The sequence below is a fragment of the Rosa chinensis genome, chromosome 7 (assembly GCF_002994745.2).
Source record: "Rosa chinensis cultivar Old Blush chromosome 7, RchiOBHm-V2, whole genome shotgun sequence".
Lineage (NCBI taxonomy): Eukaryota > Viridiplantae > Streptophyta > Magnoliopsida > Rosales > Rosaceae > Rosa > Rosa chinensis.
Genome location: NC_037094.1, coordinates 58106178 through 58175915, shown reverse-complemented (window position 1 = coordinate 58175915; position 69738 = coordinate 58106178). Strand labels below are relative to the sequence as shown.

Sequence of the window (69738 nt, the reverse complement as noted above, 5' to 3'; positions counted from 1 at the left end):
GATAAATTTTATCTAAGGCATGGCGTTCGCCGGCTTGGAAGGAGAGCTTCTGGTTGTTCATGCCTTGTGTGTATAACTGAGAGAGGGAATTAGCAGCGCTGCAGAAGGAGGCGTGCATGCTTCGATCCACCTCGTCAAGGCTCGTGGCTATGGATTTTCTCTTCTTCCCCATCGCACTGAGATCTCTGACAAATCCCTAGCTTGCTACAATATAAGAGAAAATCTGAGATTAGTTATATCCTCGGGTGGAGGTATTTGTAGAAAATACCTGTGCAATTAGGATATATAAAATTAATTCGACCAGAATTTAAAAACCTAATCAAACTAGGAAAATAGGGAACTCTATCAATATCTTACAACAACTCCGCAGTTGACTTGAACCAAATTGCGTCAATAATGAATGTAGGCGAATTAATATTAGATTAATATCCGATGTTGAAGTCCGTTGACGTCGCTAATGAAACTTGCATATTCGTGGTGTTCCTTTGAAAATTTAAACTTCTTTCAAGGAAAGATGATTTTGCCTAAAAGTATGCATGAATAGCTTAGCGGTTGGTACATCGTATAAATATCTTGAATCACTGTTTAGAGACCTCATTATGTCACGCAAATAGAATCAAAATAGGTTTTGGCATTGGATTGTATTTTAACCGGTTTTTGTGTCCAACTTCTTGTTATAGATTACTCTTTCACAATTTTTTTTTAAATTTCTTTTGTGCAAAGTCAAATGTCAAAACCTTAATGGATCGAGCTAATCCCAGGTTAAAAAATCAGAGCTAATAATCTGATCTGTTTGAGAATCTTCTAAAATGTTATGAATGAAATGTATTAGACTCGCTGTAGCACCAAAGTAAACCAGAATAGGTAGGAATGATCTCCTAATAGTATGAATGAGATTTATCTCTTAGGAATTGTACTTTCGAGTTTGGACCATATTCTGGCACTTCAGGCCTAAGATTTCAATTTGACCAGATTGCTAAAGTCGTTTTGGTTTTTTTGAGGAGGGGCTAAATACGGCTGCCCTTAAGTACTGTCTATCATCAATGAAATTGCTGAATAAATATGGGGGAAGATGGAAGAGAGGGAGGACATTGAGTCTAAACCCTAAATTGCAATAAGCACGCATCAAGAGAATATCTTGAGATAATAATAGGAGTCTCAACTAAACACGTGCATTCTTATTTGCACCAACTAGCGAAGAATGCTCTAATGGCTACTCCATTCACTTTACAATTGTGGTGAAGAATGCTCTAATACTGGAAAGATACTGTTTACGCGAAACCATAAATAATTAATATTTTCAGTTCTCCCACTATGTTGCCCCAAGAAAAACAATCGGTAGCACTGAGTTTCATAATGTCACTGGAAGGTTGCGACTATTTAATGAAGTAAAGGACTGGTTGCCTGACTAGAGCAGACAAGGCACCTATATCGCACAACCTGGGACAAATTCTGCATCTCCCTACCACTTACTGGCATAAAGCCAAACCATAAAGCCAAAATCTAACAAAAGTAAAAACCAAACAATATAAACAACAAAGTAACCCAAATAACACTACTAGCAAAATAACAACACACACGGATTTGCTGTAGTTAAAAGCCACAGATATCCGTGCAAAATATAAATACTAACAGAAATCCGTGTAAAATGAGCATAATTGGGCCCACAATAATTTATACAATAACAATATCAACGGAAATCCGTGTGCATAAACAACAGTAACAGATATCTGTGTAAAAACTAAAACATTTTCACACGGATATCTGTGTGAAAATCAATTCACACTGATTTCTGTATGTATTATAAATTAGTTTATTTCGAAATCATTAATTTTTTATGTTATGTGAATTATGGAGGGACGGATTTCCGTTACAATAAGTATTTGATACAGATTTCTGTGTGAAATAAGTAACACACAAATATCTGTGTGAAATGTTGACATAGATATCCTTGTGAAAAGAGCATAATTGGGCCCACAGTAATTTATACAATAACAATATCGACAACAGCAGTAACAGATGTTTGTGTAAACGCTAAAATATTTTTACACGGATATCTGTGTGAAAAACAATTCACACTGATTTCTGTACGTATAATAAATTTGTTTATTTAGAAATCATTAATTTTTTTTGTTATGTAAATTACGGAGGGACCGATTTCCGTTACAATAAATATTTTATACAGATTTATGTGTGAAATGAGTAATACATGAATATCTGTGTGAAAATGTTGACACAGATATCCGTGTGAAAAGAACAATTGGCTACAGAATTCCGTGTGAAAAAGGAGACTACACAAAGAATTCCATGTAAATAATTGACTGACAATTGACAGACAGTTAGTGGTTACCGAGGTAAATACACACGGAAATCAGTTGCAAATGTGTAAGTATTTCACACGGATTTCCATGACAATTCTGCTTATAATTAGCAGATTGATCAAATTTGGCCATTCTTCTTATGTTATATTCTTCTCATCAATAAAAATAATAGCTAATTACTAAAAGAATTAGAGAATCAGCGAAATATTTAGAAACAAAAAATAAGGGCGGACCAACAATTTATTCCCGCTCAATATTGAGAAACTCACACGGATTACTATGGCTACCTTTATGAAGGGAAAAAAAAAAAAAAGCTGAATAACACGCGGCCGCTCTTAGCACTCAATATTGATTTGTTTAGGGTAGAGACCAAAAAAACAAGGGTATACTTTCTTGTCCACCGCCACAACCCAAGGTGAGAGCAAATGTGGAGTTCATCCCCAAAGCCGTCCGGTACCGGTATCTTTGATCATTTTTCTGTTTCATCCGTTACTTTTCTTGGTGAAATCACAGCTCATGGTCCATTTTACCCAATCTTCTCTTGAATTTCCAAGTTTCAAGACTCAACCTACTGCAATCGGGAAACCCCCAAATCTCTTCCTTCTCCGTCTCTATTTCAATGTAGAGGTACCTTTCTGATTTCTATCACTTGGGTTTCTTAATTTGGCTTGTTTCAATTTCTAACTAATGAATAACAGACTTGATCATTCTTGTCCATACACAATCACTTTCAGAAAAAGAAGTTCCACATTTGCAAATTTTTTTTTCCCCGATGAGGTTCGAAGATTATATTGACAATCCACTTGTATGCATTACTGCAGTTCATGCCACAGTGTCAAATACCAAAGTTGGTTTCGGGTAGTGAATAATGTGATTGTCTTCAGAAGAAAGGTATAAATGCTTATCAGTAGCTTTGTTGATGCTTGATTGATGTGTTGTTGAGGCCTTTATATATGTTGGTGTATTGATATGAAATAGCCTTGTTGAGGTCTTTATATATGTTTCTGGATTGATTGGAATAGCCTTAATGAACATACGGCCATCTGCTGCTGAGCCATATATACTATAAATAATAAGCAGTATCATAAGCTCCAGGTCTTTTGTAAAGTGACTCCGTGAGTACATCCTGTAGTTTTCACCAAACCTTTCATGCTGAACAACAAAACCACGACCAGTTGCTCTGTACTTAGCCCTACCATGCAGGATTGTTCTCCCATAGTAATGAACCTTTGTACCCAGTGAGAAAGTAAAGAAAACTGATGCTAGCTGTAGCTGCATTATTGTCGTGTCCCCTAATGCAGTTCTGAACCCTCTTTCAAGTCCAATTTCCATGATCATTGGCAAGGACGTCAACAAACCTAATTGGACAACAGATTGTGAAGCCATATCTGTTTGTAGAGCATTATTTCCCCTTCTGGCAGCATAGGTCATAATTGTCTTCTCCATTCCACTCAATAACAAGTAGAGTATACCATACAGGAAAGAGTAGACCGTCATCACAACCAACTGCATAAGAAAAATGATCATGTTATCAAAAAATACTCATGCTAGTGACAAAATTTAAAACTAAACTGTCAAGATGTTCATTTGGTTTATTTTAAAACATATGCCAGAATGATTTCACTAAGAATAGAAAAATATAATTTACACAGCAATATTTTGTGACTAACAACAAAAATAGAAGGTAGCAATTAGATAGAGGATTACCATTGAGCTGATATAAAATCCTATTGTTGAAAAGTAATACGACAACATGCGGAAGAAATCATAACGGTGCCCTAATCGATAGATGTCTTTGCTAAGTGTCTGTTCTCCATTACCGCAAGCAACTTTAGCCTCAAAGAGAGAGATTTGATTGAGGCCGACATCCCTACCCTTCCTAAATATAGCATATGTTGTTTTCAACAGCTTTAGTTTAATTTGGTTTTTAATAGCTTTTCAATGACTTTAGTTTCCTTGGAAAATATAGCATCTGAAAGATGCATATGTTCGTTTTTCCTTGATTGAGTTTTTTGTTTCTAAATTTTGTGTATTTTGTATTTGTTGGGACTGACTTTGACAAAGTTCTTTTCCAGATACAGAGATTTATTTGTTGGTAATTTTTTTGTTTTTCCTTCTTTTGCCACGGTAACTAATTCAGATGTAAACACTAGGACAGATTTAATGGGTTGTTCTTTGTACCATTTTCTTTTCCTTCTATTGTTTTTTTGGTTGCCGAAAAGGTTGAAGTCAGATATTATGTCAAAAGAAAATTTATCAATTTTCAAGAAACTACTAATATCCTAACTTGGTTCTTTGGACCGCTCTGAGAGGACTGGATTTGCAGACTGGCTTTTTTCACCTTGAGGCAAATTAAAGCTCCCACTAATAACTTTGATCCTGTAAACAACATTGGGGAAGGCAGTTTTGGTTGTGTCAACAAGGTACTGTAGTTTTCATTTACTATCTTTGATTATAGGCCTTGATTTCATAATGATTGAAAATTGAATAACCTGTTTAATGCAGGGCATATTATTGGATGGCCTTACAATTGCAGTTATAATGAGAAAATCATTTAATCAAACAGTAATTTTCGTTCTTTACTCAGAAATAGAGCAAATTAGAGAGAATGAGAAAGAGAGTGGTTTTGGTTTTTGATTGATTAGTCAAACACAAGCTTGGCACTCGGCCTTTGAAAACATAAATTTTGATATTGTCAGCTTTGCTGTTTCTAATTCAGCTAAGCAGCTAGAAATGATTTGAATTAAGGTGTTTATATATGTATGGGGGATTTTGTGTTTGAGAATCCAGAGGATACTTTGCAGTCATGGCGCATTGATGGTTATAGTTTATTTGTTGATGGGTAAATCAACTTTTCTATTTCAAAAGTTCAGATTAACTATTTTTGCTCTTTGTTAAGTTTATTAAACAATATGGTTTTGATATGGACTCTATGGATAGTGGAGATTGGATATGAGTAAGTAGATTAAGATACAATTTGCAGGACACTATTTCACATTGCATTGTTTAAATAAACTCAACTATTCTTAACATGACAAATTTTTTTTGGCAAACTTCAGTAGTAGTTGTCTTAATAACCATGTGACTTATGTGTTCATGGTTCATTTTCATGTGACTTTTCTAACCTCAATTTGACATTTCACAAGTCTATCCAAATTCATGGACTACAATTTACGTACCTTTGGACAATGTGGGAATGTGGAATGTGAGATATGAGAATTGGGCCCGACAGTACTCTGGCCAGTAGTTCTATCTTCGTGTATACTTCTGTATAATCACATTTCACTGACAATCTCTTTCTACAAAAAGGCTTAGTCTGCAAGTGTAAGAGAAATGTAGGTGTGCATTCAGAATTTACTCAATTTTATGTTTTGCCTACTTTGAGTTAGTTCTCAAAGTATTTTGATGAAAATTATTCTTGGACAAGGATTATGTTGTTGAAGGGGGAAAATCTTAGTGATATTCCACCTTAAACAACAATGTATTCTAGAAAACTCCCTTGTTTTTGTAATCCAAGAATTTACCTTCATATGAAATGTATTTTGCTAGAAATGTAAAGAACATCTTGCTATGAATGTAAAGTTTTAATATTTTCAATTCAGTTGTGGATTTGTTCATTTTATTGTAAATATTTGAAGTATATTATTGTAGAAAACTAAAAGTATTATTATGTTCAGGTTGCAGATTAATTAGTAATTATTTTTTTTAAATGTTGTCACTTTTACACACTGAAATCAGTGCGAGTTAGATTATATAGATTTCACACGAAAATATGTGTCAATAATGTTATAGGTATTGACAAAGAAATCAGTGTGAAATAGAGTTTTTAGATTTGGCACAGAAATCCGTGTGAAATAGAGTTGTTCACACGGATTGCGTTCCATTCCGGTAATTTATATTTATGGAATTATAGTGGGGCCCACGTCTAATATTCACACGGACAAAATAATCCGTGTGAGATGAGCATTACCCCCCTCCAAACCACATGGTAACTCAATCTGTGCGTGTACCGTGGGTAAAAGCTATCATACACTGAAATCTGTGTGAGAAAGTCTTATTACCCACAGATTTTTAATCTGTGGGTAATTGTTGTTTTGCTAGTAATGTAACCTAGACCCAAAGCAAAAGCCCAACCTTAAGCACCCCAAAGTAAAGCCCAGGCCCAAGCCTAAACCAAAGAAGCAAGGAGAATGCTTGAACCCACAAGGCAAGCCAAGCCCATAGCATGCATAGCCACTCCCAACCTGCCACCACTACCTTTACCACCCCACCACCTCCATCCAATAGCCATCATTGCACTGACATCTCCCGCGGAGACCTCCTTTGCCAATGAACCCAAATCAAAATCCAAAATAACACCAAATCTATATCCAAGCAGGTTAGCCGGCCTACTACCAATCAATGGCGAGTAGAAGATCTCATGCAATGCTAGATTTTCGCATTGAAAATCCCTTACCCGTCCTCAAACCAGCAACTGTTAGCATTAAAGTCACCCTCAAGTATAAGGGCTAAGTTATGGAATAGGAGGATTAAGTAAGGATGTCGAACCAATTAAGGAAATCATTTCCTAGCTAGGAAAAACTTAATTAAGGAAAACTAGAAAGAATGCCCACAATTTACAAGTTCACAAAACCAAAGCTCATTAAAAGTTGTGGCAAGTGAATGATGTTATGCACAAATGGATAGTGAATGTTTGTTTGTTTGTTTGAATGATTGGTTGATTAACTAAACTAAATGCAAGAAAAGTAAACTAAGACTAGTAACTTAAGGTTGTAGAAAAATGGATGGGAGTTAGGGTTTGGATTGTCTACCACTAACCTCTCTTGATGCAACAATGTAATTGAATATGAATGATGTTAAACGATGGTGGCACGGTGTCTCTCTCATCCTCGTCTCCTCCACCACCGAACATCTCTTCTTCTACCAACGACGCTGTTTTTGCCCCAACACAGTATCTGAGGCAGTGTGGCCTCTGGTTTCTCTGTGAACTCGTACTTCGGCGGCGAGATTTCGTGCGAGTTAAGCATAGCCTCGGTTGGATCGGAGAGTGAGGTGAGGTCGAGTTTGAAGAAGAGAGGCTTCGGCAAAACCAAAGCGCTGTCTCAGAAGTTACTCGATTGGGTTATGGAGGAAGCGCGGTGAGGAAATCGGCCGCCGAAGATGCTGAAGTTGAGGCTTCTTAGTCGTCGTGCGTAGAGTCTAATTCTGGAGCTGATTTTGGATGCTTCGTTGAGATAAAGGTGAAGCTGAAGACTAAGAGCGGAATTGCGAAGGTAATTGGAGGTTCTGAAGTAGTTACTGAATCAGCAATTTCCGAGTTCGATAAGGTCTCATTGAAATTCAAGGAGCAAGAGATAACAGAGCACTGAAATTTGAATTCCACGATGCTCCGACTATTCTTCCAATCATGAGTCTGCTACTGGAGAAGAAATTTTCCGATCTGCAGAGTACGAAGCAATATTGAAGTGTTTGAGCCATGATGGTCCTCTTCTGAGCAAAAGGCTTCATGGTTTGCTCCGATTTGGTGCCCAAACCATTTTGTTTTGTTTTTGTTTTTTTTTTGGTAAACTGTGGGCTCTAAGAATGAAAGGAAAAAAAAAAAGTTTTATACAATTTGATCTTGTTTTATACATGCACAGCTTTGAAAAGAATTCCATCATCTAATTTGGTCTTGTTTTCATTATACAATCTGTTCTTTTTTTGTTTTTGTATGGTAAAATAGGGGCAGAAGGCTCAGAATGAAAGAAAAAAAACAGTTTTATCCTGGAGCAATAAAGGGCTATTAGGGGGCAATAAATGTTTTGAATTGATGTAATTTCCTCATTTTTTCCCTTAATCAAAGTTTTATTTGTTTAATTTTAGGGAGATTAGTTCTAATTCCGATGATTGAAATGTCTATTGGGGTCAATTCATGTCTATTGGGGGGGGGGGGGACAATAAACCTCTCCGGCCCCATATGAGATCTCCGACAACCTCTTTGGGGACTTCCGGTGAGGTTTCATAAAGGGCAATAGACGTCTGTTTGGGGAAATAAACTTTTCTAGCGACCTATGAGATCTCTGATGACCTCTTTGGGGACCTTCGGCGAGGTTTTCAGAGAAGTCCGGTGGGTGGCGGAGGGTGACAGGATTCAGGCGATCGGTGGAGAGAATCCGCCTGCCGGTGACCTGAATCAGGCGATCGTTGGCTAGATTCTGACGATTGGAATCTGGCAACCGATGACCTGACTCATGCGAAGTCTCCTATGGCTTCTCTCTCTTTCATTCTCTCTCTCTCTCTCTCTCTCTCTCTCTCTCTATGTAACAAAGGGGTGAGGGTAAAATAGTCTCCAAAAAAAAAAAACATAATTAGGTATTAGGGAAGACCTTATTAGAGTCTTCATGGGTAAAATCCATTATAAGAAGAGTTAATGACCACTAGCTACAAAATCCTACATTTCTTTCCCATGCGCAAGGGACACAAACGCGGTCTCCATGCGGTCAAATAGGTTTTAGCTACAGTAACGATTCTATACATTAAGGACAGAAAGGACAGAACAATTTTTATGAAATTACAAAAATTGCCATCATGATAATTTAAATTCACTGAGATCTATCAAATATGGAGGACAAAGACAAAACTACTGAATCTCAGTAACAAACTGAACCTCTATAACAGATATGCATCATTTTTCCTAAACCCTAAATAAAACCCTAAACCCTAAACCATGAACAAAATTATGGAGAACAAAGAAAGCAGGAACAGAAGACAAAACTACTGAACCTCAGTAACAAATTGAACCTCCATATATGCATCATTTTTCCTAAACCCTAAACCCTAAACCCTAAACCATAGACAAAATTATGGAGGACAAAGAAAACGGGAACAGAAGACAAAACTACTGAACTTCAGTAACAAACTGAACCTCCATAACAAAACAGATATGCATCATTTTCCCTAAACCCTAAACCCTAAACACTAATAAACCCTAAACCCTAAACCATGAACAAAATTATGGAGGACAAAGAAAGCAGGAACATAAGACAAAACTACTGAACCTCAGTAACAAACTGAACCTCCATATATCATCATTTTTCCTAAACCCTAAACCCTAAAACCTAAACCCTAATAAACCCTAAACCCTAAACCATAGACAAAATTATGGAGGACAAAGAAAGCAAGAACAGAAGACAAAACTACTGAACCTCAGTAACAAACTGAACCTCCATAACAAAACAGATATGCATCATTTTTCCTAAACCCTAAACCCTAATAAACCCTAAACCCTAAACCATGAACAAAATTTGGAGGATAAAGAAAGCAGGAACAGAAGACAAAACTACTGAACCTCAGTAACACACTGAACCTCCATAACAAAACTTAGATATGCATCATTTTTCACTATTATTAGAACCTGAGCTACACATACATATAATCAGCCAAACCTACTGAACGTCAATAACATTAAGCACTTAACCATCCCTATACCTAATCTGCTGAATGAAACTAATCGAAATAATATTTGCAAGTAATTGAACAAAACCTAACCAGATTAGTTGAAGAACAAAGCTATTAATAACTAAATCAAAACGTACAAAAACCAAAAAAAAAAAAAAAAAAGACGCTGTAAACAAATTGAAACTGGTCAAATAGAAGGAAATTGATCAAATTGAAACATATGCAATTAATTGAAGCAAATTCAAAAAACGAATCGAAGAAGACGGAAGCTAATCACTAAAGCAAGAAGATAGAAATTCACAATTAAGCTAGAACCTGAGCTTGTGTTTGGATTCAAATTCTGCATGATGAACGGTGGCTTCGATTACATTCAGACTCACTGTGCACTCAGACCTCCACCAGAATCAAAGCTTTGATGCGTTCTGGGCTTCAATGACGCAATGGTTGAAGGAGCTTTGGAAATCACGATCGCTTTGTGGGTGCAAGCCTTCGTATCTGATTAGAGATCAGTTGAGGTTATTTTTGTAATTTCTCATTAACAGAACAATTCAAAAAATTGGTAGGAAAATGGCCGCACAGGATATGGGCCTTGCGCATGGGTCATGAACAGTACCGCCAGGGAAGTATAGAAAAAAGGCCTGTTACTGATAAATATTGGATAAAAAGTGTAGTTAGTGGTAATTTGATCTGAATGTATTCAAAAAATTGGTAGGAAAATGGCCGCACAGGATATGGGCCTTGCGCATGGGTCATGAACAGTACCACCAGGGAAGTATAGAAAAAAGGCCTGTTACTGATAAATATTGGATAAAAAGTGTAGTTAGTGGTAATTTGCTATTATAAGAAAGGGTCCCAATTTGGAACAAATTTGGAAAAAGAAAAAAATTTCAAATTTGGAAAAAGGAAAAAATGCCATGAAATAATGACCAATTCCAATTGCATGCGCAATATCTTGCCAATTTGCACTCATGCACCAACTCCACTGAGCTGTACTTAACATCAGCGGTCTAATCGGCATTTATATACATCCCAACACGCTTTCTCCATTCCAAATCCTCAAAGTAACTCTCAAACCCACTCGAAATCCAGACGATCAGTCATAGAGATGGAGTACTCCCACCTCTTACCTGTTGTTTTGGCCTTTTCAATAATATTTCTCTACTCTCTGATACTAAAATACTCCTCAAGGGTAGCGAGAAAACTCAACCTTCCACCGCAAGCCTGCGGCGCTAGGCCGATAATCGGCCACCTCCACTTATTGAGAGGCTCATCAGAACCAGCCCACATAGTGTTGGGTAAGATGGCCGATCAGTACGGACCCATCTTCACTATGAAGATGGGGATGAAGAGAACCATAGTCGTCAGCAACTCAGAAATGGCCAAGGAGTGTTTAAAGACAAATGACGTCATCTTCGCCGGCCGTCCGAAGGGTCTAGCCAGAGAAACCCTCGGCTACGACGGTGCCTTCTTTGTCTTCAGCCGTTACGACCACTACTTCCGTAAGATAAGGAGGATAGTCATGACGGAAGCCTTGTCCAGCCACCGCCTCGAAACCCTAAAACACATTCGGGAATCCGAAGTGAAGGCGGCGATAAAGGGAATCTTTGACAGAATCAGGAGGAGGGATGGTGGTGGTTCGAATTCGAAGAAGGATTCCGGGGTGGTGGTGGAGATGGAAGAATGGTTTGAGGGCATAAACGAGAACGTGATATTTCGGATGATAGTAGGGAAACGATTTTCAGAAGCTGGGAAGATCTTAAATTCTGAGAAAGGTGATTTGATTTTGAGGGAGAAGATTAGGGGATATGTGAAATTGCTTGCAGCTTTTGCAGTGTCCGATACGATACCATTCTTGAGGTGGTTGGACTTGTTTAGGGTTAAGAGAGAGATGAAGAAGATGGCTAAAGAGGTGGACGTTCTGCTTGAAGGATGGTTGGAAGAGCATAAGCAGAAGAGGAAGACGAATAACTCAAAGAGTGATAGTGATGATAATGAGGAGAGAGATTTCATGGATGTGATGATTTCAATTCTAGATGGTGATGACAATGTTACTTCTACTTATGATGCTGATACTATCAATAAAGCTGTCTCCTTGGTATGCCCATTTTGAACACCCAAATTCTGACTTGCTCTATATACTAGCTTCCTTTTTGTTTGTTTGTTTTTTTTCCCTTCATTATAGATTGGATTACTATATATTGAAAAAAAAAAAAAACAGTTATTTGCACTTCTAATTTTTTTTTTTTTTTTATCTTTTTGAGTGTTTACATGATTTGAAGAAATTAATGATCACCTAACATCGAATTTATATGTAACCAAAATTCTCATAGTCACTGGTGACCAAAAATTTCATGATCACTGGTGACCAAATGAATATCTCAATAAAACAAATAATTTGGTCACCTCTCAAGCATCGATCTTCTTCTTTTCCTGTCTTCCTCATTCTTTTTCATCTTCTTTTTTGGGTCTGTAGGTACATGTAGTTCTATTTTGAAAGATAATTAGGGAGGCAGTTATAATTTTTTTTCCAATCCCTCGAGCAATATACTCTTTGCATGTTGGTAAGTCCCAAGTAATATTGTTACTCAAATATTGATTTGTACGTGTTTTGCAGACTATTATCTTAGGAGGTATAGATACTATAACCGGGACATTGACATGGATTCTGACTTTACTTCTCAACAACCGTGAAGTGCTAAAGAAGGCTCAACAAGAGTTAGACCAACATGTTGGTAGAGAGAGGCAAGTCAAGGAATCAGACACTGAAAACTTGGTTTATCTCCAAGCCGTTATCAAAGAAACCCTGCGCTTATACCCTCCTGGACCAATCCCACGGCCTGATCACGAGTCCACGGAAGACTGCGTCGTCGGTGGCTACCATATCCCAGCAAAAACTCGCCTCGTGATAAATATTTCCAAGATTCAACGTGATCCGAAGGTGTGGCCTGACCCGAATGAGTTTCGACCTGAGAGGTTTCTCACAACTCACAAGAGCGTTGATGTTAGAGGTCAGGATTTTGAGTTGATACCCTTCAGCAGTGGTAGAAGAATTTGTCCTGGAATGTATCTTGCCCTAAAGAGTATGCCTCTTCTACTCGCTTCTTTGCTTCACGGTTTTGAACTTTCGACCCTAGGGGAAGAGCCGGTTGACATGAGTGAGGCAGGGGGACTGACCAACCATAAATCTGGCAAGGTTGAAGTCTTGCTCACTCCACGCCTTCCCGCTCGACTCTATGGGCATTAGTGTTTCTTGCCGTACTTTGGGGTTAATTGTCATTTTTATGTACTCTTGTTGCAACAAAAAGGTTTCTAATAACAAAGTTGTAAAGATGAACGCTACCATCTCAGTCCAAGTACTTCAGGATTCTGTCCAAGCTAGGTCCATCAATTAGACTCGATCAACCAGTGATCTCTAACTTTGGACAGAATTTTAAGTTTGTACTGAGATTGAAAACGAACATCCCATGGGTGTTGGTAAAAACTTTTCTACTACAGGAGCAACATTGAAATGTATGCTATTTGTGACATTAGAAATAAGGCAAACTCCTATATGTTGTTACATTGCAACTTTGTTTATTGAGTGTAGGTTTCATATAGTTTCTTTTTGCTTATATATATATATTACAATTGATTTCGAGCATTTGTATCAGGGATCAATCTAATGCAATGTGTACCATCAAGTTCCTTATTTGGAACTTACAGATGGGGGACCTTCTAAGCGAATATAATCATACATGATCCCTTGAAAAGGGCCAGTGCTTCTTGGTTGAGTTAGAAAGATAGTATTGTCCCCCTCAACAAGCCGAGAGCTCGGTATTTTGACATTGTAAAGCCAATAGAGGCCATGGATTCCATGTCTTGCGATGGAATTGTCCCTCCCTATCAAACCACTTGTGAATAGAGGAGGATTTTCCTTTGGATTGTTTACTCTAACCTACAAAGATGTTAAAATTTACAAGTTAATAATGAAAAAGAAGATATATATAGCTAACAAGATTCACATAAAGAGAGAGGGAAAAAAAAAGTGCTAATGTGGAATTCGACAAATTGCCTCAAAAGACTTTAAGTGTGGTCAATGAATTCAAGCTGGACAAGTAAAAATGTGATTTGGCCTGCCGGTTTCTCCATCTCAAGCTAAGAAGAATTTATAAATCTGCACTCATCTACATATCATTACAAGTTAAATAGTGGATAGTGGTTTAGTGCATAGTTTCATACCTGTAATTCAGAAAGAGTTGCAGATGCAAGTGCTACTCTCAGCTTATAGGTACCGTTCTTGTCTACATCATCAAGCTTGAATTTGATTTGCCAAGTTGTTGCTTGATACTTATTGTCATCTTTCTTCCTGCAATAAAAGAAACAAGGAAACTATGTTACAGGTAAATCCTGAATCACTGCAAATCACAATACGAGAGGAAAAGGGTGCTGACCTGGTAACCTGAGCAAAGAACCAGTCTTTGCTATAGTCACTAACACCAACCGTGTAAACCAAGTCTGCATCAGGATATAACTCTGTGTATCTATCCCACAGTCCATACTGCCTAAACCTGCCAAGTTAGTTGCAACATTATACAACAATATCTTAGTTGATATTTTTTATGTCCAACTCTGATAATTACAATGATCATTAATATTCGAAATAGTTTGTGAGCAGTTATCTGACACTGACAATAGAACCAATCTTTGGCCATCTAATATGAATCTGCTATGAACGATTTTAGCTGCCTAAAAGCTTAAATGCCAAAGACTGAGTTAGCAATATAAATATAAATGCCAACACTCTTCCTTAAATGCAGCCTTTCAACAAGATATGGATACAAACAGATTTAATTGGAGCTAGCATGCAACCAATGCTCTAATAACATGTTACACAATCCAGGACCCAAAACATTTACTCGTAGAGGAATGATCAAGTGACAACTTAAATGATCAAAAATTATAGGAGCTAGCATGCAAGGCTAACCTGTCCGGATGGTTGACAAAGAGATTGTTAATGTAGTTGGGATTAGGATCAGGAACATAAAACTCTGCAGCAGATCGATCTGGGATGCCTATTTCCCATAAGGTTGGGCCATCTCTAGGAGGCTCATACACAAGCTCACCCATATCAACCTCACAACCTACATTGCATTACATTGTTTCCATTTTTGAATGCATGAGATATACATTCAGTTCACCATAATCTTGTACAAGAAAAACTAAGGAAGCTCACCCTACCTGAGGTTATAGTGATAACATCATCATATTGATAATCTCCAATAAAACCAGGGACCCATGCATTAAGGTTATAATCATCAGTCCGTATGTCATTGATAGAAAAGTAGCCATCCGCGTCTGTTGTTGTCCAAAATTGATAGTCCTGGAAATAAGTAACTAACTATGAGATTAGGAGGAAATTAAAGTAAATTTGCGAATATGCATGTTGATCTAACAAATGGAAGAACATATAGATATGCCATTTCTCTCACGTTCAATTTATTGATCAAGATAATTCACTTTTCAATTACTAATGCATTTTGAAGTGAGAATTACATAATCTAGACTTCAACTTAATACAAGAATCCATAGGTTAATGATTTTGACTGATAGTTTGTCAAATTAACATCATTCGGCAGAAAGTTAAGAATATGTTAAAATTATGCAGTCTAAAATTCAGTCACCTTGCACTCTCTTTGCCATGACCCAACGTCTCCTGGCGGCGCTAACCCGACATATGCACCATTGGCTGATATATAATCATCGCTAATATATCTAGATATGTCAAAAATTATCAGAATAACATAGATATCAAAGCTAATTACTTGTCCTTCAAAATAATAGTAGTAAGAAAATTAAAGATCGACCTGAACAACAAGTGAGCAGGAAATAACCAAATTCATGTAGACATTGTCAGATTGAATTCACATATACTCATACTGCAAAATACAACGCAGAGAGAAACTGTATAGACGTCCTATATAACATTTTGGTTTACCCATTCTACCACACATATGCTAATTAACCACAGACGAAGTTTGTTAAATACTACTGTACTAGTGCTAAAGAAGTCCATGTTTAGACCGAATTAAAGTTTGTCATATTGATTGATGAACAGATTAGTCCACCAACTGTCACATCATGTGGTGAACGATCTGCAAATATGGTCTAACTGGTCATTTCTAGGATTTTTATGTACGCATACCCGTCTCGGATAAGTAGTCTACCACTAACGTCACCACGTTGGTCCGACTTGGGAAAATTTTCAGATGCTGGGAAGCTGTATGGCCAGCTTTGGACTTCAATCATCATCTGAGTGAAGCAATCCATTAATTTATTTAGCTCAGAGAAATGTGCCAGTTATCAAAATAAACTCAGAGAAATATATTTGTACAAGAAAATAAATTTACTTGTATTTTAGCATCCTCCCATAGTGAAATCAACGGGTCATTTCCTAAATATTCCGAATTGACATACATAAAAACAGGGCCGAAAACTTTCTTCCAATATTCACCAGCTGCAAATTTTGGCACCAGATCGTCTCCGGAATAATGAGCGCTTAGAAACACCTGATTGATGACCATCATTGTATAATGTTAAATTATCAATGACAAACTTTTAGTACTAGTTAATTATCATGATAGGGCACGTATATGACATTGAGCTTTAGGTCTAATTACCGCAAGGGTGGTAGGGCCAACATGAGAGGTAAGGTTTTGCTTAACAGGTCCACCAGATCGGAACTCGTTGCTGGGTGTAATTTGCCAAAATCCCACCGGCGGATCAGTGCATATCCACCCATGTACCCGGCTATCCTTGTTGTCACATGAGTATTGGTACTTGTCATCCACCTTATAAATCAATGAAGCACATCAAGCATCCAATTAAACAAAATTAGGCCAGGTTTCAATAAAAAGAATACTAGGCTCCTTGAAATTATTGAAGATAGCCACCATGTCTAAGTGATGTGAGATGTAGAATATTTAGTTTAATGAGATAAAAGTAATAGTAACTGACTTCTCCTTTAAGATCAGGCTCGATAGGATTGACGAGTAGAACTGCCTCGGGATACGCCAGGGGTTGGCCTCTGGGTGGTAAACGGTCATCAGGCAACGGCATGTATCTTTGCCTGTTATCTGCCATGGCCATGTAGTGAAACCTGCCCATTCACAATGCTTATACACCTCGGCACGCAATGTTTTCTTGGTATTGCAAATGTTCAAAGATATGGATTCTACACTTGTGATTTGTGAACCTCTTTAGTATTAATATAACGTGTCTCAAATCCAAGACTTTCAATATGATAGTCAAAGATGTGTGATAGCTCTTGGATTTGTAATGAATGTAAAACTCAAACTAATTAATGAATAGGTAATGGCATATTCATGTGTAATGATCACCCATGCATATTGTGCAAATCGGATCTATTGACTCCCTGGTCAATGGTCAATGTGCGTCAATAGGTCCAATTGATATACAATTTAAAACAAGGATTATGAAGCTAGGAATATTTGTGTACTTGTCTTTTCTGAGTTTGAACGCAATTCTAGTTTCTCCGAGCTCAAAAGCAGGCCATTCCTGTAAGTGCTCGTAGATAGCGTATGAGTAGAAGCCTGAAGAACCTCGAACCATTATGAACCTATATATAAACAGAGTATCATTTATGATCATCAAATCAATATTGCTGTTATCAATACCTTAATTTTGTTTTATTACATTGATCAACAATGAGGACCTTTTATCAATATTTAAGGGAACGAGCTTGCCCTCCTGGGAGGGATCCCAGGTTCGTGTGAAGGAGAGCTCCACCTGATCATCATTTTCCACTATAACCTCAAACTTTGTTCCTTTGATCCTGCATTTATATTGGCAATTGGCAATTAATTATTACAGAAATTCCCAACTGATTCATATAATTATGTCATTCAGTTTACTGAAAAATTGTCCCAAAACAAAATCAGTTTATTGAGAAAGAAAATGTATTAAATAATATCGTTTAGAGGGAAGCATACATTATGTGATAGGTTGTTGGTTAGTTATTTATATTTGAACATTAATTTGTTATGTGTGGGTTTCTCTCAGCTCCATGCAACATATATCACATTCTAACAATTGAAATTCAATATAAACTGACCGAAGACTATAATTTCAGGACGCCATTTCTGAGATGATGGTATTTCTTCTACTCAAATGGCTTCAAACCTCGCTTCAAGTATTTACCAAAACTAACTCAGTGAGCTAAACCCTAAACCCTAACCACAAGAGAGAGATGGAGGGTTTGAGACTTACACATCAAATATTCCTGTTGTTCCGGTGGTCGCTTCACTCCAAACTAGGTCCCAGTAGCTACATAAATGTTCATTATCCCGAAACTAAATTAAACTTGGTATTGCATGACGAAAAATCAGTAGAAAGACATGTATCTCTAATTAAGCCTCATGTCACTACAACAAAGGTGGTAATTTCCGACCAACTTTTACCGATGAGGATATTATTTCGTCGGAAATAACACAATTTCCGACCAAAAATAATTCTCCGTCCGTCCATTGGAAATAACTTTTGAGGCTAGCTAACTGTACTTACCCTCTATTAGTTTCTTCATTACGAATCTCGAGCAAGTTATCGATGCCATTGTATCGTATTCCAGTGACTATTCCCTCTGGATTTGACAATGTCACTTGGACAAACCCATTATCCATCATTACCTGCAGTACACGTGACATGAATCTATTTAGCTTAAATTTTTATGCAGAAATTAACATTTCTATGCAAACCATATATAATAGTAGCCAGTAATTGAAAATTTGAAATGGATTACATGACGATCTTGAATAAGCAGTTGCACCCCAATAGGTGGCATGATGACGAGACCAGCCGACTGCTATTTTCCGCAGCTTCTACAGCAGTTTCTACAGCAGCAGGGGATTCCTGAAAAATAAAGAACAATGGCACTATAGGTTGATTAAAAGCTAGCAAGATGATGACTATTTATAAAATGAAAAACATAAGAGTATTTGTTCTTACCTCTCTAAAAGCTGAAAGCTAGCTGCATTGTGTAAAACAAAATAGGATTTATATAGGTTTATAAGAACATTATTAATATTACGTTTAGGTATAGTATTCTTGAACTAAAGATAAAGCAATCTTTGCCTAGATACCCTCATCTTCTTTAATGTCGTTACTTAGTCGGCACCACTATAAGCGTGCAAGAGTCGTTTGTGTAGATTGTGGAGCAGTTCTACTGTAGCTATTATGATGGTTATTTCATGGAGTGCTACGAAAGTGTCCTTCGACAATTACATAAGCACCTAGTTAATTATGGGCTTAACATGCAGATTTGCTGACATGGATAATCAAGTTAGATTCAATTTGGAATTAGTGCCAGATGTGAGAGAGAGAGAGAGAGAGAGAGAGAGAGAGAGAGAGATTGGGTCATATATACACATGGAATAAGTCATCGGATACCATTTTATTTCCTTTCTCTACCATATATCAAACATATATAGTAGGATTCAACTACAAATATGAAAATGCAAATCAAATATTACATACAATTATATGAATTTCGTACTTAAGACGAACTCGAACCACAAGTTGGGGGGCCTTCAAGTCGTAAGTAATCATACATAAGCCCTTGGAAAGGACTGGTGCATCTTGGTTGTGTCAGGAAGATAGTATTATCACCCTCAACAAGCTGGGCACCCGGTACATTGATGTTGAACAGCCAGTAGATCCCATGAACTCCATGTCTCGCAACTGAGTTATCTCTCCCTATCAGTCCAGTCGTAAATAGAGGTCGTCTTGCGTTTGGATCGTTGATACGAACCTACAAATGAAACGAAGCAAAAAAAAAAAAAAAATCAGTGCCACTTGTAACACAGTAACGAACAAATCAAATTTTACCTGCATTTCAGCTAGAGTTGCAGATGCAATTGCCACTCGCAGTTTATAGGTACTGTTTCGATCCACATTGTTAAGTTTGAACTTAATTTGCCATGTTGTTCCTACATGTGTGTTGTCCTTTTGCCTGCAGTACACCAGCATTAACCAGCAGATATCATTATCTCATTATGATTTCAGAATCACCACCATTTGTTTTAAAGAACCATCCAAACCTGGGAATCTGAGCAAAGAACCAATCTTTACTATAATCACTAACACCAACAGTATAAACCAAATCTTCATGAGGATATAATTCAGTATATCTGTTCCACAGACCATACTGCCTGAACCTGCCATAAGCATGAACTCAATGTTAAATTCGTAACATGAATAAGTTGTAAACTCCCTTGATGGCATTTGAAATGACCATCAGCGAAGCCAGGTGCTATTAGATTATATAAGTACTGTTTCAACCATTTGCACATTGGGAGTAAAAAATGATAGTTTTGACCACCCTGATATGAAGATCCATAAACCGTTAACTCTTTCAAATTGCAATAAAAGATGGCTAACCTGTCAGGATGATTAACAAAAAGCTTATTAATATGCTTCGGATCGGGATCAGGAACATAAAACTCTGCAGCGGAACGATCAGGAATGCCTATTTCCCACAATGTAGGCCCATCTCTTGGAGGTTCATACACAAGATCACCCATTTCAGTAAAAGAACCTGGATAACAAGTTAACAAAACCGATTATCATTAAATCAAATGAAAGAAAGGAAACAATTGACTTGGAATTAGAAAGTTGAGAACAACACCTGAGGTTATGTTAATGACTGCTTCATACCGGTAATCTCCAATAAAACCAGGGACCCATGCATAAAGATTGTACGTGCCAGTACATATGTTGTTAATGCAAAAGTAACCTCTGTTATCTGCCCTCGACCAGAATTGATAGTCCTAAGAAGCATAAGTATAACAACCATCCATAAGGGTTTGTTCAGGAATGATGTATGAAATATAAATTTGTTTTGCGCATAATTAAGTATAGCATATAACAGATCATTTGAACATTTTTCTGCCTTAATCACAAGAGCAGATGCTTAAACAGGTGACACAAAGCTCCATGCTAACAGCAGTACCACAACAATATCTATATCTCATTTGAGGCCTAGAAAATCATGAAATTCAATAATTCCAGTTAATCGTCATTCAGCTGGCAAGAATTATAAAAAAAAAAAAAAATCCTGGAAAAGTTACGAAAATTGGAACCATGAGGATTCTGTTATATGATTTATATCTGAATTGATATGCATAGACAAATTTCTTAGTGATCGCTAACCTTGAATACTGTCAACCAGTAATTTTCTATACCAAAGTGGCAAGGTTACAGGAGCTGTTAAAAAATTAAAACCTAGTCACTAACTATAGAATCAAACTTTACGAGTTTGTTATGCAGACCAAATAGAGGTTTCACAAAGGTCACCTTGCATTCTCGTTGCCATGATCCTACATCTCCTGGTGGAGCCAAACCAACATATGCATCATTTGCTGGTATATATTCTTCACTAACATACCTGAACATTATAATTACAAAGACTTTAATTACATTTATGGGAAAAAAAGTACTTGAGAAACATCAATGTTTTTCTTTTTGGCAATGAGAACCATCAATTCAATACTTGGAAACAAACTTGAATCAATTTATAACCTACGCCTGTCATTACTTTCTTAGTATCAACCTACTATTTGGTATACTTAAAATGAACAAATAAAATAAAAAATGAGAGAGGGAGAGAGAGGATAAATGTCAATTTAAACAAACAACCAAACCATATGCATGAATACATAGAAAAAATCATTGCACCAGAGATAGAGAATCCTCTTCCCTGTATTTGCAGGTGTCCTAATTACCAACCTGTCCAAGACAAGTAGTCTACCACTCACATTACCCCGTTGATCCGACTTTTGGAAATCCTCAGAAGCTGGAAAACTATATGGCCAGCTTTGGACTTCTGCCATCATCTGAACATCATTTTGCATCATCATTTACCCATAACGTTGCTTTCTTAGTGTAAATGAATGATAAAATACAAGTATTCTGGCAAACCTTAATTTTAGCATCCTCCCACAAAAAGAACGGATCATCTCTAATTCCCGCAGAATTGAGATAGATAAAAACAGGCCCAAAAACCTTCTTCCATGGTTCACCACCTCTAAATTTTGGCACCAGATCTTGTCCCGCATAATGAGAACTATGAAACATCTGATGATAACGCAAAGTTTATAAGCATAGCTGATGTCACCAAATTATAATAACATCTATATTGAGCAAGTCACCCACATTGCAGAATTCTACTAATGACTAGTATTCTAATATCAGCCACATACTGCAAGAGTGGTGGGGCCAACGTGTGAGGTTAGATTCTGTTTCAGAGGTCCACCAGACCGGAATTCATCACTTGGTGTGATCTGCCAAAAGCCAACTGGTGGGTTGGTGCATATCCAACCATGAACTTGATTGTCTTTGTTCACACATGAGTACTGGTACTTGTCATCTACCTGCATCTCAAGAAATTGTGTAACAAATGAATCAGAAAACAAACCATCCTATATACATAACAAAAATATACAGAGAAAAGCACTGTATTCTCCACAGATGTAAGATCAAAAATCACTAATTTAATGTAAAAGGGCATAACCCACTAACTGGTGAGCTTTCCGCTAAGAAGACAAATGATGAAAACAAACTAACTAGAAAGTGTTCAAAAAATTTGGCTTGATAATCCCCACAGATACAAAAAGAAACATTAACATAGTACACAATAGTACGAAATCGTGATAAGAGTACCTCTCCGGCAAGCTCTTGCATCTTGGGATTCAGAAGTAGGACAGCTTCTGGGTAAGCCAGGGGCTGGCATCTTCCTGGCATCCGGTCATCAGGTAGGGGCATGTATCTTTGCCTGTTGTCTGAGATAGCCATGTATTGGAACCTATTCCCCAGGTTGAACCATTGTTAATTCAGCGACATTTGCTAAACTACCAAAGAGAATATGATATTAAGATTTCTATGTTTGATCACATGAAGATGGAATAGATCACTAGATGATGTAAGACACACAACTAGCAGAGAAGCAAATGAAGAGATAGAATAGAACCTTAGGGAAATGAAGTAGAACAGGATGGAGAGAACTAAACTAGGCTAAAATCGATATGTTCTCTATCAATATACAAGTTTCAAGCACTAAACTACAATGAGGCCCAGTTACACATCCATAGAGGCTATCTAAATATAAAAATACAAATAATGCAGTCATAAATATTAAATACTACTTATAAGCTCTATAAACAAACTAAATAATCTCTAAATTGTAGGAAAACATAAAATCTATTTTCATGTACCCTGAAATAAAGACAAAATCTGTTCTTCCATATAGCATACACAGTGCTCTAAATTTGTGTCACTTGTTAGTTATTCTTATAAATGGTTTCTACCAAATCAGCATGCATAACTGGAAAAATATATCTGATGATATGAAAGACGAAGTTTACTTGTCTTTTCTCAGTTTGAAAGTTATTCTGGTTTCACCAATCTCAAAATCAGGCCAATCCTTCAGGTGCTCATAAATTGCATAGGAGTAGAAGCCCGAGGAACCACGAAGCATTACAAACCTGGATAAATTAGAGAAAACAACATTCATGAGAGCAAAACTATAACAAATAAACTCTGTAAACATAAGCCTAATCCTAACATACAGTAGCACTTGGCTTTACTAATGACACTGAAAACTTCAAATAAAGTTAGCAGTGACCTTTTGTCTATGTTTAAGGGAACATATTTCCCCTCAAGAGAGGGATCCCACGTTCTTGTAAATGAGAGCTCGACCTGTTCCTCATTCTCCACAATAACCCTAAAAGTAGTACCTTTTATCCTGTATATTCACCATTAATTTTTCATGAACAATGATCAGATAGTTTCAAAAGTTGCACCACTAATTCAAGAAAGAAAAGAGGAGAACTACATACACATCAAATGTTCCCTTAACTCCTGGTCCACTCCAGACAAGGTCCCAATACCTATATAATCAGATTGAATCTATAGTCAATTCCTAATCTCATAAGCTAACAAATGTAAGATAAGAAGCAAAGCAAGACATATACTTGTAATCCATGCTTCTCTACCAACATCTATCCGAACTGTTTACCTTAATCTGGTAGTTACTTTAACTTAAAACTTTTGGAAAATTCTGCTTGTCTCAAATACAAACTTAAAAGGAACTAAACAATTCACCGCGTACCCTCTATTATGTTCAGGATTGAGAGGTTCAAGCAAATTGTCAATCCCATTATATCGTATTCCGGTGACAATACCATCTGGGTTTGATAAGGTGACTTGGACTATGCCATTATCCATAACCACCTGCACAAGCAAAAACAACACACATAACCGAAAACCATTCACTTTCCTTCCAACAACAAAAATCCAAACTAACCCTTTAACATATCCAACCATATCAACTTCAGCAACTTCTTGTCTGGTTCAAGAAACCAAAAGGCTCAAAATTTGACTTACATGGGGACCCAGATTATGTAACCGCACTCCTGCTCCTGACATGGTCTGAGACTCTTGTTGTCTATTGAAACCTATCGAAACAACTCTGGATTTGAATCTCTGCCACCAAGACATAAGGAAGCTCGGTTTTTTAATACTGGGTTATGTTGTGGGTGGTTATCAAGTTACGAAAAATGTGGGAGATCATATGCTTTCAGATCTTATGACAAAGATCAGAACTTTCAGACTGAAAATGAAAGAGTTAATGCCAATGTTGTTAAAGTTGGATGCTTACTTGAGAGAGAGAGGTGGGGTTCTGAAATTACGGGGATGCCCATGAAAACGTCATCGTCGCCTGTTTCGAAATTCGAATCAATCGTCGTCGGCGAGAAGAATGAGAGAGTGAAGGTGATGGGTGGCAGTGACGGTGATTAATGTGATCAAGAGGGGTGAAGATTGGAGGAGCATGTGTTTATCATTTTGTGGCTAATTTGACGGTTGATGATACCGGCCGTTGCCGCGCATAGGAGGAAAGGGTCGCTTTGATTTTATTACAGGTCTGTCACGGCACATCACTCACATACCGCAACAAATAACTTTTTACTTTCATTTTTAACCGTGTATTTTTTTTTTTTTAATGAAAGGGAGGACAATTTTAATAGGAAGGAATCAGTCATCATGATAATGTCATAATGACCAGTTGGAAACTGTCTTTGTTGTTTTTCAGATCTAAATTCAACGATATTGAAGCACTATGAATACGAAATCATCTGACATTCTGACTATCTAACTGTAATAATAAGATATTATCTATGAGGACACAACAATAATAAGTTATTATGTGTAATTTAAACATTTAAACTGAAAGCACAAATTTTGTAAAGATCAGTTCGTCGTATGAATAATAATGACCAATAAGCGGACGCGTGTGTTTGGTGAGGTGGTAAGATAAAGCAATTGGGAGGTCATGTGTTCGAGCCCCTTCAAGAGTGGGAAGGGATGAGGTTAATAAAATTAGCAACTAAGGATCAATAAAACATGAAAATACTGAGTTTTTTTTTTCCCTTAATAGTGAAAACACTGATAATTGTATAGGGAGACGAGCAAAGAATCGAATTTGAAGCCATAGATGTTCTTATTTTTGGGACAAGAAAAAAATAATAAGAATTAATTAAATCTTGTGCTTTGGTTAAACATAAATATCTTTCATACAAAAAAAGACAAAAACTAAAAGGTGAAACGCAAACTAACCATGTCAGATATCAAAGCATTGGGACTTTGGGAGCATTGAGTGAAACTTGGACTACAAGTTTGAATTTCGAAGTCTCATCTTGACTAAACAATCTGCAGTAAATTTTGCTTATCTGAAAATATGCTTGAACCAAATTCCTTCTAAAGGATGAGAAAGCTACTATATCAGCAATGATCTTAACCTAATTCAGTGGGATATTTATATATGGATAATGGATTTAGTGCTCAATATGTGGATAATTACTTACAAAACTTATCTGCATCTTAGTGGTCAATCATGGATGATTATTTACACACTAATTCAAGCGTCCACTAAGTGTGGTAAAGACTTCATCGTGTCTATACATAAATGTCATCCTCTCTGTGTTTAGGAAAAAAAGAGCTTTGTTGAAGGATGATGATTCAACTGTTCTCTTATTTTTGAAGAGATAAAGTGACTTGAACAATATGGAATATGAAAACAGAAAACCTATATATAATTCAACCGCAGAGCAGATGTTGGTATTTGAGAAAAAAATAATAATGAAGACTAAAACTTAAGTAGGTTCCTGCAAGCGGATGAGCATTCGGTAGTTATGAATTAAAAGTGATTTACCAAAAAAAAAAAAGGCCGAATCAAAGTGGCTGGCGGACATTTACTTGTGAGCATGTTTATAATTACTAAGCAGCTTTTTATATTTGAAACCGCTTCCTATAACTGCTATGAGCCTGCTGAGACACCCCTAAATCTTAGAGTTGTTCTCTTTATTTGCAAGGAAAGGATGAAAATCGATCACAAACTCACGAAGCATGTTTAGCTTAATCAGGCGGTGCACTAGCACAAAGCATGTCAGTTTAGCATAATCAGTCGGTGCATTAAGACGACTCATGGAAGTTTAACACGGTTACAAAAGTAGAGTACTATTTTCGGAAAGTCAAGGTACAGAAACAATTACAAGCTTCGCAAAGATTTACATGAACTAGTTCCTCAGCTGCTAATTTACTTGACTGCCCTCTGTCTTCTTCTGGAAAAAAAGGGATCCCAATAGAACGGCAATGCCTGTTAATGCAATGGTGAACACAAGCCCTCTCCGTGAGAACTCATTAGGCTGTCTTCTTCTTTGGGGATCTTGCCCTCTTTCAGCTTCCCTGGCATCCCTTCAGATAAAAATACAAAGGGTTATATCCATGACAAAAGAAAAAGAAAAACATATAGATAAGATAAGGACACAAATAGACTACCACCAATCACCATAATTCTAAAACAAGGCTTCTGTAACACCAAACAATGAATACTAAAATAGTTGGGTAATTTACTAGTTTTAACAACTTAAAAAGAAAAGATATTCTCTGTCCCAGCTTATCAATAATGGGCCAAATAGCGGGTGAGGAAACAAACAGTAAGGTCAATTCATGCCATTCCAACCAGGGATGTTCAATGATTCACCCACCAACTTGATAAAATTGGATTGGTTCCATTCCTATTACTTTGGTAACTTGATGGAATGAAACGAAACCTCTAATAAAATTCTAGATAAAATATAATTTACATTGTTGGAGAGCAGAAGCTAGAACTCTCAACCATGCTTGCTCTTTTTTAAGAAGAATCAACCATACTTGCTCTTTTGTTGAAATCTATAACACTACATAGCAACATTTACACAAAATAAATCCAAATTGGAAAGGAATATGAATATCCAGGATCAGTTTGCATACCAATAGAATCCTACCTCTTACCAACACAAACCTGAGGGTTATACTTAAGAGACTTCTGGATTGCTAAAAAAAAAAAAAAACAAACTTGTTTGACCCTTTGGCCCACCAATATTCCAGTCTAAATCTTTTAGCTCAGAAGTTAGATAACGGCAAGCCATAGTGATAATAATTGGATTGGGTTTCTTTTGTTCTGAAGGCATAGTTCAGATTTTATACAAAGACTATTCAACTTATGCAGTCAGCTTGAATTTAAAGTACTAGTCTGGTCTAGCAGAAGTTGTAAACGCATGCCTAGCCTTCTTTGGGGTAAAAAAACACAACCCGCAGAAGATATGGCCGTTGAAATAAATTCCATAGGAAAGAATTCTTTCAGAGTCTAGCTACAGACAGAGACAGCCATAACCAAACGATAGAAAAGTCAGTTGCCCTATCCCTCTTTCCTTTTACTGACTAAATAATCAACCAATTAAATAAAAATATGTGATATTATCATTATCAGCTATACCAACACTAGCGCTGAAACCCAAAGTGGGATACTAGGGTTGGGAAAACAAGATGACCACCGACCCCTCTAAAAGTAATGTCTCATCAAGGACCAACCCAACATAAGAACTGTGACACCATAAAAAAAATATTTAAAAAAAAGGATTTAATTCACTCGATTCAAACCGCTTTGTTGTTTAGTAATAGAGGTGCAGAATGTTTGGATTAAACAAGAAAGTATCCATTGCACTTCAATCCGGTAAGAGAAACAAAAAATCCATTGATTTAGTCTGGTTTATTTTCTAACAGAAACAATACCATCTAGCAATGTAAGAATAGGGGAGTTCAGATACTAAACTGATGAGTCATGGATGGTTGACCATAATTTAAGCAAAAAGATAGCAAGAAAATTCAATCATGGGCACTCATCACAAAATATTCTATTATATTACACAATATAAGGAATCACCATAATATCTAAATTAATATATGAAAGTAAAATGATAGTGAACTAACCTGGAAGGTCCCACGGTACTTTCTGAGACACTATTGCAATTAATCTCATGGTTATATCTTTCTCGAAGTCTAACGTATCTTCTACAACGAAGACAAAGTTCTGTTCGATTGCCACATACTTCCTGCATTATTAAGAGATGCAGATATAAAACTCTATCAATGCCGATGTATATCATCTACCATGTCATCTATTCATTTCAAATAATGAAATTATTACCTGATGCTCAGCTAGATCAACAGCAGGCAATGGGAACTCACAGAACTCGCATGTGACAATTCTTCGAGGACAATTTTCACCTTTGTGGATTGCCAATATATCACGTTCCATTGTCTCACTACAAAGTGAACAAGATACCTGTTCAAATACACATCTCATTAATGTAACAATCAACTGCAGCTAAGTGATATATCACATGTCTACACCCAAGTCAAGACAGTCCTGATCAAACAATATGAGTTGGCCTGACCAATCTTTGAGTTGATCATTGATGACTGCAAACTGGTTTTTTTTTTTTTGTCCTTCTCTTCTTTCATTGAGATTTGATGCATCTACAGATGTTTTGCTCTTGGCAAGAAAAGAAATAAATGAAAATCAGACACAAACAAACTGTGCAGATGCATATATGTGCCTGTTCAGGCCTACATGGACATTTGTCAACTAGTAATATAAACTTATAACATATATTGAACATGCCTTGGAAGAGGAATAAACAATAGGCTGTGTATTTCCAGCATATTGAGAACTTTAGTTTCAGATTGATTCCTTGGAAAAATAAATTCTTTCACAAGCTGATAATAGCTTGATACAGCATGTGAATGTTTCTTTATAATCAGAGACTTGTTTAAATCATAATGCATCAATAAGGGTTTAGCAATCTTGTCAGGTCCACAGATTGCTCCCATGTTGTAAGCAATTCTAAGATGACTGAGGAAAATACACAATCCTTGACACCAGAAAATTGCAACACCCACTAAATTCATACACTCATGCATAACCATGGAATTTAACTTCCTAGTGACTGCTAGTATCTTCTGGAAAAATTTACACCGAACAAAAAGAATTTAACCATGTGTGCAATCCCACCTAATATATTAGCAGGAGAGAAAATCTTTCAATATAGAAAGAAAATATTGCATAGGGTGCAAAAAAAAAAAAAAAAACTCACTCACCGGAGCATGGTTGCCTAAGTAATGTTCCTCAGCATGTTTTTTTGGAACCATGTCACCACAAACTTTACATCTTTCCAGATTGCGGACACAGTGAGCATAATGCAAATCAATATTTAAAGACGGGATAGCTCTTTCACTGAAAAATACATAAACAAATCATCCATTAGCACATTACTTGCGTTAGATCAATGACACATAAAAGGTCACCGCCACGGTCTCCACAAGCATATCACACAACCCTAAGTCATTGGCCAACACATCTACACTCCATAACCTAGCTTTTGAAATTGAACAAACAGTTCACCACTACCAAGGAAGCAGGGAATCTTTAAGCTGATCATTTGCCTACACACCTAAACGAAATTTCGGCAATCCGTTTTCAATTTCACAACTTTAGCATTAATTGGATAAAATCATACACACAGCACCGCAGATTAAAAATCAATCACAACTAAAACCTAGAATTCTTGAACAAAAATCAAGACTGATGCAAACCCAACTCATATATATTTCGAAATTATGAGACTGATTTAGAAGATTGATTACCAGTGAGTGCATATCCTGTTAGCTTCATCAGATGCAAGAGCCATGGCGATTCAGATACTAAGCCCCGCAATTCGGAAAACCTTGAAGACGAAGCAAACTAGAGAATAAATCGAAGAGAATTACGCAAAAGAAATAAGATTTAGGGGAAAAAGGAAATGAATTTAGGGTTGAAAGATTACCCGAAAGCTAAAGGGAGCTGTCCTCGTTTCTGGGTTTTGGTGGGACTATTACGATTTGTTTAGGAATTATTATGAAGAGGAGAAGAATGGAAGGGAAGGAAGACAATGCTTTGGTCTAACAACCTCTTTCCTTATTCATTTAATAATTAGGCGATGTATAGTATTAAATATGGGCTTTTGGGCTGTCCAGAGTCCAGGACTCATTGGGCTGAGATAAGTTCCTTTAAATCCAACCCATGATGTTACTTTATTTTTTTGGGCCAGAATATGCGACTTCTCCCGTTACTAGGGCCGTCCCGATCGAAGCTGAGGCCGAAGGCAAAACTATAACAGAGGGCCTTACTTGGTTTTGATGGTATTCTTATATGCATTTGTTTATTGTAAAATTTGAGTATTTTGTTCAAAAACAACTTTAAAGTAAACTAGCATTCTCCACACATGTTTTGTATGTGCAAGTTTTTTTTTTTTTTTTTTTTTTTTTTTTTTTCAGAAAATAAAAAAGAAAATAGTTGGTTATTACAGAGAAAAGAAAATGGGAGACAGAAAAGTGGGTTGTGGGTACTTTTTTTTTTAAATTTTTATAATAAAAATATATTTTCTAAATGTCTTAATTATCCTTGTGATTTAATTAATTCTAAAACTTTATTAATCTTTTAGGGTTAATTCTGTCAAAATTTTAGATTTTGGCTAACAAAACCTCTTCTCTTAATAATAGTATAGATAATGAAAATTTTTGGTTTGATAAAGGTATGGAACTATAGGATATGAATGTATCCAAAAAAAAAATTGGTATTATGTATAAACTTTTGGTCTGATTAAGATATGGAACTATACATAGGATTTAAAGTCAACTATAGATTATGAACTATAGACATTATATGATAAGACTCTTTCATTTGAATGGGCTCTTTCTCAAGTAGGTACTGGGCCGAAAAAAGAGGACAAAGAGGAGGAGGTGGAGAAGGAGGAGAAAGTTATGATACCCAACCTAGAGAGTGAAAGAGGACAGAGGAGGAAGAAGGAGAAGGAAGAGGCGGTTTTCTTTTATCGAATACTGTTGTCAATTTTAATTTAGTACTCGCAAGTGCACGATTCAATTGTAGGATAGATGTGCAAGCACGAGGTCATTCCCTCAAGGACTGATTGAAACAATTTTGCTATGACAAGTGTGCTTTACTCAAGTGAAACAAACTGATTTTTATGTTGTGATTGAGTTGTAAACAGAAAATTAAAGAAAGAAAAAACTAAAATTAAAGACAAGATTGAGTAATGAGATTCTTTAAGTTTAAGAACAGATTATGAAGATGCTAAAGCATTGAATCCACCACCTACTACTTCTACCCTATTCTCTAGTTGATAACCATTGAATTCTTAGATATCATGCTAAAGATTTCCGTACATAAGCCTTATTGATCCCAGACATATGCCAAAGTTCTTCTAACCTATGAATTCCAACTTATTGATCCTGTATAGAACTCACGTAGCCAAACTATAATTTACTCCACTTAATGATCAGGTTCAAGCAAACATGTTCAACTCCATTAAGCACAAAAGAACTAGGATATCATGCAAACAAGAATATCGACTATGATCAAGCACTTGTATTCTTAATTCACAACTCTTAAATCACAAGATTAAATTATCTTTTGGCACCCTAGAAAACATCTACTCATTGATCAAGTATCATGTCCTTCAACTAAATAACTCATAAACAAAACCTAGGTCTTATTGATCCCGAGCAAAGATTTTGAATAAAAGTTCTATTGAAACGGTGATTAAGAGTTTAACATAGAAATCCAGAAATTCAATAGCAACCAACTAAACAAATAGAATAGTCATACTAGGGGCTTCATCTCAGCCCTAGCTTAGGAATTTAGCAATCCATAACTATGAAAAACATGACTAGAATCAAAGAAAACATGAAACAAACAATGGAAGAATTGAGGAACTCCGGTCTAGCGATGGTGAGAGCTTCTTCTTCTCCTTGTTCTCTGCCGAATATGCTGTGTATTCTGTCTCTAGACGTGCTAGGTTTTCTCCCTGTATGTCTCTTTCCAATCCTACTTGACTTGGGCTTCTTCGGTCTTCTAGTCCAACTTGGAATAGCTTTCTTCTCTCCAAAGGAATGCAGGGTTATTAAAGTCAATGCAAGAAATTACTCCAAATATGTCAAACACGTTCAGCCTTATCCCGTCAAAGTGCTAAGAGCAATGGACTTGGGCTTCACAAATCAGATTCTGAAAAGATATGCAAAATCCGTCAGAATCTGCCTTCCCGAACTAGGTTCGCTAAAATCATCATAACTTGCTCCACAAGAATGCGAATCCACTTCCGTAAAATTCCTCACAAAGCTAACATCCGTATCTTTCCAATGGTATAAGGCTCGCCTACTAGTTCCTTGTGAGAAGGTACAGTTTAATCTGTGAAGTTGACGCAAAGCAGAGACAATTCTGGAAGATCAGGATAGCAAGTATCCTTTCAATCTTGCGTTTGATTTTAAGCTCCAAATCTTTCTTTTCTTCAGTTTAACCTACAAAACACAAACACAAAGTAAATGACTCAAAAATGACAAGAACTAAGCCTAGAATCCTACATTTAAGGGTATAAAAAATGTATGAAATTATGAGTTATCAAATACCCCCAAACTTAGATTTTGCTAGTCCTCGAGCAAACAAGAAAAGAAAAATAAATATGACTCAAAGCACGGACCTAATGTCTTCCAAACATCTCAGAGAACTTATATTGCCCACAAGTATGGTCAGTCAAGATTCGAGCAAGCACAATATCAAATTCACAACTTCACTTAAAAGCTAATCTATTTTGATGACCATCATGCTCAAAATTTAGTGCAAGAACGATCAAACCAATGCAACAAAAGAAACCCAACTTCCTCATGTTTCAAACAAGTGTCAACTCAATTTCTCACAAGGATGCACTCAATTTCTTTCCACTCATGATTTTCTGACTATGGCATAAGCTTTCATTTTCACTCAAGTTATATGTGAGAGGAATGATGTATAAAGGCAAACAAATAGCTCACATACGAAAACAAGAACGAAAAGCTTTTTTCTGACAATATTTTTTTAATTATGATCTCATGAAAGGAATGCCAAAACTCGGATGAAAGGCCAGTGACACCATATGCTCACCCCTTTGCACAAGTCTCCACAAATCGAATGCACAACTTCAAAGATCGAAGAGGTCTTTATTTAGGGTTGTAACGGGGCTATGGGTGTAGGTTTCAAGAAAGAAAGGATCGGGAAATCACAAAAATTCTAAGGAAATTTAGCAGAGCACTAAGATGATAATGTAGAGAGATAAGAACTTCAATGAATTTCCTCAAGGCAATAAAACTCGAAACACATGAAGCAAGAAACTTTTTCTTAAGGCCGGATGTCATCTTTTTGGGCCTTTGCTTCATTCTAAACACCACAATATAATAAAACAACTTATCGAATCCAAGGAAATTCTTCTTCTTTTTTTTTTTCACTTTCGATTTTTTTTCTTCTCGGCTATTCTTTTTTTTTTTTTTTTTTTCTCGATAGCCATCAATATTTTTTTTTCTTCTTCCTTGGATCGACATTTACAATAACACTCCCCCATACTTGCTTACAACAATACCTTGATTTATAATGAATCTCTAAAAATTTTGCTCCACTAACTCCTTAGAATAGGGTCAAGATATAGCTATACTAGGTTAAAGGGTAAGGAATTTGTGGTTGACGAAAGAAAAGGCTTAATATAGGCTCAAGAAGGTTTATCTAGGGGGTTGCACAACTTGTGTGCATTAAAGGGACACAGGTTTAATTTGGCTATGGTGGTTAATCCTAGTGCCTTTATCCTTTCCCGTCCATCATGCAATTCAACCATACGCTTCAAGAGGCTTTGGGGCAAGTTCTAGCATTTGTCCTTATATAATATATGCAAGTTGAATCCGAGTCTCAACCAAGATGAATAAAAGATGAGATCATGCAAAATCCACGCCAAGAAAATAAGATGATCTATTCTAATTCACTCAGAAAAGAAAAGCACATATATAAGCTCAAATTCTCATAAGGGTTAAAATCAAGTTTAACTCATCCTAGCATGCATCAATCAAATTTCAATCATAACACCAATCTAACCATCAATGCAAGACAAGTTAAGCATAATAGTCATAAAAATCTATTAACAATTACTTAAAATCATGAATCAATACATGCTTGCTATCATCTTAAGACCATAATATTAATCCGTAAGAAGTTCATGCTCATCATTGTGTTTGGAAGAACCCTAAGACTTAGACTAACAAACAAAACTAAAAACCCAATGAAAACACAAAAATAAATTTTTTTTTTTTTTTTTATTATTGATTTTTTTTTTCTTTTTTTTGTATAAGGTCAAACAAACACAGAACACAGACCTAAAATAAAATAAAAATACGAAATCCCACCCCCAAACTTAAATTGAGCATTGTCCGCAATGTGAAGAACAAATCAATCGCAGGATTGAAGTGCATACTGCAATCCCCGAATATAAAACAGCAGTGCAGCAATAACAGTAAGGGGACAGAACACGACCAACACAACTAATGGATGAAAAAGAACTACGAAAATAGAAGAAAAGAGTTAGGAAACGTCCCTGGTATGAAGGTAGCAGATGTGAGCACGATTAGAAGCCTCATTCTTGCTGAACACGCACTCCTCTTCTTCCAAAAATCATTGGGTTGCCTCCCAACAAGCGCTAAGTTTTATGTCTTCAGCCAGACCAAGTTTAAGCTCATTCATTTGGAGGATCAGTGAAGGAAACATGCTGCTCATTGGTGTCAAAAGATGTCTCCAAGTAAGGTTTGAGACGTTGACCATTCACTTTGAAGATTGAGTTGTTCCTCAAGTTCTTGATTTCAATTGCTCCATGAGGAAACACCTTTGTAACCAGAAAAGGACCCATCCACCGAGATTTCAGTTTTCCTGGAAAGAGTCTCAGCCGAGAGTTATATAGCAGCACCTTTTGATTTGGTTCGAATGTCTTTTGACGAATGACTTTATCATGAAACCTCTTGGTGCGCTCCTTGTAAATTTTTGCATTCTCATAAGACTCATTACGAATTTCCTCCATCTCATTCAGCTGCAATGCTCTCTGTTCACCGGCTGCATTCATGTCAAAATTGTAGTGCTTGATTGCCCAATATGCTCGGTGCTCCAACTCCACCGGAAGATGACAAGCTTTCCCAAAAACTAAGCGATATGGCGACATGCCAATTGGAGTTTTATAGGCTGTCCTATAAGCCCAGAGAGCATCATTCAAACGTTGAGACCAATCTTTCCTATCCGGACGAACTGTTTTCTCCAAAATATTTTTAATTTCCCGGTTGGAAATCTCAACTTGACCACTAGTTTGAGGGTGGTAAGGTGTAGCGACTTTGTGAGTGATGGAATATTTCTTCATAAGTGATGCGAATGGCTTGTTGCAAAAGTGTAGTCCTCCTTCGCTTATAATAGCTCTAGGAGTGCCAAAACGAGCAAAAATATTGTCTTTGAGAAAAGAAAGTACCACCTTGTGATCATTAGTCTTGCAAGCAATTGCTTCAACCCATTTTGATACATAATCCACTGCCACCAATATGTAGAGATTGCCAAAGGATTGAGGGAAAGGTCCCATGAAGTCTATTCCCCATACATCAAATAATTCAACCACCAAAATATTACTCAAAGGCATCATGTCACGTTTGGAGATATTACCCATTCGTTGGCAGCGATCACATGAAGAACAAAATTCAAAAGCATCCTTGAATAATGTTGGCCAATAAAAGCCACTTTGAAGAACTTTAGCCGCTGTTTTCTTGGCTCCAAAATGCCCACCACAAGCATAACTATGGCAGAAACGAAGAATGCTTTGAAACTCACTTTCCGGTACACATCTTCTAATCAATTGGTCTGGGCAATGTTTGAATAAATATGGTTCATCCCAAATATAATGCTTCACTTTAGAAAGAAATTTCTCCCTCTCTTGCTTGCTCCAATGATCTGGAATTTTTTTTGTAACAATAAAGTTCACAATATGAGCAAACCAAGGAGGAGAATCACGTAACATAAACAATTGTTCATCAGGAAAATTTTCATTCAAAGGAAGGCAGTCCACTTCATCATCTTCATGCACCAATCTACTCAAGTGGTCTGCAACCACATTCTCACTTCCTTTTTTATCTTTTATCTCCAAATCAAATTCTTGAAGTAAGAGAACCCAACGGATCAGTCGAGGCTTCGCCTCTTTCTTGGCAAGTAAATATTTAAGGGCAGCATGATCAGTGTAGACAATTACTTTGGAACCAATTAAATAAGACCGGAACTTGTCTAGAGCAAATACAACCGCAAGCAACTCTTTTTCGGTGGTAGAATAGTTAAGTTGAGCATCATTTAGAGTCTTTGAAGCATAATAAATAGCATGAGGAAGCCTCTCTATACGCTGCCCCAAAACTACACCCACCGCATAATCCGACGCATCACACATTAATTCAAATGGCAAGTTCCAATCTGGAGGCTTTATGATATGAGCTGAAGTGAGGAGGGCCTTGAGCTTGTTAAATGCCTCTAGACATGCTTTATTAAACACAAATTCTGCATCTTTTGCTAATAAATTGCTCAATGGTCCTGCAATCTTGCTAAAATCCTTCATGAAACGTCGATAAAATCCGGCGTGGCCAAGGAAAGAACGCACTCCCTTTACTGTTGTTGGTGGAGGAAGATTGGTAATTAAATCCACTTTTGCTTTATCAACTTCAATGCCTTTGCTTGAAACAATATGTCCCAACACAATACCTTGCTTGACCATAAAATGGCACTTCTCCCAATTTAGCACAAGATTGGTTTCTTGACATCTTTTGAGCACTAGAGCTAAATGAAGCAAACAATCATCAAAAGAAGAACCAAAAACAGAAAAGTCGTCCATAAATACCTCAATAAATCGCTCCACCACGTCGGAGAAAATACTCATCATACACCGTTGGAAGGTGGCAGGTGCATTACACAATCCAAAAGGCATTCTCCGGTATGCGAAAGTACCAAAAGGGCAAGTAAATGTAGTCTTTTCTTGGTCCTCCGGTGCAATAGGAATTTGATTATACCCTGAATAACTGTCAAGGAAACAATAATAACTATGACCTGCCAATCGCTCAAGCATCTGATCAATAAAAGGTAATGGAAAGTGGTCTTTGCGTGTGGCAGTGTTGAGCTTTCGGTAATCAATACATACTCTCCAACCCGTAGTCATCCTTGTAGGCACTAACTCGTCTTTTTCATTCTTCACAACGGTTATTCCTGACTTTTTAGGAACCACTTGAACTGGACTAACCCATTGACTATCTGAAATTGGATATATAACTCCAACATCGAGGAGCTTCAAAATTTCAGCACGCACAACCTCTTTCATTGGTGGATTCAAACGCTTTTGTGCATCACGTGTTGGCTTCATATTGTCTTCAAGATGGATTCGGTGCATACACATTGTAGGACTTATACCTTTAATATCTGCAATTGTCCATCCAATCGCTATTTTGTGAGCTTGAAGAACTTGCAACAACTTCTTTTCATCTTCTTCACAAAGGTCCGAAGCAATAATCACTGGAAGTGTCTCACTTTCACCCAAAAATACATATTTCAAGTGTTGTGGCAGTGGCTTGAGCTCTAACTTCGGTGCTTGCTGAATGGAAGGCACAACTTTATTTGTGGACAAAGGTAAAGACTCAAATTGGTTCCACTTTCTTGATTCAAAAACCGGTGCAGCATTAAGAAGCTTCTCTAACTCATCAACCTCTTTCTTGGCATCAAAATCCATTCCAGATTGTGTCAAACATACTTCAAGGGGATCTTGAGATGAATTCAAAATAAAAGATTCATGAGTAATAGGAGAAATAGAATCAACCATAAAATATTTACCATCTTCGGAGGGACGTCGGCCAGCTTCAAAAATCTTGTACTCCACGGACATGTCACCAACTGTCATAGATAGAAGTCCATCTTTTACTTTAATTATGGTATCAGCAGTAGCCATGAATGCACGACCCAAAATGATTGGTACATCCTCACTTGAATAAGCATCTGGTTCAGTTTCAAGAATGACAAAATCTGCAAGCAATATGAACTTATCAACCTTCACTAACACATCTTCAACAATTCCCTTTGGCCTCTTGACTGATCGGTCTGCAAATTTCAAGGTGATTGATGTTGGTTGTAGGTCACCAAGCTTTAATTTCAAAAACAGAGAGTACGGCATCAGATTCACACTTGCACCCAAGTCCATCAAAGCACGCTCAAAATAATGATCACCAATTGTGCAAGGGATTGTGAAGCTGCCCGGATCCTTTAACTTTGGAGGGAGTCTTCTTTGAATTACGGCACTGACCTCTTCTGACAACAACACTTTCTCATGATCTTCAAATTTTCGCTTATTAGTGCATAACTCCTTCAAAAACTTCGCATAAGCTGGGATTTGTTTAATAGCATCAAGCAAAGGAATATTAATTTGTACCTTGCGAAATAGTTCCATAATCTCAGTCAAGTGCCAATCTTTCTTTGGCTTCTGAAGCAACTGTGGATATGGAGGTTTGGGAACAACTTGAGACTCTGAAGTAGACCGTAAAGGCGTTTCTGGGGTGCTAGAAGTCGCTGGGGTTGAATCAGTACGTTTTCGGGATTGCTGTTGCAGATTCCTTCTCTGCTGATTCATTAATTTCTGGGTTTCCCCGTTTGACTTCTTCTTTATCTCTTGGACTACGAACTTTTATATCAACTTCTTTTCCACTCCTCAATGTGATCTCAGCTTTCATAGGCTCATGTTTCTCAAATTGACCCCTTGGATTAGCAAGAGTTTGGCTAGGTAAACGCCCTTGTTCTCTCTCATTCAAAGCAGTGGCAATCTGACCAACTTGAACTTCTAGCTTAGAAATAGCTTGAGATTGAACTTGCTGCTCTTTCTTGGTCTCTTGAATAGCTTGAAGCATCTGAGCATTCGCCTTTTGAAATTCCATCTGATTTTGTGCAAGTTGCTGCATGGTTTCTTCAAGAGATGGTTTCTTTTGTTCAACCGACCCTTGATAATTTTGCATGGGAGGATTCCTTGGCATTTGCACCTGATTATTATTGCTATAAGAGAAATTTGGATGTTGCCTCCAACCTGGATTATATGTATTTGAAAAAGGATCATTAACAGGCCTTCTATAATTATTCACCATGTTGACTTGCTCATCATGGAAGAAATTTTCGGGACAAGCCTCTGTGGTATGTGCAATACTTGAACACGAAGCACATGTCTCCCTTGCAGCCTTATTTAATAGAGGAGTAAGGCTCTTCATTTGTCTTGCCAAGGCTGCAACTTGTTCTTCCAACTTAGTACTTGCACTAACCTCATATAGTCCTCCTCTTTTGGGCACTGATGTATAAGGATCATATTGCTGCGAATTTTCACATATAGCCTCAAAAGCTTGAATTGCCTCTTCTGTCGTCTTTCCCATCAAGCTTCCACCAACTGTAGCATCCACCATACTTCTACTTTGGGCATTCAAACCTCTATAGAAAAATTGAGCCTTTTGGGGTTTAGAAAATCCATGGTGAGGACACTTTAAAAATAAATCCTTATAACGTTCCCAACTCTCATAAAAAGGTTCTCCTTCGGATTGAGAGAAACCAAAAATTTCTGCTTGGAGAGCATTGGTTTTCTTAGCCGGGAAGAATTTCAACAAGAACTTTTTAACCAAATCATCCCAAGTATTGATGGAACCAAGGGGAAGAGAGCTTAGCCACTTTCTTGCCTTGTCTTTCAATGAAAAAGGGAAAAGCCTTAAACGGATCTGCTCATCTGATATCTCATACCGAAAAGTCCCACATATGTCCTTGAATTCCTCCACATGGAGATAAGGGTCTTCATTCGTCTTCCCATAAAAGTTAGGCAAGCTTTGGATTGTTGCTGGTCTAATCTCAAAACGCACTCTTGCAGGAATAGGAGCTACAACAATACAAGATGATGTTGTGAGTGCAGTAGGAGCCGTGAACTCCTTCAATGCTTTTGTTTCATCTTCTGCCATTGGAACCACAACTTGAGCTTGAGTTCTTGCTTGCTTTAAGAGTCTTCTACGAGTTCGTTCAATCTCCGGATCGTAGACAATGAGAGCTAAATTCTGGGATCGACGACCTTGCATAAACCAATTCAAACCTACAAGAAAAAAAAAAATAATAAGTAAAAGAAAAAACTAAAAAAAACTAAAAAAACTATACAAAAATGAAGTATGGCACAACTGACAAATCAAATTGAATTAAGTCAGTCCCCGGCAACGGCGCCAAAAACTTGTTGTCAATTTTAATTTAGTACTCGCAAGTGCACGATTCAATTGTAGGATAGATGTGCAAGCACGAGGTCATTCCCTCAAGGACTGATTGAAACAATTTTGCTATGACAAGTGTGCTTTACTCAAGTGAAACAAACTGATTTTTATGTTGTGATTGAGTTGTAAACAGAAAATTAAAGAAAGAAAAAACTAAAATTAAAGACAAGATTGAGTAATGAGATTCTTTAAGTTTAAGAACAGATTATGAAGATGCTAAAGCATTGAATCCACCACCTACTACTTCTACCCTATTCTCTAGTTGATAACCATTGAATTCTTAGATATCATGCTAAAGATTTCCGTACATAAGCCTTATTGATCCCAGACATATGCCAAAGTTCTTCTAACCTATGAATTCCAACTTATTGATCCTGTATAGAACTCACGTAGCCAAACTATAATTTACTCCACTTAATGATCAGGTTCAAGCAAACATGTTCAACTCCATTAAGCACAAAAGAACTAGGAAATCATGCAAACAAGAATATCGACTATGATCAAGCACTTGTATTCTTAATTCACAACTCTTAAATCACAAGATTAAATTATCTTTTGGCACCCTAGAAAACATCTACTCATTGATCAAGTATCATGTTCTTCAACCAAATAACTCATAAACAAAACCTAGGTCTTATTGATCCCGAGCAAAGATTTTGAATAAAAGTTCTATTGAAACGGTGATTAAGAGTTTAACATAGAAATCCAGAAATTCAATAGCAACCAACTAAACAAATAGAATAGTCATACTAGGGGCTTCATCTCAGCCCTAGCTTAGGAATTTAGCAATCCATAACTATGAAAAACATGACTAGAATCAAAGAAAACATGAAACAAACAATGGAAGAATTGAGGAACTCCGGTCCAGCGATGGTGAGAGCTTCTTCTTCTCCTTGTTCTCTGCCGAATATGCTGTGTATTCTGTCTCTAGACGTGCTAGGTTTTCTCCCTGTATGTCTCTTTCCAATCCTACTTGACTTGGGCTTCTTCGGTCTTCTAGTCCAACTTGGAATAGCTTTCTTCTCTCCAAAGGAACGCAGGGTTATTAAAGTCAATGCAAGAAATTACTCCAAATATGTCAAACACGTTCAGCCTTATCCCGTCAAAGTGCTAAGAGCAATGGACTTAGGCTTCACAAATCAGATTCTGAAAAGATATGCAAAATCCGTCAGAATCTGCCTTCCCGAACTAGGTTCGCTAAAATCATCATAACTTGCTCCACAAGAATGTGAATCCACTTCCGTAAAATTCCTCACAAAGCTAACATCCGTATCTTTCTAATGGTATGAGGCTCGCCTGCTAGTTCCTTGTGAGAAGGTACAGTTTAATCTGTGAAGTTGACGCAAAGCAGAGACAATTCTGGAAGATCAGGATAGCAAGTATCCTTTCAATCTTGCGTTTGATTTTAAGCTCCAAATCTTTCTTTTCTTCAGTTTAACCTACAAAACACAAACACAAAGTAAATGACTCAAAAATGACAAGAACTAAGCCTAGAATCCTACATTTAAGGGTATAAAAAATGTATGAAATTATGAGTTATCAAATACCATAACGTGATGCAGTGGCGCGGCATAGCAAAAAATCTTTTCTTCTTCGCAAGTCGGGTGTCCGTTGGATAGTTAAGGGAGGATATGAACACTTCTTTTTTGCTTAATATGGTAAAATACGGCACATTTATAAGTTTATAGTACTTTCAATGGTTCTCAAGTGTTGCACTCTCAAGACCAGAACGTCTAGCATATCAGTTCTATATTTACTAAAGATCCTAATATTGTGGACATTGGACTTGTGGAAAGATGCATGTATATGAGTCTATATATGATGCATTTATTTCGTGTGCGTAACTCACTTATTCTTTAGTTGTTATTGATGAACTTTAGTGCACTTTTAGTAGTGTTAATTCAAAGCTAAAACAATATAGACATAGGCAATACGTAATACTATATACAAAGTTTAGTTGTCATGTGATTAAAAAAGAAAGGGAATCCAGACCGATCGCAAAAGGAAGGTTAACTACAAGAAAAAAACTCATATAGAGACGATGCTTGTAGTTCATAAGGAAGAACCCTTCCAAGTCTAGCCAAACGTACTTAAAAGAATTTAAAAAAAAGGTTCATCAAGCATCATAATTCAAAATGAAGAAACTTCAGGAAATTACAATGAGTTGCATAGTGTTCGGTTCCACTCTTCTGAAAAGCCATTATCTCCCTCTCTCTCTTTTTTTTTTTGGAACTTTCAATCTCCTTTACTCAAGTATAAACTTCATTGGGCTCAGGACACTTGTCTTAATTGCTCTTAAGTATTGGAATATTCATTGGGGAAATTTCTAATATTAAATGATTTGGGAAGTACAAATCTTGAAGGTTTCCCTAGTGGTCGCTTTAGTAGTACGCAGCGAATCTATTGGTGGATTCCCTAAACCCTAATAATTAACCTGAGTCGGCCAATCCAAAACAAAAGCTCAAGAAACGAGCGCCAAACCCTAATCTGTACATAATGTACAGCACAGCGTGCAGAAGAGAAATAAAAGAAAACCATCAATTGCATGTTTAATGTGGAGTATGGATTTGATTTGAGTCCATCCAAATGGAAAAAGCAAACGGTTAGAGGGGATTTTGTCACCTGAAATATACATCTGGCTCCACTACTAATTTATTAGATCAACGACTAATCATCAATATCGCCTGGCTTTATACTTACAAATATAAAATTGATTAGATCGACAGTTGTTAAGCGCTTTGAATTAATTTCTATTTTTAGTTGTGGTTGATAATTGTCCAGCCAGCGTCAACTATTATTAAAACTTGTTAAATACTTTTTACATTAAGTATGTTTAATACTCTATATATACAAACATATATGTTTTATTTAGTATTAGTCTTGTTTAAGTGTACTTCTTTTACAGACACACACACAAAGATAGATCATATATTTATATATATATAGAGCTTAATTACTGTGCACATCTACAGGTCAGTAAAAGTCATCATCCTACAGTGGACACGCTAGTAAATAAGTTTTTCTATTATTTCATCTCGACTGGTTTTTTCTTTAGTAGGTAAGAGATCGTGATAGCTCGACTGTCCATTTTATCGTAGTGTGAGACATTATCACATGTTTTCGTGTGCTCAACGCACTAATAAATAAGTTTTTCTATTATCTCATTTTGACTTGTTTTTTTATTCAATAGATAAGATATCGTGATAACTCGTCTATCCATTTTGTCGTATTGTGAGACATGTAACATGTGCATACAAAATTATTTTACTTTTTCACACTACTAACAATCACACTCACATGCTTCATTCTTTTTTTAAGAGCTTAACTTGTTTAAGAATATACACTATAACAAGCCGTGATCAACTTAACGTACAAGCCCTTATCTCAAGGTTAAATAATCGAATGTTTTTATGCAATTGAAGTTGCACTCAATAATAGAAATGACGAAGTAAAAGCATAACAAATTTAACGAAGATGTGATTTTAGAGAGAGAGTCAAGGTACTGGAAGGATGGAGGGAAAAAGAAATGAGGTAGGAGCCTATGATTCAGATCATATGCATAATGGTTTCTTCTGTGGTAATGAAATACAACTTGGCTAATATTAATGGGTTGATAGTGCCAACTTTGGAATTTGAAACTTCAGGTGAGGGACAAAGTTTGCAGTTGGCAGTAGATCTCCTACTCCGGGTCAGTCGATCAGGTGCTTTGACAACAAATATTATTTGGAGTCAGTGTATGCACGCCAATTTCCATATATGTATTACACTTTAGAGGAATCCAAGCTATCTTTCTCATTTACTTTTCCTTCAACATTTTCCACTCCTTAACTTTAACTGACGTGTATTTAGGCTAGGGGTGAGTTCGGTTCCGAACCTAAATCGAAAACCGAACTGAATTTAGGCTCGGTGCGATTCGGTTCGGTTTTTGTGTTTTGAGAAGTTGACACCGAAAACCGAACCGACCCGAACGGTTCGGTTCGGTTTCTTTTTTTTTTTACAGACTTCTACTTTTTTAAAATAAAAATAATTTAATAATTGTTTTTTTTTTCCAGGTCTTTTTTATAGTTCATTCTCTCTTTTTGCTAGCCTTTTGGGCCCTTCCTCACCAAAAAATAAAACTATGCATCAAACACATTGGTGTAGACTCGAGAGATTCAAGTCCATCTACTTACAAAAATTACTCCAGAAACTAGGAAATTAGGAATCAAGGCCATTGGAGCCTTTTCGATATAACAAATAAAATAAAAGAGCAACCCATTAACCAATAACCACCCACACAAGCAAAAGACATGAAAAACAAAAACAAAAAAGAGAATGCTGTCTCAAAATTGATGCTTGTAATCTCTGCCATAGCTCCTGCATACATTTCAGATCACACAAACTGAGTCAGTCTCTAAATCCAAATCAATATAAAACGCCACAGTCAATCTTTGTCCTATGTTTCTGATAAATAAAAAATATAATAACTTTCTTTGCTTGAAATGGGAAGTGACATGAATTGGTGTTAATAGCTAGCTATACAGCTTAAAAAGGAAGTCTCATCATATATAATCATCAAGTTTATACACATCTATCAACTTATATGTAGACTTTTAGAGTAACAAACCTGCAAATGACTAGCTATGTTCTCCCTAGTCAAGCCAGGCACATTCATGAACTCAAGGATTCTCCCTAGGCACAGCCTCTGTATGGAAAGCCAAAGGTAAACAATACTTATTAGTAGACCAAAAATTAATCAGACAGCGAAATATATAATATAATTAAACTTACTATCCTATTAATGTAAACATGGCACAGGCAGACTGAGGAATCAATACATATTCTACTATCATATCATATCAATGGTCATATCAGATAGTATTATCTCAAATTACCCTTAACTCCACCTTATGCCTCAAAATCAGTAAGACTTGGTAGTGAGAATAATCTCAATTATAGAATACATGCCCCAAATGAAAACAACACCAAAACGCAAAACTGATTCAATAATTTTGATATGTTTACCAGTTAAAGCATGTCTTGTTAAACAGACCAGATTACATAGTGGTTATTCAAATTCCTAAGCTTGCAGATTAGAGACCCAGCTATAACAAAGTATATGATTTAAGTCATCATCCCAGCTAAAACATAACATATTGAACAGAGAAACCATCAATGTTTTAAAGTAATGAACATATATTACTTATAAACGCATACTGTACCTGCAGTAATTAATATTGTTTGATCAGCACCACCATCCAATTCACTACTTTGCATCCTTGAAATTATAGCATCTGCCTAACAAAAAAAGGCCAGGAACAATACACAGTCACACACTGTCATTCAAGTTTGAACTTTGAACCATAAATTAAAACACCCAGACAGTGAAATAATATGAAAATAAATATCAAACATTGTCATCATCCTTCTGCGCACTGTGTCAATTCGGTATGAAGCCAATCCAGGTCCAATCGTAATTCACCATCCCAGCAAAAACAAGCAAAGAAACTATCCTGTAAAATACCAAGAGAAAAACATATATTACCATCAAGTCATCAACATGCATGAAAACCAAGATTGAAATCAAAATATTAACACCCAGAAAATCAAAACCTTAAATTAAATAGAAATTAACAAAAACCACATTAGAATAGCAAAAGGCATCAGAAATACCCATCGATCTAGTCCTTGCGGCGGCGGCGGAGATCGTGCTCATCAAACTTCAACCACCATGGCACCATACTCGGATTTCAAACGAAACCCGATAACCCAGAGAAGAGTATTGATGGAAATAATTACATCACCCGATCTGGACCATGGCCATCGATCTGGACCTTGGCTATGGAGGAGAAAAGAACACCGAGTCTTCTTCAATCTCTTAAGTCAAAAAACAGGAAATAAGAAGACAAGATAGCGCTGCTAGTGAGGATTGAGGACTTGAGGAGTTGAGGTCGAGGATTGAGGACACGAAATATGAATCGGGAAAATCAGAATCTCAGATCGGTGAAAATCAAAGACGGAGGAAGCTCCGGCTGAGAGATGTGTGAAGGAAGAAGGTAGAGAAAACGAACCTGAAGGAGTTGACATTTTACGGTGGCGATCCCAAAGAGGCGGTAGAGGGGACCACCGAGACCTTGGCCTGACGGTTTTGGACGGTGAGCTTAACCCAGTCCTTGGCGGTCTCCTTGGCGATCTCGAATTGTCGATGATGAAGAGAAAACTGAGAGGCCAATGAAGAAAGAGATCGGCGAGAGGAAGAGAGGTGAGAGGAAGAGAGAGAAACTGAAATGAGATAGGGTCGTGGAAGTGAGGCAGTGAGAAAGGGAATATAGTTGGTCTCTAACCCTAAAACAAAATGACATCGTTTTGTCAAAAGTGAACAGTGTTTCAGTTTTCGGTTCGGTTTTCACCGGGCCGAAACCGAAAACCGAACCGAACATAATAGGTTCTGTTCAGTTTTTTTTTTTTTGGTTCGGTTTTTTTTCGGTGCAGTTTTGTTTGGCTTCAGTTAGGGTTTCGGTGCGGTTTTTTTTCGGTTTTCGGTTTCGCAAGCCCACCCCTAATTTAGGTAACACGCATAGCTATGATTTTAATGTTTTCAAAACTCAACATGTTTTTTGCCGAATTTACCCCTAATTAAAGCAAAATATATTTTCATTGTTATTATCTGTATTTTTTCTCTCTCTGCTGCCCTTCTACTTCTTCTCCTCCTTTTTTCTCTCGTTTTTCTTCTCCCCTTCTTTTTTTTTTTCATTTTTGAAGTTCAAACTCTAAATTAACTAGATATATTCATGATAATCTATATGACAATCTGCCGATTGAATCTAAAATCCACATCGATGTTCTAGCTTGTTTATGGAGAAAACCCACCTAGTTCTTCACGCATTGACATTTCTCGAGGCAAAAATTTGGTACACAACAATTTCAGAGATTTCTTAGAGATTAGATCATCACTAATTTAGTGTAATTCCTAAATTTTTCAATCCAAATGACTTTTATTTTTGTCACACCCCGATTTTTAACACAATTAAAAATCAATATATAATTATGGGATGTGTGATGGTTCAACCATCAATACAAAATACCTGAAAAACTTTTTCCGTTTTTAACCAAGTACATACTGATGTCCTAGACCCTCTCTGTCAATACAGACTCGCTCCGTATAGTCAAATATTACACAAGTTTACAAATTAAATTATTTCAACAAAATAATAAGTAAATGCTCCTCAAAGCTTACTACAAGCGAAAGTCTTAATAATGGTAAAGTCACAAAATTAGCTTCCTACCGTAAAGCTGCAACTAGCGGAAACTCAGCTTCAACCATGATTACCCTGACCTACAGGATTAATCTCTATACCATCGAATAGTGCACCAGGTTGCAACACAACAAACTTGGTAAGCTTATGAAAGCTCGTATGAGTAACTCAAAACAAACTCCACACAACTCACACCAAAACAAGGAAAACCTTTCAACTCGAGAAAAAGGACACATACCATGCTTCCCAAAACAATATTCTTTTCCCAAAAGAAAACAACAAAAGTCACCCCGTGACAAAATCATAATAATTGAAACTCTGAAAATTAAATCTGAAAATTAAATATGATACACAAGTCCACCCTGAACGTTTAAAAGAAAGAATCCTCGAAACTCCCTTTTAAAACACGTACTCAAAACAATGAAAGTCACCCCCTGACAAAATCATATTAATGGAAACTCTGACAATTAAATATGCTTTTTCCCAAATAACACAACAAAAGTCACCCCGTGACAAAATCATATTAATTGAAACACTGACAATTCAATATGACCACAAGTCCCACTTAGACATTTAAAACAAAAAATCCCCGAAACTCCCTTTTAAAACACGTACTCATAAGCATCAAGTAGCTCCCCGCTACTCCCTATGATGTACAATGGCAACAGACTAGAGCTCTAATTAATCATATCCACTCACTCGGCCAAATGCATGAAGTCCCGATATATATGCCTGAGGTCACTCCCAGCAACCTCAAATCCTTAGATCTCCTCAATCGTTAGATGAGAACATTTAAAAGCGGTCACTCAGGACCAAATGTTACTTAACTCTCAAAATGAGATGTCACCCCGTGACCTCCGATCATCAGACCTCCCCGGTTGCCAGATACCTCAAATCCTTAGACCTCCTCGGTCGTTAGATGAGAACATTTAAAAACTATCACACAGGACCAAATGTTACTCAACTCTCAAAATGAGATGTCACCCTGTGACCTCCGATCATCAGACCTCCCCGGTTGCCAGATCAAAACATTAAGCAAGTCACTCTGCACCCAAAATGTTAAACCAAATCAAAATGAGATGTCACCCCGTGACCTCCGAATCATCCGACCTCCCCGGTCGCCAGATTCAAAATATTAAGCAAGTCGCTCTGGACCCAAAATGTTAAATCAAATCAAAAGGAGAAATCACCACCTGTGACTCTCAGATCTTCAGACCCTCGGTCGTTAGATCAAAACGTTCAAATCATATTAAAGCAACTCACTCCAAATCTTAACACTTTTCAAAGATTAGAAATTCCCAATTCCTAACACAATGTTTCCCGAAAAGTTAAGCCTCAAAACGATAGAATGAAACCCATCATACATATTGTTTAAATCACCCATCAACCCATAAGAATATATATATATATATATATATATATATATATATATTTCATGTAAAAATATATACAAATGAACATTGTGAGATTACTCACCTCTAAATCCTGCTGCGTCTTCTATATAGAACAGAGTAGCACAACCACAAAATATCCGTCCAATAATACTTTATCAAGTACCTAATCAGATACGGTCTCAACTTAGTACACAATCACAATGGATTAAAGTCCGAAACCCCTGTTTTGAACTAAAATCCCCATAAGTAACGCCAATCGAGGCGAAACTTCATCTGAAAACACCCCAAAGTCTCCGGAACACTTCTAAGATCACTATCAAAACCACAAGTCGACAGACAATCGAATCCACATAGATAGAAAACCGTACGGTGCGAAATCACAAAAACCCTAACATACTCATACGACTCCAAAAATTACGTACTATACATCAAAACGCTCGTATCGACAAGTAGATGATATGAAAAAATAGAAACTATCCCTTACATGGCTGGAACGCTGCCACAGGCAGTTGCACAACCATCACAACCACTGCCAGCCAAAACTTAAAATCACATTAATCCAACCGTCCAAAATATCAAGAATACCAAGTAAAGCAACTTTAATACCTGGGGTTCAAGCCAACTAGGTCTAGATCGCCACCTATCACAGTCCAAAGCCCAATATTTATTGCTCACGTTGAGTTGCAACTCCACACTGAGAATCGTTTGAAACCACCACCAAGGATCGACAAAGGAGGCTCTTACGAACTCAACAAGCTTGGTTTGAAGCCCCGTCGTAGTCGGAGATCGGAGAACCGATTGGGTCCGACTGCCTCTAACTTCACCGTCTTGTAGCTCCGCCATGGGCGAGAATTGACGCAAGAGGATGCCACAGGAAGGAACGCACGGTGGAGGCAAAGAGGTCTGTCCAGGTTTCAAGGCCGAAGCCTGGAGGTAACCAGAGATGGAAATGGCGTCCAGGTCGAAACTGCAGGTCCGGGTCAGGTCTCGCGGCTTAAGAGAGAGAACGGAGGTTTTCAATATCTAAAAAAGGAAACTCCCCAAAATGAAAATAGTAACTTCCGAAAATGGAAAGTTCTGTTTCTAGTGGTTTCCAAAAATATCCGAAATTTCCATAGACCATAACTTTCACGTACGAACTCCGATTTTTGTGTTCCATATGTCCACGAACTCGTATCAACACGCTCTACAACTTTCATGATGGAAGTTTTTGGAGAAACCCAACGTATAAAAAGTCAACCTTCGTGCCCCCCTAAAACCATATTTTTCGAATAGCAATTCGTTCGAAACACTTCCTCTCCATCCACAAACCACGAAACCGTCCAATAACCACTAATTAATTCCAAAAAATTCTCAAAAAATAATAACTAATTTTTGGAGCACTACAATTTTTGCCTTACAGATTTCAAAACCCAATAGTCAAACTTTGAGAAGAAAAAAAAAACGAGTTGACACTGAGAAACCCAGAGACCCTCATATTTGACTTTGGGTTCATTGTTGTTAAGCCTTTTGTTTGTATTAGATTTTTGGGTTTAGTAAGGACAATAACTGTAATCTCATATATTCTATTATTTATCAACTATCTCTCCCTCAATCATGTATCCATGTGGCCTGATGATTTGGAATTCTGGGTTTGAAACTACCCAAAAGAAAGAAAGAAAAAAGATGATAAATCGTTCAGTACCCAGTAGTGAGAGAGAGAAGAGAGAGAAAAAAAAGGAATATAGAAAATAAATAAAAGGTATATTGGGATTTCAAAACATTAATGTCATAGGTAAGAGTGTTATCTAAATACACGTGTCAGTTGATGAATGGGAAAGGTTAGAGAGAAAAGGTAAATGGGGAACGTAGCTAGCTGTTTATGTGTGAGCATACGGAACGGGAACTAAGTGGGATCATGATAGGGAGAGAGAGAGAAAGAGACAAGCATGTATAGTGGTTCACCTTGCCCTTGAGGCAAAGCTACGTCCACTTAGAGATTCCACTAGTAGTGAGGCCAAGTAGCCTTTGTAGTGATTCAAGTACAAGGATCATGGATCCATCCCTTTCCAAGAAGGGGAGGACTTCCTCTTATAGCTTAAGGAAGTCTCATTCTATTCTACATTTCTGATGTGGGACATAATACACATATTTACTTATCTTGAAGGCTTTTGGAAAGCATGGGAGGGTGGCCTCCTGGCAAGATACCGGCCGACCTCCACCATGGCGTGGTAGCTCGGGTGTTGGTCTACCAGATGCGCGCATATCGTAGGCGGGACCTACCTTGTCGCGGGACCCACCTATGAGGTTGTTGCTTATGCTTGGCAGTATGTGATATAGGTGGTATGTACAAGTCCCCCAAGTCCCCGAGTAAGAGGCGCTTCTTGGTTGGGGAGTTTAAATATGATGCCGCCAAGTATGAGTGATAACCTCGTTGAACGTCATACCCATACTAGTCCCCCAACTCCATGAGCAAGAAGGGACTCTTCCAGGTCTTGTGAAGTTTCCATGACAGGTTGGTGCCACAGGGCCCACCATCTAGCTAGTACCTGCAAATACGATAAGAGTGTACAAAGAGCATATTGATTGCGCTAGGGCAATCTAGGTGACATTGGAGTCAAATGCATCGAGGTGCATGAATGTTTGTATGAGATGTATGTTATATATAGCATGTATGCACATATTATGTAGTGTTGACATACAACGTATAAGTCTAGAATGTATGTGGTTGTGAAAGTATAACGAAGTGCATATGATGCATAGATGTGTGATGAATGCGATGACGTGTACATAATGATATGTATATGTTGTATGCATATGATGCACATGTGTTAGGACCGAGAGTGTGGTTACTCGCCGAGTCACCCAAGTCACGTAGTGAAACAGAAATTTGGATTCAGGTTACGTTCGACGAAGTCGGTAAGGCTGAGAATGAAGCTCCGGTATCGAAGGATAGGTTAGAGGAAGGAACGCTAACTTACTTAACCTGAACGTAAAACCATAACTCGATTGTTTGGCTTATGTGTAACGGGAACGTAAGAGTTGAGCTCGCTCATGTTGAGCAGGTGTGAGTTTTCTCCTATGGTCTTATTAATGGGATGTAAAAGAAATTTAATTGTTGCGATCAACAATAGGTGAAAAATTTCAATATTTCCATTAATAGACCATAACATGAAAAGTATGAGTGTGAAGCTCAATGATAGTCCCGGTTAGGTACTACCTCCACTTGTGATAAGTGGTATAAATAAGTCCCCCAAGAGTAGAGAACGCTCGGGAGCTGAGATGACTCAAAAAGCAAGGGACTGGACCTTGGCTTATGTAAGGGAGCTACCTTTTAGTTATCCTGTTGGGATACTTCGCTCGAGTAGATGATTTATAAGGGCATGTAGGCCTTGTGTACAACGACTTTGGTACCCATTGGGGTATTGTATAGGCGTCGGCCTCTGGTACCCTTTGGAGGGCCCGGTCTCTGGTACCAGGCTGGGAAGTGAGAGGGCTTGGTGCCTCTTGTACCCGATGGGGTAAAGTGAGGGTTTTATCATCGTGACCCGGTGGGATCACATGAGGTCTTGAGCCTCGTACCCAATGGGGTAGAGTGAGGGCTTGAGCCTCCTTAACCCAATGGGGTTGAATGAGGGCCTGTAGGCCTCCGTGATCGATGGGATCGAAAGGAAGGCTTGAGCCTCCTAACCCGGTCAGGGTACCTCCCATGATTGGAGGGTTTATGAGATGCATGTTGCATTTATTTAGTGAATTTGACATGTATATATGTAGCAATTTTAATTGAAGGAAAATTAAATTAAAGCATTTATGGCATGTATGTTTAACATGTACTTGTAGTGGAAATGCTAGTAAGAATTAGCATTTTGTAAGCATGCCTAAGAATAATGGAGACATTCCAAGCATGACATAAGGATTTTAGGCATAGTGAATATGCTACTAATATCATCACGTTTTGTAAGCATGCTTAGATAAGTGATTAACGAAGCATGTAAAGCATTGCATTAGCTCAAAGTAAAAGAGCATAAGTGAGAACTTATCTGGAGCTGATAGAAAGTAGTAAGATATTGGAATTGTTGAAACATGAGATTCCATGTTTTTCCTAAAAATAAAGTCCTCCTTGTATAGTTGGACTGATAATGTGCTCAGTGGGAGGGATTCGTCCTTGGTGGGTCAATTGGTGGTGCTCGTGCATGATTCTTGGTGGTACCCGCTGACTCCTCGGAGGCCTGAAGAAGAGTGAAGCTTGGGAGTGGAGGGTAAAGGGTGTGCGCGTACCCGCTGACTCATGGTACCCGCTGGCTCATGGTACCCTGAGGCTCGTGGTACTCGGAGGCTCATGTACCCGCTGGCTCATCGGAGGCTTGGGTGAGGAGGATCATATACCCACTGGCTCATTGGAGACTTGGGTGAGAAAGGATCATTTACCCGCTGGCTCATTGGAGGCTTGGGTGAGAATCATGTACCCGCTGGCTCATCGGAGGCTTGGGTGAGGAGGATCATATACCCACTGGCTCATTGGAGACTTGGGTGAGAAAGGATCATTTACCCGCTGGCTCATTGGAGGCTTGGGTGAGAATCATGTACCCGCTGGCTCATCGGAGGCTTGGATAAGGAAGGATCATGTACCCGGAGGATCATGTACCCGCTGGCTCATCAGAGGCTTGGGTGAGGATCATGTACCCACTGGCTCATCGGGGGCTTGGGTGAGGACGGATCATGTACCCGCTGGCTCATTAGAGGCTTGGATGAGGAAGGATCATGTACCCGGAGGATCATGTACCCTCTGGCTCATTGGAGGCTTGGGTGAGGTTGAGGGAGGGGTGTCCTGCATGTACCCATGCACCCACTGCCTCTTGGTACCTGGTGGCTCGTGGTACCCGTACATGACCCTTGCTCAAGGTCGGAGGTTCATACCCAAACGTAGGGACCCTCCTTCTAGCGCCAATGTTTCTGTGTGAGAATACGGAACAAGAACTAAGTGTGGATCATGATGGGGAGAGAGAGAGAGAGAGAGAGAGAGAGAGAGAGAGAGAGAGAGAGAGAGAGAGAGAGAGAGAGAGAGAGAGAGAGAGAGAGAGAGAGAGAGAGAGAGAGAGAGAGACAAGCATGTATAGTGGTTCACCTTGCCCTTGAGGCAAGGCTACGTCCACTTAGAGATTCCACTAGTAGTGAGGCCAAGTAGCCTTTATAGTGATACAAGTACAAGGATCATGGATCCATCCCTTTCCAAGAAGGGGATGACTTCCTCTTATAGTTTAAGGAAGTCTCATTCTATTCTACATTTCCGATGTGGGACATAATACACATATTTACTTCTCTTGAAGGCTTTTGGAGAGCATGGGAGGGTGGCCTCCTGGCAAGATACCGGCCGACCTCCACCATGACGCAGTAGCTCGGGTGTCGGTCTACCAGATGTATATCGTAGGCGGGACCTACCATGTCGCGGGGCCCACCTATGAGGTTGTTGCTTATGCTTGGCGGTATGTGATATAGGCGGTATGTATACTAGCATTCCTCATAGAAGGGTCATATAGAGATAGAAACAACAAGCCAATGAAAGACATCTTAATGGTTGTTATTTGTTAACTTTTTCCAAGAGGTATTAATTTGACAAGGGCATTTCGTTTTATTGAGAAGAAAATTTGTGACAACTATCAATTGTGTCTCGTTCTATGACATGTGGTCATAAGATATGTGTATCAATTTCTACATTTCTTTTATATAATGTGAATGAATTATCTACTTAATTACATGATCGATTTTTTTAAGGATTTAATTAACTCACGGAACAAGTTTAAAGATATAGTTAATAAAGAAGATGATTAAAAATTTATGCACAAACGTGATGGGGAGTTGTAGAGAGAAGTTACGTAAAGTTATCATTCCACCAGTCAAAATTTCTAAAGGAAAAAAAAAACACAATAAGAAACAACAACAACTTCTTAAGGAAGAACTAACGAACTGAAATACTGAACTACAAGTCTACAATTTTCTCCAAATAAATTAAACCAGGAATATGCAACTACAGCTACTGGATAAGTAATATCTTATGTAGAGCATATGGTTTTGGCAGGTATTGAAAATGTAAATGGGATAATATAAAGGGTTGATAGCGCCAACTTTTGAACCTTGTTTTATTTTTTATTTTTTTTTAGTGAAATACTTTGGAACTTGTTAATCATCTCAGGAGATCGAGGGACAAAGTTCACAATTGGCAAAGGGTTCTTTGGTTTTTCCTCTTTTTTTTCTCTTCTCTTCTCTTCTACAACTTTGTGATCTTATATATCTTTTGGGAGTGTTGGCAATTCATCATTGTCAAATATGCCTCTAGCAGCAATAGAGTCTGGTTCCTCTAGCTAACTCTGCAGACAATTGGTCTGCTGCACAATTGAGGATTTGAGGGAAAACACTAGCCCAAAACTTTGAGCTAATTCACTTCCGCTTGTACGAACTGGACATAAGTCACATAACATTGCTCTCTTTCCCCTCTTCGCTAATCTCTGAATCCATACTCACACTGTAATACCCAAAAATTTGTTATTAATTTCTTAGAAATTCTTTGAATTAATAAAGTGTCCTTTTGTACGAATTCTTGAGTTGTTAGTGAAGTAGAAGAATTTCGGACAATTATTTGCTCGGAATGCATTGATCAAGGGTTGAGTTTTTATACATTGCGATTTTGTGAAAACTTTCTTCACGAAAGTTGTAGAGCGAATCGAAACAAATACGTGGACGTGTGGAACGTAAAAATTGGCATTCGTATGAAAGAGTTATGGCCATCAGAAAAAGTTTTTAATTTTAGATAAATAGAAAAATTTGGAAAAAAATTATCCGAAAACCCTAGTTTCTATTTTGGGAAACCCAATCCATTTTGTGACGTCCCGAACCCGAATTCACCAGGTTACTAGTCATTTGGACGGTAAAAAAAACTTTTACTTTCACTTTTACTGTCGTTTCAATGCTTTTAGGGGGCCCTAAAAGTTGACTTTTTGTTCGGGTCAAAATTTGAGAAAATTTCCTTCATGAAAGTTGTAGGGGACGTTAAACCGAGCGCGTGTATATGTGGTACGTAAAAATCGGAGTTCGTATGCAAAAGTTATAAGCGAAATGGTAAAGTTACTGTTCATGGTAAGTTTCTATAAATAGGACGAGTTACTGTGGTAAGTTTCCATTTTCGGAAACTTACCGAGCCCTCTCCTTTCTCTCTCCCCGACTCTCTCTTCCTCTCCGACCTCGTCACCTTCTTCCGGCCATAACTCCTCCATCCGGCGACGGATTTTGACGTGTAAGATGTCGTTGGAAAGCTCTCTTCCTTCTCTTGATTTCTGGGTTCGTTTCGTAGCTTAATATGAACTGTGGAAGGTGCAGCAACGAGAAGAAGATGACGGTCACTGTAGCATTTCTGAGGCAGCGTCGATATTTTCCGATTCCGGCAGTCTCCGGCCACCAAATTGGCGTCGAAGGTTCGGTTTTTGACATAGATCATTTCCCCTAAGGTCTTTCATTTCAATTTGAAGTGTAGAGGCAGAATTGAAAATCTAGGGTTCTTGATTTTCTGGGTTTTCTGCACCGGTTGATTTCGACTGTTTAAAGGTAAAATTGGGATGTGTTGTAGTTGAGAAAATTGATCAGTGTGTTGTGTAGGTGCTGCTGTCAAAATATGGTGGCCATCGGAGGTGGTTGCCGCCGGCGCGTGGGGCCCACGCGCTGCCACTGTTGGTGGCGCGTGGAGGCGTGTTGGGCTGTGTTTTAATTCCAGTTTTTAGCCCATTAAATCCTATAAATATTGTAGAGCTTGTATATGAAATTTGGTGAATTTTGGAGAAGCTTGGATTTAATTATGAATTTTTGAAGTTTAGGGTTTCGATTATCGAATTACGAGAATCCGGCCGTCGGATATCTCTCGGTTCTGCCTTGGAACCTTTAAATTAACGAAATGGTATTAGTGGTATAATTTGGGTTGCATCCGAGGAGAAGTGGAGATGTAATTATGAGAATCGTATTTAATTGTTGAATTGTTATTCACGGAATATAATTGTGTACAGGGCGATGTACCGAGCTATTGCTCGACGAAGGAACTCGTATGCATGGTCGCCTAAATAGTACTGTGAGTGGACATTTGTTTTTAAATTAATTGTGCATGCAGTATATTAGCATTTTTCCGATTGAGATTTAATTTATAATTTGAATTATTGAGTTTTATGGTTTTATGAGATTTAGTCTATCGAGATTTATTTATGGATTACGAGATTAGTATTGAAATTCCTTCCCGAGGGCTTTTAGTAGATTTTTGAGATAGTCATTCATGAGTTATTGAATTGAGGAATGATTTTCGGGAAGTGACTGATTCAGAAAATATTATGAGAATTTTGGATTTCGAATATCGGTTTTTATGAGGATTCACGAGTACGAATGTTTCATCGAATATTTGAGCATGATTGATTATCGAGATTTATTGAGCTTTGAGCTCCGTACTTATCAGCTTTGAAGTTAGATTGAGTTTTCCTTTCCGAAAGCATTTATTGATTTACAGAGTATTTGATTTTATGCTTTCGAGGATGCTTTCGAGGATTTATTGAGATTTTGAGGTTATTTTCAGTTCTTGAGGAGGCTATTCAGTTGATTAAGGAGGCCAGTTTTGGCGCATGCGTATCTTACCTAGTTGGCAGTCCCTTCTAGGTAATGGTCTGGTTGGCAGTCCCTTCCAGACTACAGCTCGGTTGGCAGTCCCATCCGATGCGTCACCTGGTTGGCAGTCCCTTCCAGATGACATGAGGTAGTTGGTCGGCAGTCCCGTCTACTACCTGTGGTTAGTCGGCAGTCCCGTCTACCACATGTGGCTAGTTGGCAGTTCCATCTATCCACCGCCTCCTATTCCGGTTGGCAGTCCCTTCCGATGCGTCATCTGGGTGGCAGTCCCTCCTAGATGACATGAGATGACTAGACAGCAGTCCTTTCTAGTCATCAAACGAGCCTCATGAAAATGATGTTTTTATAAGGATTGAGGATGAGATTTTAAGAGACTTCAAGATGTTCTTGTTACGTGATTGAGATTTCAGTAAAGAGGATGATTAAGAGTGTGTTCAAGATTGTTACTGCATGCGAAGTTTTAGAGAATAACTTGGGAAAGCATTAAGTTTTACTTATTCATTTGAAATTACTTATTTTTCGTCCACTCACTCTAACGGATTTTAAATGTTTTCCCCTGGGCCCTTCGGTTTTAAATGCCCAGTTTGCAGGCCAGTTTAGCTTGAGGTCGAGCGTACTTGGGGTTGAGGCATAGCTGTCGTAGCTTCCGCATTATAAAAGTATTGGTAGTTTATCTTGTATTCTACCTTCTTGTACGCCTGAGAAATAGATTGCTCTGATATCTCTTGAAATTAATATTCTTAAGTTTCAGAATTGTTTTGTGATATGAGAGATGTTGTGATATAGGGAGCAAGGTGGCTCCAGGAGAATAAGGATGGATGATTTAGAAGTGTGGATGTTTTTCTACAGGTTTTGGGTTGTCCATTTTTAGGGGAAGTTCTGTCAAATTTTTGGTAGAATTTCTTCTAAAGTGGGCCCCGCAGGGCCTTTTCGGATTTCAGGGTGAAAACCGGGGCGGGTCCTGTCAGTTGGTATCAGAGCACTAGGTTTTAAGATTCTGTAGACTTGTTTCGATCTGGTTACCTTATATGCTTGATGTTACTCAGTACCTCCCGAGTGATGGCCCGACTGCAGCGGTTCCCCATCGTTTACTCTTCGGTGCTTAAGTATTCATCAAGTATGTAAGGTACGTGGTTAGTTGATTTTCCTTCAGGTGCTATGCCTCTTATACGCCGACCTCATAGGGATCTGTCTGCATATCAGATTGTTTAAGTGTCTTACACCTTTTCATGGTGATGGTGATTTTAGATTACCTTACAGGGTTGAGTTATGCTACGAAATGTGATCCGAGGGAATGTGGTGGTTATCTCTCCCTCGATGCCAACAAGTTTGTTGGGGTAAGGTTTAAGGTGCAAGACTGGAGTTCGATTTCGTGTTTGATTGTTAGAGTTGAGTGGGCATAGATTTGGGTTGTCTCAGTTTGCTATAAATTGCTTTAGAATCAGAATTTTTGATGGAAATGGAACTAGTAATATTAGTGGTTCTGACGTTGAACCAAGTTTCAGGATTTGTGGTACATAATGTGATATGTCATGTATGTGACATTTGTGATATCATTGATAGTTGTTGGAGATTACTTGGAAATCATGACTGGTTATCTTGGGCCTTTGACCTAACCATGATATTTGGATCTAGTTTTGTTTGGATTGGAAGAAATTGATTCTATATACATTGACTTATAATTGATCCATTTGAAGTTTTGGATCGTATTGAGTAAGGAGATAGACAGAATTTAAGTTTTGATATAGTTTTATGTTTGAAACTTGAGTATTTAGTTGGACGCATAGAGCTTTACAATCGAGTTACGATCTTTGCCAGTATTTAATTGAGAAGATTAGAAACAACTTTTGTATATGAGATTGTGCCTATGCGTGTACTCAATTGGTTATCCGTTTTGGTTGAAATGGTTGTACCTAAAAATTGGAGAATAGTGGTAGTGATCTCGTTGGGTATTCATAATGGTGCAAGTGGAATTACTTGTGATACGGAGTATGATTTGAGTTATAAATTGTGGAGCCTTAAAGATTAATTGTGATAGATCCTTGGTGAAGTTTTTGCTAGACAGTTAGATTGGGATATTGTAAGAGTGATTAGTGGAATAACTTTGAGGAAATAAGTTTCTCAGTTGGCTCCAGAAATATTTCAGATTAAGGTTTGACCAGAATTCTTGTTATATGTGGGTCAGACGTAATGCGGTTTGTCTTGGCAGTGACGTATTTCAACAGTGATTAAATGGAGGAATTGGATCGCCAGGTGGTTGGAAAAATTTCAGATCCAGGTACCGCTTTGTGTGAAATGAGATGTTGGACGAGTGTCTGTTTTACATCAAGGTTGTTGTTCAAGGAAAGACTCTGTGAACGGTGTTTGTCATCTAGGAATTTTGGTGGTTGCTTGAGTTGCATACATATACTAACAGATTGCTTTGAAGGAATTAAGTGAATTTTACTACCTTGGTACCGTTACTGGTGGAATTGGTTAAACTGTTTGAGATTTAATTCACACTTTAATTGATATTTCTACCGTATGGTGGCCCATATTTGGAGAAGTACAGGAAGTTGTTAGTACGATTGATATTCGGTCACCATCACGGGTTTATAGGTACGATGACTTGGCAAAATATTCGAGTTGAGTTTGGAAATTGTTTGTTTGGAGTTGGGTTTTATCAAGGGTTTCAATTTACTCTTGAAGTACTAAATTGTTGAGCGAGTATGGTTGAGTTGTGTTGTTGGATTTATGCTTAGCGAGATGAGGATTGAGAAATTTTGGTGCAATCTTAGTTAGCGCGGATTAGTTTTTGAAATTGTTGTTGTAGCTGGAATATTATTGAATAAGTGTTGTTAGAGGGTGGATCTTCAGCTACTTTATCCTCAGTTTAGCAATGACAGTGTCGCTTGGGGATACCGGCTTTGATCCATGCCAGGAGAGTTCGCTATACTCAAGTACTTGCAAGTTTGACATTGATTATTGGAAGATTACGGTGTGGAAACATAGAGAAGAAAGAATGGACTATCTTGCTAGCAGTCTGGTACAGAATTTTGAACATAAACAGGTGTGTGAAATGTGTCGCCTTATGGCCAGCAGGGTATGTATCAAAGAAGTTTCTCTAGTTGACTTAGATGTCATCTCAAGGCTTTGATCAATGTTTTAGTCAGGTATCAAAGTAGCGCAATGAAAGTGTAGTGGCCCCATAACATGCATGATTAAGAACTTATAGGTTGGTTCGAGGCTACTCTTTGATATGCTTGACAACTATGGGATCTCTACGTGCACGACATTCGATCAGAAATTTAAGCACAAACAGACAAAAAGCAAGTGCGGTTTTGTGGTTGCTAAGGAAATTGGTTGTTTCAGACATGTGGGTTATCAGTGAGCATCTTGTGGTGTTTTATTAACTGTTGGACTTTACATAAACCGTGTACGAATTGAAATTGTTTTAAGTGTGAGTAAATGTATTATCATGTTGTTGGTGACCAAAGTGGATCTTCACTGTACGAGTTATATGAAAAAGAGTATGAATGCTACTATTCAAACTGAATAGTTTGTGATATTGATACCATGAGTTATTTGGACTAGTATTTGACCTAAATTTCTTGACGTCGAAGTTGTGTACTTGTGAGTATGTACTATTACATAGTTAGGTAAGACAAGGGTATCCAACTTGGAACATTGATACATTTGGGGTTCTAAGTATATGTTTTTGGTTGCTTGTGTAATCGAGATTGTCGAGATTATCAGCTACTCCAGTCGTTGACTTAAGATTGCAAAGGGAAAAACTTAATCCAAAGAAGATTTGATTTTCGTTGTGCAGTTTCAAGGTGTAGTTCTTTCAAGTAACCGACCTTGATTTAGTCTTGAGTCTTTATTCTGAGAATTTTAGTAGGTGTTTCTGCTCACATAGTTGAACAGTTTACAGGTTGCTTCAAACATAATGCTTTGACGATGTTCTCCCTTGTTAAGGACTGTCAGTAATGAGTGGAAGTAAATCTATCTACTAAGACACTGAATTTAGTAAGAACGCTGTGGGAATTATTCAGATCGCAATAATTGGCTAGATTTCAGCTAGAGAATTGTTTCTTATAAGGGTTGACCTCCATGTTCTAATTGGTCAAGTTTTGGATCAGTTTTGAAGGTAATTTCTACATGATTTGAGCAGACTTGCACATCTTTTTTGTGCCTTATCATCGCCACGGCCGTACGATTGATGTGCTATTCATCTCGTGACTGTTTACTATGGATTGGCGTGTGCACCCATCTCTACTTCAACAGTATGGAATTTCGAGGACGAAATTTTTATAAGGTGGGGAGATTGTGACGTCCCGAACCCGAATTCACCAGGTTACTAGTCATTTGGACGGTAAAAAAAACTTTTACTTTCACTTTTACTGTCGTTTCAATGCTTTTAGGGGGCCCTAAAAGTTGACTTTTTGTTCGGGTCAAAATTTGAGAAAATTTCCTTCATGAAAGTTGTAGGGGACGTTAAACCGAGCGCGTGTATATGTGGTACGTAAAAATCGGAGTTCGTATGCAAAAGTTATAAGCGAAATGGTAAAGTTACTGTTCATGGTAAGTTTCTATAAATAGGACGAGTTACTGTGGTAAGTTTCCATTTTCGGAAACTTACCGAGCCCTCTCCTTTCTCTCTCCCCGACTCTCTCTTCCTCTCCGACCTCGTCACCTTCTTCCGGCCATAACTCCTCCATCCGGCGACGGATTTTGACGTGTAAGATGTCGTTGGAAAGCTCTCTTCCTTCTCTTGATTTCTGGGTTCGTTTCGTAGCTTAATATGAACTGTGGAAGGTGCAGCAACGAGAAGAAGATGACGGTCACTGTAGCATTTCTGAGGCAGCGTCGATATTTTCCGATTCCGGCAGTCTCCGGCCACCAAATTGGCGTCGAAGGTTCGGTTTTTGACATAGATCATTTCCCCTAAGGTCTTTCATTTCAATTTGAAGTGTAGAGGCAGAATTGAAAATCTAGGGTTCTTGATTTTCTGGGTTTTCTGCACCGGTTGATTTCGACTGTTTAAAGGTAAAATTGGGATGTGTTGTAGTTGAGAAAATTGATCAGTGTGTTGTGTAGGTGCTGCTGTCAAAATATGGTGGCCATCGGAGGTGGTTGCCGCCGGCGCGTGGGGCCCACGCGCTGCCACTGTTGGTGGCGCGTGGAGGCGTGTTGGGCTGTGTTTTAATTCCAGTTTTTAGCCCATTAAATCCTATAAATATTGTAGAGCTTGTATATGAAATTTGGTGAATTTTGGAGAAGCTTGGATTTAATTATGAATTTTTGAAGTTTAGGGTTTCGATTATCGAATTACGAGAATCCGGCCGTCGGATATCTCTCGGTTCTGCCTTGGAACCTTTAAATTAACGAAATGGTATTAGTGGTATAATTTGGGTTGCATCCGAGGAGAAGTGGAGATGTAATTATGAGAATCGTATTTAATTGTTGAATTGTTATTCACGGAATATAATTGTGTACAGGGCGATGTACCGAGCTATTGCTCGACGAAGGAACTCGTATGCATGGTCGCCTAAATAGTACTGTGAGTGGACATTTGTTTTTAAATTAATTGTGCATGCAGTATATTAGCATTTTTCCGATTGAGATTTAATTTATAATTTGAATTATTGAGTTTTATGGTTTTATGAGATTTAGTCTATCGAGATTTATTTATGGATTACGAGATTAGTATTGAAATTCCTTCCCGAGGGCTTTTAGTAGATTTTTGAGATAGTCATTCATGAGTTATTGAATTGAGGAATGATTTTCGGGAAGTGACTGATTCAGAAAATATTATGAGAATTTTGGATTTCGAATATCGGTTTTTATGAGGATTCACGAGTACGAATGTTTCATCGAATATTTGAGCATGATTGATTATCGAGATTTATTGAGCTTTGAGCTCCGTACTTATCAGCTTTGAAGTTAGATTGAGTTTTCCTTTCCGAAAGCATTTATTGATTTACAGAGTATTTGATTTTATGCTTTCGAGGATGCTTTCGAGGATTTATTGAGATTTTGAGGTTATTTTCAGTTCTTGAGGAGGCTATTCAGTTGATTAAGGAGGCCAGTTTTGGCGCATGCGTATCTTACCTAGTTGGCAGTCCCTTCTAGGTAATGGTCTGGTTGGCAGTCCCTTCCAGACTACAGCTCGGTTGGCAGTCCCATCCGATGCGTCACCTGGTTGGCAGTCCCTTCCAGATGACATGAGGTAGTTGGTCGGCAGTCCCGTCTACTACCTGTGGTTAGTCGGCAGTCCCGTCTACCACATGTGGCTAGTTGGCAGTTCCATCTATCCACCGCCTCCTATTCCGGTTGGCAGTCCCTTCCGATGCGTCATCTGGGTGGCAGTCCCTCCTAGATGACATGAGATGACTAGACAGCAGTCCTTTCTAGTCATCAAACGAGCCTCATGAAAATGATGTTTTTATAAGGATTGAGGATGAGATTTTAAGAGACTTCAAGATGTTCTTGTTACGTGATTGAGATTTCAGTAAAGAGGATGATTAAGAGTGTGTTCAAGATTGTTACTGCATGCGAAGTTTTAGAGAATAACTTGGGAAAGCATTAAGTTTTACTTATTCATTTGAAATTACTTATTTTTCGTCCACTCACTCTAACGGATTTTAAATGTTTTCCCCTGGGCCCTTCGGTTTTAAATGCCCAGTTTGCAGGCCAGTTTAGCTTGAGGTCGAGCGTACTTGGGGTTGAGGCATAGCTGTCGTAGCTTCCGCATTATAAAAGTATTGGTAGTTTATCTTGTATTCTACCTTCTTGTACGCCTGAGAAATAGATTGCTCTGATATCTCTTGAGATTAATATTCTTAAGTTTCAGAATTGTTTTGTGATATGAGAGATGTTGTGATATAGGGAGCAAGGTGGCTCCAGGAGAATAAGGATGGATGATTTAGAAGTGTGGATGTTTTTCTACAGGTTTTGGGTTGTCCATTTTTAGGGGAAGTTCTGTCAAATTTTTGGTAGAATTTCTTCTAAAGTGGGCCCCGCAGGGCCTTTTCGGATTTCAGGGTGAAAACCGGGGCGGGTCCTGTCACATTTTTTCTCTCTCACCGCCGCACCGACCCATATTCAATTTTCCGGCCATATCTCTGTCGTCCAGCCACCAATCCGGCTGCCACCAGTCACATTTGGACCACCACTTCCTCCTCCATTGATCTGGGGTGGTGTTACAACTCATCCCGGCCTATAGGCGGTGCAGCAAAGGGAGAATCCAACTCAAACTGCAGTTTTCGATCGCTGGCGATTTCTCCTTCCTTCGGCCACATTTGGCTACACTACCAGTCGCCTTTGAAAGCCCAGCAGACGTATATCAATCCTTCCAAGTGGCTTGAACCAATTTGCAGCGAGGAGGAAGAATCAATCAAAATCAGTATTTTAGGATTTTCTGATTTCTTGAACTTTCGAGGTAAATTTCAGCCAAATGGCTTAGATTCTGACTTTGTGCTAGTTGTGAAAGTTGTTGTAATGTTGAGATGAACATTTTGGCATAGGTTTCATGACCCAATTTAGGGGTTGCCAGCGACCCAAGCTCAGCCACTGCCGTGGCGCTTCTAGCCAGTTTTTGGGGTTATGTTTTCATATTTGTCTCCTACTCATTGATACAAGCATGTTAATATATTATGGGGCCCTGTTGTGATCATTTGAAGTATGCTAGGATTACGTAGTTTCGGATTTCTCGATTTGCGATCAGTTAGGATCCAACCGTTGGATCGTCGTATAATTTTGATAAATTGATCCTAAAAATGTTCCGGAGACCTCGGGAGGTCTCAGAGGAAGTTTGTCTAGATTGAAGAAATCTTCACTTTTTTGTTCAATTGCTCGATTTGAACCGTAACCGCTTTCGTTTTAAAATCGTGTGCTAAGTTGAGACCTTATTTTACTTAGGTAATTGACGGAGTGTGTTCTGTACTTTATCTCGGCTGTAAGAGAAGACGCAGCGACATTTAGAGGTGAGTAAATCTCACAAGGTCCATTTATGAATGGAGTTACTTAATTTATTATTTGGAATTATTTGATAAATTATGACGGAAATAAATATTTGTTTTAGCTTATATGAACTTGATCGTCTACAGTTCATGGGTAAGTAAAAATAAGATTTTATAATAAAAATGATTTTTTCACGGGTTTTGTATTGTGAACTATAGTTGGTATTAGTAGCATTCTTGAGCGGATGACTACATGTGTGTGTGTGTGTGTGTGTGTGTGTGTGTGTGTGTGTATTGGTGCAGTTGTGAATTGAGGTGGAATTAATATGTGTTGTGATGTGATTTTGTACAGAAATAAATGAGTTGGGATGGAAATAATTATATTATTTTCTTATTTGAGAGTTTTATGTATCAATTTATGCTGGTGGTTTAAGATGTGAAAACAATATTTTGGATATTGATTTCTATATTGTTTTCGGAGATTGGAGTTGAGATTTGAAATCAATATTTTGTTGCAGTCAATTATATGGTTTTGAAGAGCATGTGAGGTTGTGTAATATTTTGAGTCTTGAGTGACTTTTTAAATGTTTTGGTCTACAGATCGAGGTTCACAGTAGTGATCGAGGGTGGGTTATCAGAACAATGCCCTTGGCCGGGATATGGTTAAGATTCAATTAGACCTCTAGTATGTTTGTCATTGTATGTCATGGGGAGTAACAAGCAGGTTACTTGTGACTCATGAGTACGTGTTTTAAAAGAGAGTTTGGGGTGTATTCTTTCTTTTAATTGTCTGAGGAGGGACTTGATTTCATATTTAAATTGTGAGTTACAGTAATATGATTTTGTCACTTTAGTGACGTATGTTATCCTTAAGAGGTAAGGATGTCGAGTTTGAATATGAATAATTTTATGTGATTGTTTTAATGAAGTTAAAAGGGTGATTCTTAGCTCCAGCGTGAGTCGTTTGATTTTCTTATTTACTTTCCTTTTTTCATTTGAATTGTGTGATTTTAATGTAATCTCCTGAACTAAACTTTATGCAGGAGTTGCTATGATTTGAATTGTGTGATTTTAGGTGATCTCCTGAACTATATTTCTATGCAGGGATTACTAATTTTTACCTTGTGTGATTGTAAGTTCGGTAATGTTTTGTAGAGTTAAATGTTGTTGCTTTAATTTACCTCATGAGTTGAGAAATTATAAGCATGCGTTGTTTGAGTAATTTTATTTGAGTTTACTCATACGAGCTTAAAAACCTTACAAGGTTTGTTGTTGCAACCCGGTGCACTATTCCATGGAATAGGGGTTTTTCCTGCAGGTCCGATTAACCAGGGTTGAGGTCCTTGTTGTTTCAGCAGTGTTAGGTTTAGAATCTATTTTGTTTATTTTATTTACTACTGTTTGTAGTATGCTCCTGGTGAGCGTTTACATTTACTTTGATGCTTTCGAGTTTATGTAAACATGTGATGATGTAATATGTGACTCTAGAGAAAGAGTCGGTATTGACATTTGTGAGCTCGGTTGTTTTGTTACTTAGTTTCAATTAAAAAAATCCATATTTTTCTGGACATATGATTGAGTTATCATGTTTCAGATTTTAAATTTTTTTATCCAAGATTCGGGACGTGACACACACACAATAAATTGAATGATTATCATCGTTAATAGCCACCCTTGGAGCTAGGTCAACATTGACACATTGTTAGTCAATGCTGGAGCAAGCTTTTTATCTTGAGCCATTGGTATAGTAAATTTTCCTCCCATGTGAAGGCCTGAACTAGTTGACAGCAAATATTTTTAGGGTTCAAGTATTGCTTCATGAAATAGCACATGGGCCTCAATCTGAGCCTAGTATTTGTACATTTGAAATCTGAGCCTAGTACCTTCTTCTTCAGCTATATATGACAGGATTAGTTTTTACAGAAAATGGTGATAAATACAAATCTTTATATATAAAGCGAAGGCTAAAGTACTGTTCATAGTTGGGTAAATTTTTGAACTTTCGATTTTGCCCTTAGACAATGTGAATAATGCCCAACAAATCATTTGGCCTTTTTATTATTATTATTTTTTTTTAATTTATTTTTTTTAAAAAGGGTTTTACTTTTGGTATCTTTTTTAAAATTTTCAAATTGCCTATAGCCAATTTTCTTGCCCTTCAGACCATCACACACCAAAGAAATTTTGTTGTTAGGGTCATTATTTTGTTAATTTTGAACAAATTTTAAAGAAAAACCAGCGAAAGAATTACATATGACATTAAAAAAAAATACAATAATTTTGCTTATGCATTTTTATTTCACCATGAGAAAAAAAATATTGCACGCAGTAAGATTATAACAAGCAAAGTTTTTTTTTTTTTTAATCAAAATAAACGAATACAAGTTTGAGTGTATAAATTGTCATAAATTTATATCGAACACACTTAAACTATAAAAAAGGCGGTTCGCACGTGAAAGCACAATCCTTCAGCACGCGCGTTGCACGTGCGAGAAGGCTAGTCATTAGAAACTTACAAAGGCAAAAGTTAAGGATCGTATCTAATTGGTGAGTCTATATTAGCAGGCTATACTTTTTGGAAGAGTCTATATTAGCAGGCTGTACTTTTTGGAAAGTTTCCATGTCAATGGAGATCTATACTTGTTTAAAAATTTATACCAGTCAGGTCAAATCTTGTTCTTTGACAATTGAGAAAGGTAACATCGTTACCTAACAAATGCTAATTGCATATTATTGGTTGGCTTGTCCATTCTTTATAATATATGTTTCCTTTAATTGTGATATAACCTTCGATATGTATGCAATGATGATGAAAAAGATCCTCCAACAAGCTTAACTTCATGTGCAGCTTTCTCTGTTTGGAAACTAATTAGAAATTGAATCTAATACCAATCATTGTCCTGCATGTCTAAAACATACCATATATGTCCAAAGCTATTAATGGAAAACTCCAAATATGATGGTGCCAAAAAAGTAGAATATTTAGAGCCTCATCAGTTAACATGATAAAAAGAAAAATATATATAAAACATAAAAATTAAAAATTAAAAAAACTAATAATAATGTTTAAGGATGTCTTTATTTGTGTTTGGCCCAAACTCTAGGTTACTTGACCTAGTGGTAATAGGGTTTAATTAGAAGAATCTAAAGATTATTTTTACTTGTATGATTCTAACTCTATGCATTGTAATCCTCTATATAAAGAGGCCCCTATTATCAATGAGAACACACAGCGATTATCTCTCAATTTCTGATTCCCTACAACACGTTATCAGCATGAAGCCATAACCCTGAAACAAATAGCCAAACCCTGATTCAAGAAGCTAAAAACCTTGAATCCGAATACAAAACCTTGTAGCCTTTTCTGACTCCACCTCACACCTTGAAGCACTCGATCCCAGGAGTCGAGAACCGGCGGCGCCACCCCAAGAACCGGCCTGAAACCTACCGAACCGGTCACCGAAAGCTCGATACAACCTGCAGCAAATATTCCACCGGTTCATCATCTTCTGGACATCCAATTTTAACCAAATTTCGTCAGTAGAACTCTCTCAACCTGAAGATTTTGGAACCAGAAGAAAAAGAGCGCAACACACCCTTCACGTTTTGAGGTGAACATGTGGACATCTCTCCCTGATGTCTGCGCCTCCCCCTGATGACTACAACCATGGAAGTTCAGATAATTTCCGCAAGCCAATTCTTGCCACATGTTTCTCGATCGTGGATTTGGGCAATGACTTAGTAAACAAGTCTGCCTCACTGTCCTCAAATTTCATGGAACCGGAAGAAAAAGCACAAAAACCGGCCTAAAAGTTAGTGAACCGGCCGACTGAATCTTCTGCAGAAAACCGGCAGAAAAGAGAAAAAAAAAAAGAAAAAGAGGAAGGAGGCAGCCCAAGCCGGGCCGAAGCCGCGGCCCACTGACCTAAGCCCAGAGGTCTGCTGACGTCAGCGTCCACGTCATCCCTGCACTGCCACGACAGCGCCGCACTGCCACGTCAGCTACCCGGTCAACTCCAGTCAACGACCGCCGACGGCTTTTTCCGGCCAACTTCCGGTGACTTTTTCATGCCACTTTCCGACGACATTTTTCCGGCTAACTTTTCAGGTCAAGATTTCCAGCAATTTTTCAAGGTAAACTTTTCTAGAAGTTCCCATTTTTCAATTTCTT

The 69738-nt window shown here is 37.8% G+C and overlaps 5 protein-coding genes and 1 non-coding gene across 7 annotated transcripts; 2 read left to right on the top strand and 4 right to left on the bottom strand.

Annotated features, from left to right (window-relative positions):
• The first annotated feature begins 10823 nt into the window (after positions 1-10823).
• Positions 10824-13002, top strand: LOC112178260 (cytochrome P450 CYP82D47). The gene is made up of 2 exons (XM_040511532.1): positions 10824-11853; positions 12373-13002. Exons 1-2 carry the CDS (start codon positions 10864-10866, stop codon positions 13000-13002), a joined length of 1620 nt encoding a protein of 539 aa, XP_040367466.1. The 5' UTR covers positions 10824-10863.
• Positions 12580-18793, bottom strand: LOC112179385 (probable rhamnogalacturonate lyase B). Its single transcript, XM_024317783.2, has 16 exons — positions 18759-18793; positions 18553-18662; positions 18318-18439; positions 18024-18080; positions 17470-17589; positions 17254-17373; positions 16752-16893; positions 16415-16585; positions 16145-16303; positions 15940-16046; positions 15419-15509; positions 14976-15117; positions 14722-14878; positions 14189-14305; positions 13977-14103; positions 12580-13692 (listed from the first exon to the last, which is right to left on the bottom strand). The coding sequence occupies exons 2-16, from the start codon at positions 18592-18594 to the stop codon at positions 13444-13446; spliced, it is 1923 nt and encodes a 640-aa protein (XP_024173551.1). The 5' UTR covers positions 18595-18662; positions 18759-18793; the 3' UTR covers positions 12580-13443.
• A 380-nt stretch (positions 18794-19173) lies between these two features.
• LOC112178598 (probable rhamnogalacturonate lyase B) lies at positions 19174-24443 on the bottom strand. The gene is made up of 15 exons (XM_024316758.2): positions 24192-24443; positions 23917-24038; positions 23645-23695; positions 23431-23550; positions 23171-23290; positions 22470-22611; positions 22010-22180; positions 21729-21884; positions 21537-21643; positions 21105-21195; positions 20437-20578; positions 20190-20346; positions 19850-19966; positions 19638-19761; positions 19174-19560 (listed from the first exon to the last, which is right to left on the bottom strand). The coding sequence occupies exons 1-15, from the start codon at positions 24303-24305 to the stop codon at positions 19306-19308; spliced, it is 1989 nt and encodes a 662-aa protein (XP_024172526.1). The 5' UTR covers positions 24306-24443; the 3' UTR covers positions 19174-19305.
• Positions 24444-26236: 1793 nt separating this feature from the next.
• LOC112175291 (XIAP-associated factor 1) lies at positions 26237-30147 on the bottom strand. 2 transcript variants are annotated; one of them, XM_024312967.2, is made up of 6 exons: positions 30011-30147; positions 29832-29911; positions 29286-29421; positions 28333-28470; positions 28116-28237; positions 26237-26558 (listed from the first exon to the last, which is right to left on the bottom strand). In XM_024312967.2, exons 2-6 carry the CDS (start codon positions 29873-29875, stop codon positions 26396-26398), a joined length of 603 nt encoding a protein of 200 aa, XP_024168735.1. In that variant the 5' UTR covers positions 29876-29911; positions 30011-30147; the 3' UTR covers positions 26237-26395. The 2 variants fall into 2 exon arrangements, with proteins under 2 accessions (XP_024168735.1, XP_024168736.1); XM_024312968.2 differs by having other exon boundaries at positions 29832-29928; positions 30011-30134.
• A 4621-nt stretch (positions 30148-34768) lies between these two features.
• LOC112178259 lies at positions 34769-53860 on the bottom strand. Its single transcript, XM_024316432.1, has 7 exons — positions 53756-53860; positions 51420-51521; positions 49600-50016; positions 45566-45641; positions 38685-40195; positions 37249-38575; positions 34769-36774 (listed from the first exon to the last, which is right to left on the bottom strand). The coding sequence occupies exons 1-7, from the start codon at positions 53858-53860 to the stop codon at positions 34769-34771; spliced, it is 5544 nt and encodes a 1847-aa protein (XP_024172200.1).
• On the top strand, positions 39586-39692 carry LOC112181095. Its single transcript, XR_002928700.1, has one exon. It is a non-coding gene; the product is annotated as a small nucleolar RNA R71 (small nucleolar RNA).
• Positions 53861-69738: the final 15878 nt, after the last annotated feature.

Coding starts and splice junctions, on each gene's coding strand:
- LOC112178260 (XM_040511532.1), top strand. CDS start 10,864: ATGGAGTACTCCCACCTCTTACCTGTTGTTTTGGCCTTTTCAATAATA. Junction 11,854..12,372: donor TCAATAAAGCTGTCTCCTTG/GTATGCCCATTT, acceptor CGTGTTTTGCAG/ACTATTATCTTAGGAGGTAT.
- LOC112179385 (XM_024317783.2), bottom strand. CDS start 18,594: ATGCCACCTATTGGGGTGCAACTGCTTATTCAAGATCGTCAT. Junction 17,590..18,023: donor ACAACAGGAATATTTGATGT/GTAAGTCTCAAA, acceptor ATATAAATGCAG/GATCAAAGGAACAAAGTTTG. Junction 14,104..14,188: donor TTCTTTGCTCAGGTTACCAG/GTCAGCACCCTT, acceptor CTTTTATTGCAG/GAAGAAAGATGACAATAAGT.
- LOC112178598 (XM_024316758.2), bottom strand. CDS start 24,305: ATGTCTTGGTGGCAGAGATTCAAATCCAGAGTTGTTTCGATAGGTTTC. Junction 22,612..23,170: donor TTCAAACTGAGAAAAGACAA/GTAAACTTCGTC, acceptor CCTGGGGAATAG/GTTCCAATACATGGCTATCT. Junction 19,762..19,849: donor TTCTTTGCTCAGATTCCCAG/GTTTGGATGGTT, acceptor GGTGTACTGCAG/GCAAAAGGACAACACACATG.
- LOC112175291 (XM_024312967.2), bottom strand. CDS start 29,875: ATGGCTCTTGCATCTGATGAAGCTAACAGGATATGCACTCACTG. Junction 29,422..29,831: donor AACAGGATATGCACTCACTG/GTAATCAATCTT, acceptor TGTATTTTTCAG/TGAAAGAGCTATCCCGTCTT. Junction 26,559..28,115: donor AGTACCGTGGGACCTTCCAG/GTTAGTTCACTA, acceptor TTTTATCTGAAG/GGATGCCAGGGAAGCTGAAA.
- LOC112178259 (XM_024316432.1), bottom strand. CDS start 53,860: ATGTACGGGTACCACGAGCCACCAGGTACCAAGAGGCAGTGGGTGCAT. Junction 50,017..51,419: donor GAGTTGGGGGACTAGTATGG/GTATGACGTTCA, acceptor TTCCTTTTTTAG/ATATTGAAAACCTCCGTTCT. Junction 36,775..37,248: donor GCCTACAAGGATGACTACGG/GTTGGAGAGTAT, acceptor TTTCAAGCAAAG/GCATTGAAGTTGATAAAGCA.